A 72089-nucleotide genomic window follows, 5' to 3' on the forward strand; every position below is an offset into this window, starting at 1 on the left:
TGCCCTTTAATGTGGTATTGTGCTACAGTTGGTTAACAACAGTTTATTAGTTGTCCAGGAAGAACTGAGCACACATTCAGGCTTTGGGTACATCAGCCACCAGCTGCTTGGTCAGACTGATCAATACTCTTTTCATGCTTCTTTGTACTACTTGTCCGTCTGTAGCTCTCTCTTGATTTTTTCTCATCTCATTTATAGATTGTGAATGTTTTGGGATCAGTTCTTTGTGATGAAGGTCTAGTTTATGGCTGGGACTGCTATCTGCCACAGTTATAGAATGAAAATGGCAATGGTAACAATAATAATATGCATAGATCTGGAGAGGGATCATATGTATTAAATCTGTCTGGGGTTGCCTCTCGGTTTCATGCTGTGACTAGGTCCATCTGTTCAAAATACAGCTATTGTATGGTGCTGTATTTTTTAAACCAAGGACCAAGATGACAACTTTCAAACTGCTGCTTCATAATAAGGTGTCATATTATCCTCCTCCAGCTATTTCACACCTCTAGCTATTCCCTTCAGGCACATTCTAAAATGAAATTAGTGTGGGGGTCAGTAAAGATTATGCACAGTAAAGAAGCAATGAAAAATGTTTGAAAGAATGTTAACCAGCACTTTACACCTTTATTCCCAGAGGCAGTGGGGTGATCACATACAGTATGCATTAATACCAAATCAACACAATCATTCATAATGGCCTGGGCATCATGTTGAGAAGAAGAATGGAAAATACATAACATACATAAAATTACAATAAACTATCATAATATGGACAAAACTGAATCTATTAACCAAGAGAGTCGTTTTCACATACTCCAGTGAGCTGTTCCTCCACTCCTCTCTCAGAGATAAGTGTCAGAACACTAGAGAGCTGTCGTGTGCAATTTACCTTAGGTAGCCCATTGTATCTGCCATTGTCTCTCCCAATACAAGCATGTACTTCTGATGATGTACAACTCTGGATCTGCAGAATATGCCAGCTGGTTCTCCATTATCAAAGTGACTGACATGATAGAATAAGCAAATCCATCCCTTCAATTCACCTTCATTAAAGAGTCCTGATTTCCACAGAAAACTCATTTAGGGCTTGTTATAAGATGTTGCAAGGTTTTCTGTAATCCTATAAATAATGTCCAGACCATCTCCTAGTGGACTTTTGCCATTCCTTTGCAAAGATGCTACTGTTCGATTTCTGATGTACCACTGAGAGGCATGATTTTGAGAATCTATGATAGTTAATATTTTACTTAACTATTTCTGCAACAGAGTAAAACCTTTTTCTGTTAAGGATCCTGAACGCCACGTCACAGTGGGAGAGAACTGAGTTACAGGATGAGTAGATTTTCTAGGATAGGTAATGCGCTGCTTCCCTCTCTCCCTTCCTCCCCGATGCAGTGAATACTCTTCTAGTCACTAAACTCATTTATTTGCACAACCAGGAAAGAGAGCTACTCAACTTCCCAGTGGTGTCTTACCCAGAAGGCTCGATAGAGTCACTGAATTTTGGCCAAGTATGAAGTCAAGTTGATACACATGATAAGCAGGGTTTTGTTGCTCTCGGGGTTATTTGCTAAATACTTTGCTCTGGTTTGGAATATTGTCAATGAGATATGGGTGAAAATGGTTTGTTCTCACAATCTGTAAATTTGAGAATTAACAAAGCTCTTCAACCAAAACAACTCCGGAAGACCCCCATTGCCACATCTTTTTTCACTGACATTTACTATTTCTATTAGGGTGCTTGACTTTTTTTTTTTTAACGTTGGAGATAAGAAATTTTGCCCCTCAGGTAATCATCAAGCCATTTTCTGCTATGTATTCTGGAGGGAATAGAGGTTTCCAAATTTTGTCCTATTCCTGTAGAAACTGCATTCTGAAGATTTAATGATATTTTTGTCAGAATTAAAATATGCTTAGAAAAGACAGATGCAAGTTTAAAAAATGTGGCTATTTCTCAGCAAAAAAGAAAAAAAAAAGGGCAAGACATTCCTGACAAGCGCTAACTTTCATGTATTTAAACGATCTGCAATGAGCTTGTAGGGCAGGGCTATTCCTTTATTATTCCTTGAGAGCCATTGCAGTCCTACAGTCATAAAATTAAGGTTGGGGTTTATTTCACTGCTCTTGTTTCAGCAGTCTTGTAAATCTCATCAGGTGTGATTGGAAGCCTAATTTATTAGTCAAAATAGCAAAGTGGATTTTGTTTATTTAACTTTTTATTAGGCTCAGGTTCATTTATTTAGAAGGTTTAAACACACGGGGACAAAACTGTCAAAATAGCATGTGAGGATTTGGCCTACTGACTCCCATTAACTTCAATAGGAGTCATGCAGCCAAAGCCACAAATCCCACTTTAAATATATAATGGAGAGAGATTAGGCTTAATCTGGGCAATGAACCTGAAACCATAAAAATGTCAAGTCTTTGAAAAGTTTTGAGGTAATATGCATACTTATAAGAAATTAGACAAAGGTATGATATTGGTGCAGACTATTTCCTTGTGACAACAATCTCTTTTTAGTATTATCTTTCCTGTATCGTTTAAAGCTTCCATTCCATAAGGCTGGTGGCTAAGTCGAGTTTTATAATCTCCTTTTCACAGCTGTCATGTGCAAATAGATACACAACTCTGTCTTGTGTTCATCCTGTTGACAAGCTGCAGCTAGACTGCAGATCACAGCAGGTATTACAAGTAAGCAGCATGTTCATAGCTATATCTTACATCTTTAGAAAAAGGATTATGCAAGCCCTTAACTTCAATTATATTGCTTTTTTATACATCAGAGCTTTGGTAGAGTCAGTAAGCAAACTGAAAGACTGGGAGTATTTAATATGAGGGGAAAAAAAAAGTGAGATTGTGTCCTTCTCTTGACCCACTAGCCCACTTGACCCACACTTTCCACTCCTATATATAAACACCAAAATGAAATATGCTGTTTAATGAGGGAAAAAAAAAATCCAGGTAATTAAAATATTTAGATGGGAAACTTTCAGGCAAGATACAACAACACATTTAGGATATTTTAAGGTCATTTGAATATTTTCTTCTACAGTTTTTATGCTGGTATCTAAATTCCTCCAAGTCTCCTTCTTTCACTGACCGAAGATGTGCAGTAGCTACTTTCAGTATTGCCTCCATTGTAGAGCCCTCAAAACAAATCTTGTTTATTTTTCAGTAGGTCTAACTCTTCTAACAGAAGTGTTACAGCCATCCTAAGAGAATAGTTACAGGTCTTCGGTAGCTTGTGCTTTGATCAGATTCTGCAATGTTCCCCTCCAGGAATAGCAAGTCACTGTGGATCTCTGCATGGACATGCCTGAAACCTGACTGTATTCAGGCAAAGAACAAAGAATTGAGACGTCTAGATCATTTTTATGCGAACTGCTGGTTGCTGGACACATCCTAAATAGAGAAAGAACCAAGTTAGCTTCAAAGCTGTGTTTTCAAATAGTGTGAGAAATTGACTCAAGGTGGCCAGTTGCCACGATCTAGCAGTAGAGCTGTTCTATATTCACCTTGAATGGAACCTCAACAAGGGTCCTCTTGGAACGCTCCGTCATAAGGAAAATTTGTAATATAAGTTTGCTAGAGATTGCTAGAGATAAAAAGCTGAAGGCATGAAACAGTGGAAAACTCTTACTTTCTTGCTCACAAGCTAACCCCTGTATTTCTAGTTGAGGAGCACTCTTAAAGTTATAAACGAAACTCAGCTGCCACTAAGGGTGCCTCCAATGCCCTGTGTCTTGGGAAGAGGTACAGAGTAATGTGTCACCCAGCACCAGCAGGAGTTGCAGAATAGGGCCCTTCACTGAATAAATGAATATAAAATCCTAGACCTACCCAGTACGGAATATCACCCTGCACATGTATGTTCGCTGTGGCAAACAAGCCTGTCATGCTAACTATACAGAATCATAGAATTACAGAATGATTGGGCTGGAAGGGACCTCTGGAGATCATCTAGGCAACCCCCACCCCCCCCCCCCGCCAGAGCAGGTTCACCTAGAGCAGGTTGTACAGGAATGCGTCCAGGTGAGTTTTGAATATCTCCAGAGAAGGAGACTGCACAACATCTCTGGGCAGCCTGTTGCAGTGCTCTGCCACCCTCAAAGTGAAGAAGATTCTCCTCATGTTTAGATGATCACAGAATCACACAGAATCACAGAGATTGGAAAAGACCTGTAAGATCATCAAGTCCAACCATCAACCGAACACCACCATGCCCACTAAACCATGTCCCACAATGCCTCATCCACACGTTCCTTGAACACCTCCAGTGAGGGTGACTCCACCACTTCCCTGGGCAGCTTATTCCAGTGTTTCACCACTCTCTCAGTAAAGAAATTTTTCCTAATATCCAGCCTGAACCTCCCCTGGTGCAACTTGAGGCCATTTCCTCTTGTCCTGTCACTCATCACTTGGGAGAAGAGGCCAACACCCACCTCTCTGCAACCCCCTTTCAGGTAATTGTAGAGAGCGATGAGGTCTCCCCTCAGCCTCCTCTTCTCCAGACTGAACAACCCCAGTTCCCTCAGCCGCTCCTCATCAGACTTGTGCTCCAGACCCTTCACCAGCTTCGTCGCCCTTCTCTGGACACGCTCCAGCACCTCAGTGTCCTTCTTGTAGTGAGGGGCCCAAAACTGAACACAGGATTCGAGGTGTGGCCTCACCAGAGCCGAGTACAGGGGCACGATCACCTCCCTACTCCTGCTGCCACACCATTTCTGATACAGGCCAGGATGCCATTGGCCGCCTTGGCCACCTGGGCACACTGCTGGCTCATCTTCAGCCGTCTGTCAGCCAGCACCCCCAGGGCCTTTTCTGCAGAGCAGCTTTCCAGCCACTCGTCCCCAAGCCTGTAGCATTGCATGGGGTTGTTGTGACCCAAGTGCAGGACCCGGTACTTGGCCTTGTTGAACCTCATACAATTGCGCCTGTTATCTGTCGTCCTGTCACTGGGCACCACTGAAAAAAGACTGGCCCCATCCTCCTGGCACCCACCCCTCAAGTATTTATAAGCATTGATAAGACACCACTCAGTCTTCTCTTCTCCAGACTAAAAAGACCCCAGTCCCTCAGCCTTTCCTCATAAGAAAGATGTTCCAGTCCCCTAATCATCTTCATAGCCCTTTGCTGTACCCTCTCCAGCAGTTCCCTGTCCTTCTTCAACCGGGGAGCCCAGAACTGGACACAGTACTCCAGATGTGGCCTCACCAGGGCAGAGTAGAGGGAGAGGATAACCTCCCTCCACCGGCTTGCCACACTCTTCTTGATGACCCCCAGGATGCCATCAGCCTTCTTGGCCACAAGGGCACGTTGCTGGCTCATGGCCATCCTGTTGTCTGCCAGGACTCCCAGCTCCCTTTCCACAGAGCTGCTCTCCAGCAGGTCAGCCCCTAACCTGTACTGGTGCATGGGGTTATTCCTCCCCAGGTGCAGTACCTGACACTTGCCTTTGTTGAATTTCATAAGGTTCCTCTCTGCCCAACTCTCCAGCCTGTCCAGGTCACACTGAATGGCAGTGCAGCCTTCTGGCATGTCAGCCACTCCTCCTGATTTTGTGTCATCAGCACAAACACTGTCTGGCATCACAAATGTTCTCAATATACATCCAGACTTTATAACACTCAGTTCTATCATCTTACATTTACTAACACGTTAAATGCTTATGGTTGCTTCCCTATGTAATTACCTTGGATGCCACTATGTCAATAAATGGTGTCTGGTAATAACAATCATGTGTAGAACTCTGGCAGGAGAATCTTACTGACAGTTAAATCTCAAAGTCTATAGTATAATGCATTATACTTGGTAAAGAATTAAATACAAAGAAATGACAGTGAAGCAATAGAATATTTGATGGCTAATGAATAATGCGCTTAGGCTATGTTTGACTTTCAAATCTATACCCAAGACACCATTTTAAGATTACATTCAAAAGTGCATTTGCCTTCGAAGTGAATCCCATTTAGGTTATACCAACTAAGTTCTGAATTGTAATATACATCTGTGTGTACCTATAGCAGACTACAGTCCTTGAAATTTGGCTCTTGTCTGCTGCAGTGACTGGATTGTGCCTTTCATTCATGTCAGGTGAAGCACTTCAGCAGTTCCCTCAGAACTGCAGTTATTGTAAAGACTATCCTTGTTTTAAGTTGCTGGCAAATGGGCATGTAGTCTTTCTAGAAGCTGGAAGAATGGGCTTTATTTCAGAAACTGCAGAAGTCACTCATTCCTGGCCAATCTTCAGGAAACAATTTCACCATAGAAGCTTTTTCAGATTTTTATTGGAAGCAATAATACTTTCAGACTTTTGGCCACCTCAGAAATGTTTGTTTCTCTCTCAAGTTTAACACCAACTATTACTGGACCCTAAGAGACAGTTTGTCTTATGCTAGTAAAATTAACAGCAGATAAATAGACTGTGATATGACTGAGCAGCTGCCATGAAACTTTTATTAAAAATACCTGTTTGTGGCTCTTTAACTAACAAAATCCAGTCTCTGGATTTTTGAGGTGTCTTAATTTATGAGAAAAGATTAGGGTGCAGGAGCAAGCACCTAATATTAGTAATGGTGCTATACTTCCAGCAGAGCTGCTGAGAAGAACAGTGTGAAGGTGAGGGGCTGAGCTCTTCATCGTCACCCATGGGGTTCCCCTCATCTTGCCAAATGGATTTCAAGCCATCAGACTACCAGGATCATAATTTTGTAGTTCTTTTTTTTTTAATACCGTTGGGAGATATCGTCGGAAAAAGGAAATGTATCCTTACTTTTCTGAGCAATAGCAGAGGTTTAGGGCAAATTAGGTTAATGGAGTTTTAAAAATGAACGTTTTCTACCCTTGGTATTTCTGTTACTGACATGTTATGCATAACAGCATCCAGTAGCAGCATTAAATAAAAGAGTTAAGAATGTATAGGCTCCAGAACTATATACTTTGGACTTTCTTTTCTTTTCCCTTTACTTTAGTTACTAGTATGTACTTCCAACCTTACTTTTTCATACAACTGTTTCTAGTTTTGACACTGAATGGTCTGTTAGTTGCAATTGGCTTTTAAATCAGGACTATCGGGGATTTTTTAAAAATGATGTCCCAGTTTGCTTTTGTTTTCTACTTCAAAGACTGCCTTCCACATGCCCCAAACCTCTCTTTGCATTAACCGTAAATTGAAAGCAGTAACAGTCCCATTTCACCCCTCTAAACCTTTGCTTGCATGAAACTGAAGCACAACATTTCCCTACACAGTTGACAGCTGGTTTTAGTGACTTAAAAGGAACGTACAGTTCATAACGCTTCGGAGGTTTTTGATGCTTTCCTGAATGCCAGCCCTAGAAGATCACTGTTTAGATTGTGTTTCTGATGTACAGTTTTAGTTCCAAAACTTGAGTTACAATTTAGTTGCTTTCCGAACCTTTGGCCTATGAAAGCCATGAATACCCTGATAGCTTCCAAGATGGTTTTTCCAGATCACACACTACTCTTCCCTAACGTGTGTGCCCATGCCTGTGATCAAAACATGAAGCTATGGCTTCAATGGCAGCCCTCTCTGCAAGCTCCAGGACTCTCATTTAGCAGAGGAGGTTAAAGGTTTAGTGCAGCTTTAATACTCTTTCATCAATCCTCATTTGGTAAATGTTCAGGAAACATTCTTTTTTGATGGTTGAACAGCTCTAGAACAAACATCTGGTTCAAACAAATCTTCCAGTTTTCACTCTGTCATCAGTTTACAATCAGAGACAGGCTTTTACGCTTTTAAATCCCGAGTGTCCTTATTGGTTTTTTATTTCATTATCAAAGAGCAATTTTTTCTGTAAACTTTTTTAGAGTTACTATATGAAGAGATCGAAATGAGCATTGATATGATTAAGGATGCCAATAAGCTTTAACTGAATTTCTTCAGAAGCAAGAGACGCATAGCTGCTGTATATAATAAACTCCAAAGAAGCATTGTATCTTATTTATACTTATTCCTGCATGGAGTGTTTGTATGTTAACAACCCTTAAGCTTAAGGGATTTTTCTTTCCTGTAAAGACAGGACTCAGCTCAAGGTTGAAAAAGAAATCTGCCTTCAGATATGGTTTTCCTTTCACTTGTTTTTTTTTCCATAATATCCTACTGTTTAGGCTTCTTTCCTGCATATGAGGTATTTAGCTTAGCTAGCATTGTATTTTGACTGGGTGCAACCTTTCTGAGCTCGAAGCCTACTCTCTTCAGTATCAAAGATCTTTGCTTTGCATTTTCACTAGCGCTAAGATCTCCCCTGCACTTCACTGATAATGTGCAGCCAACTTGTGGAGTCTCCCAAGTTCTGCAGCTCCGACTTCTTCAGGATCATTTCTTATGGAATTTGGTCAGGTGCCACAGAAAGTAATAAACCCAATCCTAGGAGTTTCTGTTGTCATCATGAGCACATGGCCATATAAAACACAGGCAGCATGTATGTTAGCAACAGCAAAACCCAGGTGCCTTCAGCAAAAAGGAAAGTAAATTTATCATTCAAAGGAAACGAATAGGAATACAGTCTGGGATTAATTAGTGGACATCGAATGGACTAGAATCTGCCAAAAGCAGAGGTCTGTACCTTGGCTTTGGTGAACAACTGTTCACATGGGAAAAAAAAGGGATTCAAGTTTTCTGTGTAGATGTGTATTTGCTTTGCAGCTAAGTTTTGAATATAAAAATAGCAATTAAAAATTCATGGCAAAGACTAAGGAAATCCTGAATTATGCCCACATTTTTGTTTTCCAAAAATGAAAACATTTCCAGCTGTAGATGTGTAAGCGAAAAGTAATGAGGAAAGAAGTCATCACAGTGATTTTAGTTTTATTAATCATCTGTCACTCATTTAAAACAGTGCAAGACCAGCATGAATTCAGTTACTCGTGAAGACACATTTCTCATTACTGACTTTAAATTTGATTTCAAAACTTCTGTTTTCTGAGGACAGAAAGTCTCTGATTTCTTATCAGTATTTAACCTACTGTGCTATAATGAATTCTCCTTTAACCATAAGACTTAGATAGGGTCAACAAACAGCCACAGTGGTTAAGAATATTGAGTGTAGGTTACTGTAAAAAGGTAGGGTAACCTGCATCTGTCAGTAAGTTTCTTTAGTGTTTTTTAATTTAAGAACTAATTCTACCTGGAAGAGGCCTTATTGTGTTTTAGAGTGCACATGTATAGTCAATAGGATACAGTCAAGTCAAGGTTAAATAAAGCAAAGACATTTTTACTCTTCTGTTTTATGTGAAGCAGTTTTAGCAGTCTTGTGAGATTGTATTTTATGCTTTACACAGAATATAATGAATTAATATAAAATCCCCTTCTATCTAGGCAGGTAGACAATATCAAAAGCATAAATAAGATCATATATCAGTATGAATTAGCTTATTCACCTTCAGATAAATTTGCAGTGGTCAGATTCAACACATACACACATATGCACACGCACACACACACAAAGAAAAATAATACTGATTTGTGTTGATTTTGCTGCTGTCCCTGTAAGGCAGACAGCATTTAATGAATACAATAAATCAAGAACAAGACTGCATTTTAAAGCAAATATTTATTTGATCATTTCAATAAATAGCTGTGGTCCATGCAAATATGGATGCATGAATATACTGAGAAACTTCTGAATAATGCAAATGAGGCTTAAAACTTTGAACATTTTGCCATTTCCATAGCAGCTGGACATGAGAGTTAGCCCTCATTATTTGCATTTGCACCAACAAGGAGATAGGCAATTATTCTCAGGCAGTTACTTCTGTATTGAAGATGTGATAAGAAAATGAGTTTCTTTAGGATCCTAAATGTGGTGGAAGTTCAGGGCTAGCCTGTTCTGCCTCGGTTTAAATGTTGAGAAGAAAAAGCTTTTCCTCCCTAGAGTCTGACCCAAGACATACTGAGTTTGGGGGTGGATTTTTTTTCATTTGTGTTAGTCAGCTTTGTATTTGCTCCTTTATGAGATATTAGAATGGCTTAATACCCTGAAGTACATGAAGCAAATTCTTGGTACTGCCAGGCTTTCATTGGCATTCGTATGAGTTCTTACTGATGACTGTGAGAAGGTGAGCTGCATACCTGGGGGGCCATTGCTTGGGGCTTTTGGCACCTTGCAAAAATCAAGACCTTGCTTTTCTGCCATCTAGCTGCTTACTCTGGTCTATGGTGTCCTGCTGAATAGTTGATCACATAGTTTTCAGTGCTATTGTGGTGAAGAAAAGCAAGATGCACTGATTTGGCTTTAAAATACTATGTGCTACAGAACGTGGAAGATAAAAATATTTAGCGTTTAATGTTTTCTCTATTTGTTTTCTTGCTTGCTTTTCTCCTCATTTTTCCTGGTAAGTCATAGCATTTACCATAACTGTTTATGGCAGTGCACTGCCATAGGGTGTACTGCTGAGAAGGCCAATATTTGAAACTGCTCTACCCCAGGTGAGATCATATGCCATGGAATCATTCCTTCCACACATTTTATCATGTTTTCATGTTGCACTAGCAAAGTGACCAGCTCTGCACTAAACAGATAAAGAAGGAGCTCCCATTTGCAGTTTCATCTGTTACCTTTTCTAAAAACCTAATTCAGCTGGTGTAGAGGGTAGGGAACAGGGGTAGAAGTAAGTCTACCTAAGCCTAAAGAGTGCATTCTTGAGCCAGCACAGGAGCTGCTGTTTTAGGAGGTACAAATGACTTGTCTGACTAGACATCATAGTCTGACTTTGGTATAGTAATCATTTGCTAAAGGTTTGGTGTTTCAAGCAATTCTGAACACATTTCTTTAAAAACAAGGCAAGACCTTTGTTCATCTTAAACTCCGTAGCTACAATGAAATGTACTTCAGGGCACAATAATGTTAAAGCTTCATCAATGTTATCTGACAAGCACTATCATTATGGGAACAAAGTGCCCTGTGTTTCAGAGTAATGTTTTATATGGACAGTGGTTGAGTCCTATCTCATTTCTCCAGTCCTCTGACAGTGGCTATGATAAATGGATTGTAGCCATCTTATAAACTCATCATTATTATAGTGTCCTAATGCAAATAAAGCCATGTAAGGACCGTGAGTCTCTGTATAGGTGCCCTTCTACTGTTTTTTTCCTGGCAGTGCCAATGTATTGAAAACACTGAGAAAACCATCTTTGGAACTTAGTTTCTGGACGCCATCCTTTCTTCATACAAAATAAAATTGATTGAGTCTGAATGATGCTGTGTTCTAACTACATATCACTGGTACTATAGCTTTACAGATAGACTTGAACTACATCTCGAGCAAAATCGAATCAGGCTAGAATCACACAACACAGAAAGTGGTACTTATAAACATGGTGTATTACATTTTTCTGTTTCACAAAAAAGGGGTCTAACTTGTGGGGAGTTCAAGAGAATCTTGGGCTCATATTTTGGAGGAAATAACAAAAATCATATCCTCTGCTAGGTTGACTTTCTGCCATAAAATGTCACTTTTTTGAAGCTGCTCACAAGCTGTAGCCTGAGAATAAGTCCTGAGGGTATGAATTAATAAGCAGATGGTATAAGTAGCTCTCAGAAAACTGAGGGATACATTCCAATGTCTCCATTTAATTCACTTGATTTTGTCATTAACTTCATCAAGAGCAGGACTTAGTTCTGGCTGTCGTTATTCCACGAAAAGTTTGCCTAAACTGTTAAGATTCTATTTTGGCTATGTTTTTTGCTACTTTTGCAAACAATTTATTTTTCTTTTTTAACAGCAGACTCCATCAGCATTAACAAGACAGGATTTGGCTTTGTTTAACGTAAGGTTAGCTTTGACTATTGCCAATTTGCTATGGCTATGTCAAGACTGCAGAACTTTGCAAAGATAAATGTGTAGTTTTAGCAGATAGCAGTAATCCTGCTGCAAGCTCCCAGGCAGAGCACATCAGTACATAATGCTCCATCATCTGCACACATCTTCCTTTACTGGTTCCTCACTTTTTATGAAGCATTCCTGGTTTTATCTGCAGCTAGTCATGCAGTTTCTGAAGACCACATACAGAACAGAGGATGTAAAACTGCAAACAGATCGTTTTTAGATGCAACATCTCTCTGCTACCCACACAGCCTTATACAATGGAATTAGCTAGCAATTAATTTTGACTTCTCCACTGTTTTGAGCAGGTAGATTTAATCATAGTACTGTACCTAGATGCATGCATCCCATTTTTCTATTTTTTATGTTACTGCAGAAAAAGGTCCTTCACACCTGGGTTCTTTTGCAGAGTACCAGGTGTTAGGAACTGCTTGCATTTCAGTCTTTGATAGAAAAATCATAAAAAACAAATTATCGAGATTAATTCTATTTTATTTGGTAGTTGTAGCCAGTGGATTACAGATTTTTCCATGTTTTTAAGTATCTAGTATTTGCAGATGATCATTTGAATACTTTACAGACCGTAAAGGATTGGTGAGAACAACAGAAGTATGAAATTGTTGCATTAAAATTTTGATGCATATTTGTGCATATCACTGAATTATTCACGGAAAAAAGTATATAAATGTGTCAGAAAAACACCTGAAATGATTAATTTATTTAATTAAAGGGAATACACAGAAGGAGTTGAGGTATAACTGCAGCTGTGATTAATATCTGCCTATACCTATTTACCATTACTTGTAGTGCCACACTCCTCTCCACACTGTCTGCTGTTATTTTGAAATGATCTCTGAAACAAAATGTATCTGTCTTGTCTCCAAAAGTACAGAAATGAGATTTCTGTATGTCAGAGTCCTGAGCCTGTAACTCCCCACCATGTGCGAAGTCACAGTTCCATCCACAAGGGCCTTTTCCCCACCTTCAGCAAATAGATAGTAAGAATTATTTCTGCTTGCAGCATTTTCACCCTTACAGTAATCATAGTCAGAACCTGCTTCCTGTTGGCAGGTTTTTTTAGCTAAATAGCAAGTATTTTAGATCATGTCAGGCCAATTTGCTTAACTGATAACAGTATTTATGCTATCAGAGTGTTACACGTAATATACTCTCAACAGATACATACATACATACATGCACATATATATATTAGCTGTACATTCTGCATAGTTATAATGTTCTTTGTCTCTGGGAAACCTGTTCTATTATGCTGTGCTGTGTATGAAAAACAATTCTTTCTAACATCACAGCCCAAAGTGTAAGACAGTCTTCCATTGTGCAGGCGGATATTGCTTCCAGAAAAGCAATAGCATCCAGCCTCTCCAGTTCATAATGTTTTTCTACATCTCTGCTGCAGGAAAAGGGAGGGTAATCATATCAAAGTTTAGGCAATGGGTATCTGGACCTCATGTGAAATGCAGAGAAATGTAGAAATACATTGGAATATTTATTAGTGTATTTTTCCAGCTTCTTGATTTTAGAACTGGCTAGCTTCTAATGTATGCAAATTAATTCTTTGTTAAAAAGAAAATTTCAAATCCAATAACAATAACTTCAGTAGAAAGGAAAGAGTGGTTTGCCCCCTTGAACCTCTGGGGAAATTTGACCAAATTAATTTTCTTAAGCAACATCATAAATCCAGAGAAAGAAAAACACGTTTAGATAAATGAAAGTCTGTCAGAGGCCACAGTGCTAGTGGTGTTGAATTGGGCAATTAATGATGTATTTTGTGCACATCATAAATAGTGAGCAGCTTTAAGGATGATGACTCAATAATATAGCAAGAAAGAAATCAGACAGAGTGAATTTTTTATCAATACTTTTCCCCTGTGACCCCTGTTTCACCCAATGCTGTTGTAATGATGTGATGAAAGGATCAGAGTGCCGAAATATCCAAACCTACTGCCCATTCTGACAGCCATAGCTTTCTACCATCAGGACAATTAAATAAGCAGATATGGTCAAATAGAGAAATGCAGGGGTAGCTCTTTAAGCTTATTAAGTCTCATTATGCACAAAACTTCATGCACAAGCTAGCTGTCCCATAATATCAATATGACAAAGCAATGTGTCTGTGGGAACGCTTTGATCTCCCGATATCAAAGAAAGAAGATTCATACTGCTCTTGTCCACAGTATTTATGTATGCAAGGCTGAGAACTCACTTAGTAAACAGAGCCTTACTGAGGTATGTGTCTGCCAGAAAGGGTCTGACACAGCTACAGGGCTGACTACACCTTCTGCTTTTTTCTCTGTATGGATGATGTTTTCCTTTTTCCTTTACCCAGTCTAAGACTTCATTTAGGTGTTATTCTCCAAGAGGATGTCTGTTCTGCCCTTTGAATACAGCCTGCATAGATCTAACTGAGCTAGCCTTAAACAAGACAGCTCAAGTACTGATTATGCTGTAATTACAAACGTGCAGTGCTCAGTGCAGGCTGCTCAATCTGCCTCTGAGGAGCTGTGTGAATATGCAAGTGTCCCAGCTGCACTGAGCTCTGCACTGCAGTGGATAATTTAAAATTAGCCTGGGTACAGGATCTTCAGTTGCACTTTTGGTTGTGGAATAGACATCTCTTAAGAGCTGCAGTGTGTTAGGTACTGACTGCACTCTGAGCCAGTGCACCTTCAGGTCCTCCCTGTGAGAGCTGTAGCCATGGGCTTAGACAGCCTCCCTCCTTAAACTAAAGTTTTGTTCATTTTAACAGTAGGAACAAAGTATATAGTTGAAAAGTCTTAAGACTAGTGTAAACAAGGTTTGCTGTTCCTGGATGGTAGGTCAAGCAAGCGTGAGTTCATTAATATCCTCTATAGATGCCTATTTTGTAGTTTGTCTCTCCATAAAAAAATCACTCTTGAAAGCATGATCATATGTTAATTACCCTTTCTCTATTGCATTCCTGGAGATTGTTTTTTTCTGGAAAAAATTTGGTCTGTTGTTTGTTCAGGAAATAAAACATTCAGAGCTGAAGTTTAAGCTTTGTTGCTTAATGGGAACAAGGCTTGTTGAGTTTCAGCTATCTTTTGCTTTGTGTTTGGTTTTCTCTCATAAAGCTGCAAACCAAAAAGGCACAGGTCAGACATCCCAATAATCACATCCTTCGCTACCTTCATAAATGAAGTTCATAAATGAACTTCCTTCATAAGGAAGTTTCCGCCCTCTAGCATGAGTTCAGCTGAAAAAGAGAACAGCAAAACTGAAAATGAATGTTGGCATTGAGTTTGAACAAAAGACGACGGTAATAACACTGCTAAATTGCCCTTGCCCTTGCCTTGCGTTGCAACATCCTAAAGACTAATACCAAAGGGCGGCAAGGGGAGGTAAATTTCAGCTCATATGTTAAAACTTGTATTTAGCAGCAAAGTTTTTTTTTTTGACCCCTTAAGAGATTCTGTGCTTAAAAATGTTTCTGGTTTTGCTGTTTTTGCTCTTTCCTTGTTTTGTTGCCTAAAAGCTGTGGAGCCATACTACCTTTTGGACTTGCCATAGTCATAGGTGTGATAACAAAATGGAGTGAAACTGCTGTCATTAGATGTTTAGTGGAACACCTGAGGTGATCTTACGATCTTGTGGCAACTGTGGAATCATTGGTGTGGGGGATATCTCTTGACATCGGGAAGAGCCACCTGAGGTCATTCACTTCAGCCCCAGGGAAAGTCACCCACCTGCAGTCAGAACTCTTTGTCTCCTTTGTGCCCATCTCTCTCTCTTTAGACTGCCTCCCCTATAATAAAAGTGCCAACACACTTCTTTTGGGTTTCTGTTACCAAATAGTTACAGGGTAACAGGTAATTATGGGACTCTCCACTTACTAAAGTAGCTGGGCTGAGGCCACCTCAGCAGCTGATTAGCAATAGAGTGCAGCTCAGCACAGATCAAAAAAATATGTATTATTAGGATTGTATACAGCCTTAATAAATGTTCCTCAGTAGAAACCCGGGTCAGGTTTGTTTTCACAAGCTGGGCTAGTATTCCACCTCTGAATTTGTGTGGTTGTTGCAGCAGCTGACTGGCTGAGGGGCAGGAACGCACTATGGCTGTCCTTGAGATGCTCACCAGGGCCCTGACTGTATCACATCACAGTGTCTTTCATGTCGCCACATGCCCAGGTTTCCTTCCTGAGTCATCATCACTCATGGTCCAGGATGGAGCCAGGAAGCAGCCAGAGCCAGACCTGTGAGGAGAAGCACTCTCGTTCCCCTCGCTTGAATGCAGCTAATATTATCCATGAAACTCGCAGCCTGGCAGAGGGGATGAGTCACAGATGGCTTCCTTCTGGCAGAAACCATGTTGCTACATTAGCCAGGCATTGGTAGCATGTCAGATGTCAGTCCTGCTTTGTGTAGTGTTGGTGTTGGGTTGTCCAAGTGTTCTGACGGTTACTTAAGGGAGCTGTCACAGGGCAGCTCAAGACAGGGTTGAGCAAAGGCTGTTAACTAGAATAGGTGAAAGTCCGTTTTGGTGGTGTTGTAGTGGGTATAAGGGCAAATGGAAAAATGAGGGATGACAGAGAGCAATGACAGCTGCGTTAGACTTTCACTATGTGAAAGATAAAACTCAGTGAATTTTTGGAGATAACAGGGTATTTTGGGGAGTTACAGATGATGACAACTTAATCTTCCTGGAATTCCTTCCTAACCCCAGCAGCCCAGCTCTCACCTCAGGGAACAGTTTTTGTCCAGTCGTCCCCCCAGAAGAAGCACCCCTTCTTTCAGTCCTCCTTTCCTGTCTTTCCAGAGGGTGTAATTTACCTGTTCTGTTAAGCCAGCACAAAAGAGGGGTTGTTGCTATAGATAACAGACAAAAGCTTTTTAGAAAGGGTAGGTTCATCAGCCGGAGAGATTCCATTGACCATTGAGATGTGGCCAGAGCAGGCCATTTGCCAGCAGGTTGTGAAGGAAGATGCTGCCAAACTATACGGTGAACTCTCTGCTTGTAATCTGAATCTGTTGTTTGCAGAATATTGTGGTGGTTAGTGCACACAACTTGGAAATGAACGAGGCTAGATTTTTCTGGCAGATAGGGATAAGGTAAATATTTGAGTGCCTTGTGGGTTATTACAAGACCTGTAAGATTTCATGTAGGACCTGTTCTTGAAGATTTTGAAAGCTTATGCCTGGTGCAGCTTTGGACATGTTAACTACATCTCTACTGGTAAATGGAGAGGGTCAGGACATTTGCCTGAGTAGTGCCCTGCGGTTGCCCATTTTGTGTAATTGTTGACCCTTACCTGGCCTAATTCTGCAGTTTCTCAGACAATCCCCAAAACTAGGTCTAACGATAGTACAGATCAATGATTTTCCCAGTGGATAATGCAGACACTATATTTTGGGAGGAAGAGAGGTTAACCACGTGGACATCACCTATACAATGCCAATTGTACGGAGATGGAGGGTGGACTAGTGACAGTGTCAGTCATTGTGATGAGCGGTAAAGAAAGGACTAAACCAGTTCCCCTCCCTTCCAGACAGAAAAGAGACTTTATTATTATTATATTTAACATATTATAATTTATGGATCATCTTTGCTCTTACTTGTCTTCAATTCAAAGCTAATAACACAGCAAAGTTTGCTAAATTCCTCACTCATTGCACAATGCACATTAGTTTTGTTCTAAATTCTGCTGTCGGACACATCCTCAATGCAAATTCAGTTTTATAAGACTTAAATGCCTGTTGCTCATGCACCTGATAAGACTCTTTATTTTTAAAAAGCCTAAGTTGGCTGGCGTTGAAACAATAATTGTAAACAGTCATCAGTGGGGTTTTTGCCACAATCATTCTGTGCTTGTAGGGCATGGAAATAGAAATAGGAATTCAAAGAAATATATGTTCTTCAAACCTAGACTTAAGCCATTCTTGCTGTGGGAAGGTTCACTGAAGTGAGCTTTCCAAGGAGTTTTCTCACGATGCCAAGGGATAATTTTTCTTGATGTATACGTAAGATGGCGGTAACTACTTGTTTGTGCCCATTTGTGCTAAAGAAATTGCCTTCCTTTGTCTGATTATTTGCCCTCAAATTCCTAATTATGTGAAAATGACTGCTTGGAGCCTGGCCATGTATTGACTCATCAGCTTTCACTGCCACTGCTGAGAAAGGCTGTTGATAAAATCAGGTAATCAAAAAAGAAGTAATGTGTTTCCTAATTCCAGTGCAAAGTCTTTCCTAAATAGGCACTGACCAAAAATTGACATTAAAAAAAATCCCTATTAGCTAATGCCAAAAAGTCATTTATGCCTCCAAGAAAGTAATTGTTGTGTTTGTATTACCCAGCTGAAGATCCACAAAATAGTATGTATCATAATCTACTGGGCCACTGGCCTGCTTTGGTGATTGTCTTGTTTTATGTACTTAAGTCCAAGGTATAGCTATAGAACAGGTGTCATATTGGCATTTTCTGGCTACCTCTTTCAAAGGGGTTTCCTTCCTGAAGCCTAAGGGTTTTAACAGTTTATTACAGATTCAGTGCAGCAAGAAACCTTGAGCCAACTGAATAAAAATCTCAAACCAGCTTTTTTTCAGCATAAGTGATATAAGGCAGCTAACATATTTGCCGGATGTAGTATTTATGATCATATTTTTTCTCTTTTAAATTTAAAGTTGATTGAAAAAATAGAGCGATATCTAAGGGTTATTTTTTTCCTTGTTACAGATTTTGAAAAGGGCAACAATTTTTTTTCACAAAAGTTCAATTTTCTTTAAAAAGTCACCTTTTTTAATCTTCTCATCAACATCATCACCAGCATCATCAATACCATCTCCACGTACAGAAAGCAAATCATATCCAAGTCAATACCATTGTCAATCCGTATCAATCCATGGTCAATGCCATTTCACTCAGTTTCAGAAAATGCCATTTTCACTTTTCTTGAAGTCTCAGAACTTCTTTACCTGAAAAAAGAGAAGGGAAGAGAGAAGAAGAGAGGGGAGGAGAGAAGAGGGGAGGGGAGAGGAGGGAAGGGAAGGGAAGGGAAGGGAAGGGAAGGGAAGGGAAGGGAAGGGAAGGGAAGGGAAGGGAAGGGAAGGGAAGGGAAGGGAAGGGAAGGGAAGGGAAGGGAAGGGAAGGGAAGGGAAGGGAAGGGAAGGGAAGGGAAGGGAAGGGAAGGGAAAAGATCTTTCTCTGTTTTCCATGTTATCTAATGATGAACACGAAACGTCAGGAGGGAGGGAAAAATAAGATACTTTATTGCTTAAGACCCTTCTCATTTTCAGAAATAAAACAAATGTCTTCAGTTTCCAAATTCTATGATGATGAAATAATCAATGGCACTCATGAAAATAATCTGCTTTTGCTGAAATTAATTTCTAATTGGAAAATATAAAAATATACATTGTAGTGGCTAACACTCCCCCTCACCACCTGGGTCCCCACCCCCCCACACCCCGCCCCCCGCCCCAGTTTTGGTAAATCATGTTTCCAACACAAAAGCAACAGTTTTATTTCTGTTTGCTATTCTGTTACTGTTACTACAAAGCAAGTGTTACTCTGGAAAGCTAAAAAGCTAAATACATAAACAAAAGGAAATAATTTAGAGAAAGTCAGAATTAGCATCTATCTTAATAGTGTAATAAAATGCTCAGATCTGATACTGAGGTACCATTCTGAAGAGCATATTTTTATTCAGAGCCCTTAAATGAGCGTGTTAATGACTTTACACTGGATAAGAGTTTACCGTGAATTGCACCATCTCTTTTCTAGGGAAACTTTTTCTCCATAGCTACTTCCGAAACACAAAAGAATGATATTCTGCCAAAACTATTCTCCTTTTTAACAAATGTACTAACACCTCCTTTGTCTTGCCTCTTATCTCACAGGAGGTCATAAAATACTTTGTCAGTGATTCATGAGAAATACATATTATAAGTCGTCTCATTTCCAATTGTTAATTTTCTTGTCTGTGTGTGGAAGTGGGAACACATTATTCTGTGCACTGAAATCAGAAGCAGCTTCCTGCCATTTAGTGTGTCCATTACAAAGTGTCGGAGTGAAAGCAATAATGGATGAATATTGAAAAGTGAAGAAGTTTGATATGGTTAATTACAGAAGATGAGGTGATAATTCACAATTCATCCATGCCACCCAGAAAAAGTAGACTGGCTGGAGGAAGCCTCTTGGAAACGTAGTATGAAGCCAGTTGTATCTAACAAAGAAGCCCACATTTGGTACCTGGATCCAGTTTTGTAACCTTCCTGTGAGTTCATCTTCCTTCTTCTCCACTCTCCAAACAGATGACCCTGTCTACACAAATATCCCGTCCGTGCTGAAAGGACCAATTACTGGAAAAATTAGCTTCAGTATGTCCCTGCTGTCATGTTAAACAGGAGGAGCAGGTCAAGCTGGGGCTTGGGATTGTCCTGAGAAAGAGTGGTGCCACCTGAAGGTTGTTTTTTGCTGGTGTATGGAGTTGAAGGCCAGAGTTATTTTCTGGAAAAGGCTATCCCATCCCCATTCCCTGTAATGGCCTCCACATCTTCCTTCTCTCAGCAGGACCAGCAGCCTCAGCTTCCAGGTTGAGCTGCAGATGCAGATGATGTTTTTGAGCTGAATTTGTGGCTGGAAAACCTGTTCTAAATTCTTCCGGAACAAGATGGTGTTGGTTTAGCCAATAGAACATCTGTTTGACTGTGCTGAATGCTCTAAGCTGATAACAGAAAGGATCACAGAAATAGGGAAGTACTATTTTGTAAAACCTGTCACAAAGACTTGCTGTTTTTCACGTAAGAAGAATAGTAGAAAGGAGAACTGAAACTAGATTTCTGATCTCTAAAACTGTTGCCCCTCCACCCCACTTCAGTGCACTGTCTCACTAATCTTCTGGGCCATACTGTGCAAGTCCCTACGTTGTGTGTAGGCCCGCATTACATAAAAATAGGAAAAAAATGACTTTTCCTTATTAGTGTTGTTCAAGTTTATCCAATTCTGGGAAACACACCTATGAATAAACTGTTGGTTTCTCCTTCCTTTTGCATCTAGCATTAGTTGCCACATGTCTGTGTTAAGCTTTTTCCTTAATCCAGTAGTTTCCTCCTATAAAAATATGCAAACTTTCCCCTGATGTATCCATCACCATGTCACTCAAGGCTTCATTTTCCATAAGTCTCTTGATCCTCCTCAGTCCTGTTCAGCTAAAATGCTTTTGGCTCTAATTGTTCCCACTACTCTTCAGTTAGACCTTTCAATAAACAGGCTCCTCCTTGAACTCAGGTTAACTTGTTGAAAAAGCCTGAGGCAGGAGAAATCCATAGACTTGAAACTTGCCAACCACTGAGATGACCCATCTTCTTCAGAAATTACTTTACTGGCTCTCTGACATGGAAAGGCTTTGTTCAACCCGGCAGGTCTCTCAATGTCCCTGGTGATCCTGAGGCCAGTGTGAGAAGCACTGCAATGTGCACAGGCTCAGGCTCCCTCATCAATCAGTATGTTCAGGTAGGGTGTGGAAAAAGAATGCAAACAAATATTAACTTAGTGGACGAGATGTGCCAGCAATAAAGGAAGGTCAGAGTGGGGTTTGACCTATTTAATTTATGTGTTGTAATAGACTTTTACAGGCGCTTCTGTAGTTTCACTCCTATCTTCGTAATTCCTTTGGCATGAGCGTTAAGAAGACTTACTCTCACTTAATCAAATTTTGAGCTGATATGTAGGGGGTTTGACTCACATACTAGTAAGTGATTGACTGTAGATAAAGTCTAGAGGGAGACTATTTTGGTCCCTAATTCAGTTTAAAGTGCACATTTCATAAGTTACCTCATCTTTGGTTCCGAGAAGAATTTCTTGCTTATCTATATTAACTTCTAAGTTTATCCACCTCTTATGGGAGGTGATTACCTGCTCAAACCTCACAACAGGTATGTTCTTTCACCTTTTGCTGTCTTTTAACCTGTTTTCATTTTCTGTCTGCTTCTGGAAGTTCAGACACTAAGCTCAAAACATTTTTTGAAACCCATATGACCTTGTTTTTCCCATGAAGCTAAGGTCCCTTTTCCATACCAGAATATATTTCCTTAACACTCTATTAACCCCTTCTGGAAACTGCAGTCCATTAAACTTTCCTGTAAGCTTCATTCAAATATTCATTGTAGGAAGTGTGTGACAGATTAGTCTTCCCCTCGGAAACATCCTTTATTTAGGCTTTTTGTTTCTTTTAGTGCATTGTTTTACTCCAGAAAGTTGTCCCTGATTTAGAAGTGAATATTATAAAGCAACATCCTGTTATCCTGGGACATGTGAAAAGCAGCTATCAACCGAAAAGTGAGTTTACCTTCCTCCACAAGTTTGCTTATTGGAACAAATGAGTAAGTTTATATAAATAATAAATGCAGATATTTAGAAATAATAAACATATAAAATAAAAATATAAAATCAATGTAAATAATAATATAAAAAGAAATATTTTATATAAAACCCATTTATATCTGATGGTTCCCAGTGAACTGCAGCTGCACTCTTCCTGCAGGATGCCTGGCCGAAGTTTTTCTGGGGCTTCTGCAAGACCCTTACATGCTGAAATACTTTGTTTGTGACTTCTCAATGTAAAACGACTGAAATAATGTGAAGGCTGTATCAGACTTTTGCAGAGCAATTATTTTTCTTAATAGCCTGGTAGGGAGAGGCATTGCATGCCTAGCGACACGGCATGAGGCCATGTGTGGGGTTGTTGCTGGCATCAGAAGACTATCTAGAATTTTGTTTTCTTTTGCTTTCCCATTAAAAACTGTGCTGTTCATTCAGCCTTTTAATTATTCCCGGAAAACATTCCCAGATTTCATTTTAGAGAGATCTGTTTGTTTAGCACCAAAAGAGAAGCTAGGAGTGAACCTATATACTGTGCAGAAGGTCGGGGGACAGGACGCAGCAGTGAACCAAGGAGCTAAGTTTTCTGACAGTACGGATGCACAGTGAAGCTGAGCTGAGCTTTATTCAAGCTCAGGAGAAGGCTGAAATGAACTTGCCCAGTTCAAGTCTCTGACCCAAACGCAAATGCAGTTGCTAATTGTTAATATTATTTGGGGCTGGATTAATCAGATTATAAAAGTAATTTGTGACAGAATTGTAATTTTGTCGTCTTAAAGAGGGAGTACATAAAATAAGATTAAGGAAATGAGACTGTTCTTAATTTTATTGAGAGAAGTGAATAAAAAGAGGCAAATCCCTGATTTAGGTCCTGCCATTTTAAGATGCAGTGAAAGGATACAGTGAAAGAAAGTTTAACACTTTCACTGACAGACTAATAAAGCAACATGGATTTCTTATTTAGTTTACTTTCCTCCTAAGGTACTATCAAGAAAGAGAAAACTCCTATTTTAACTCATTGATATATAAAAGGCTGTGGAAATATTAATGAGTTCTGAGTCACAAAGAGCTGACATTTGCTTTTATGCAATGTTCTCTCACAATCCAGGGTGATGCAGAATACAGTCTTCGCTGAGGCATGTTAATTACAGAGGGTGAGTTTCCTTATACCCGTTAATGAGTAACATCTTCCTGGAGTTCATGCAACCTCAGTAGTGAAGCATTTAAACCTTGCCTGCTTTGGACTAAAATGTATTGTGAGCTTTGCATCTCAATTAAACGGGCCTGTGTGATTTTGAGCTGTTAGAACTTAACCGGAGTTAGGCAAATGCATCCGAAGAGGAGTCCTGAGTAATGTTTAGTTTATTTAGCATAGAGCTCCACAGTAATACAGAAATTAGTACAGACTTTTGCAAACTCTGGACAAACGCTTTCTCTGTAGTCTTGTCCCATGTAAAAGAAAGGAAAATACATGGATTTCTTCTGCCAGGGTCCTCCTACTCACACCTAACAAGGGGCATAGATATCATGTAGGCAGAAAGGGAAAAGGTTTGGCTGAGTTTCATCTGAAGTCCCTGAGCCCTGGGACGTCTGCAGAGTGCCTGCACGCCACCCTGTCATACTGCATCTATGGAGGGTCCCCGGGCACAAAGTGTGTGCAGTGTGTGATGTTTCCATGGGCTGGGGAGCGCTGAAGTGAGATCACCTGTGACGTACAGGCTATTTGGATATATGGCGTGGGCTTACTGGGGTTATGTGGATGGGATGAAGAGGAGAAAGTCTCCCTTCTCCCTCTTGTGTGTCATTCAACACTTCGGTGCTGCAGTTTTGTCCCTTAGCATTGCTCCTGTGTGCTGTTATCACAGACCTACTTTAGAAATAGGATATAATTCTGAAAGGTGGCTCCACTGCAGTCACAAACTGATTAAGGACTCATGACACCGTGTAACATGTTTATTGCAGAAACTGTTACCTGCTTATCCAGATGACAATGGAGAAGGGATTTAGACAGGGGAAATTACTCAGTTTTAGTCTTTGGGTGGTCCTCCTTTGTCCACAATAACTGCAAATTTAATGTCTATAGGAACATTGGATTTTGATCTTTTCTGAAAGACATCTTCCTTGACTATGCTGTGTCTTATAACATCCTGCTTACACTGTGGTGACCTTCAGAGGGGAAGAAATATCACTTAGCAATCATCAACACCAATTTCTAGTGCCCTGGGGGATTTTTGTCATTTTCAGTGCAATAACTATGGAAAAAAAAACCAAGCCCAAAACCATGGTACTAAAGTAATACCTTCCGGTTCTTAGAGATCAGACACTACTACCAAGTGCTCTACCATTGCATGCAGAGGTATGGTCCAACAGAAGAGTATGTTTTATACAGAAAGGATGATCAGAAGGTGGGAAACAAAGCAAAGAGACCAGTACCAAAAAGACCTTTCCAAGAGCACACAGCACCTCAGCATTGGATCTTAGGCGAAGAAAAATCTCCCAAATCTCACCATGCCCACTGAGTATATAATTCCTTATGTTTTCAGTCTGTATTACCTATCACAAGCAGCTGTTATTTGGCCAGTTACTATATTCTTTTATTCAGCACAAAAGTTTTTACAATAGCCAAATGCGTTTTCTGTAAAATACTCACCCCCATGTATTTTAGTTGTTATTATGAGAAGTATTAAAGGTGTATCTGTCATGCTGCAGTTTGAAATTACCATGATACTGGGCAAAATTAGCATTATACACGTGCAGCAAAAATCGAGGGAAAGAAAGAGAAAAAGACCATATATACGCACACTGATATATTTCATGTTTTTTTCTTTTGCAGGAACTGCCTTCTGAATAATCCTTTGTTGTAACCACAAGATTGCAGCAATATGAAAGAAACCTGCTTTTATCTCATTTATGTTTTTTTAATAGCCCTTATGAATTCTGTTATAAAAAAGATGGCAGGGTAAAGATTAAGATCTATATTAAAAAGCAAGATGTCACCATTTAACACTCTCTTCCAAGGTGTAACTTTCACCTCATTCCTTGGCCTTGAGTCTGCTTTTAATAATGAAAATCAGGAACATCACACAGGTCAGTGAAATTCTATCAGGGTAATGGCAAGGCAAGCCCTCAGCTCCCTAGTGAAGAGTCACCAATCCCTAGCTTACATTTTATAATTTGAAGATTAAATAGAACATGCTTGTGTTTAAAATCAGTATGGAGAGAGCTGTGGATATGTCTATTAATTATTTACTGCTTCTCTAAACTTACATAGCTAAAACTAATTTTAATGAGTTAGAGCTTAGTTAGCTTAGACTTCAAGAGCCTAAATTTTTCCTGCAATATTCCCTTGGTGTTCTCAGATTTATGCATGTATTTATATTCACTTTAACTAAATCCAAATTGGGCAAGAGTCTGAATGATATGAGCATGTTCATTTGAAATGTAATTATCAGAAAGGACAAAACCTCAAGCCTCTAGGAAATATCTTTGATACAGTCTATATATTTTAATGGCAGTTAGGACATCTATCCTAAGAGCAACTGGGGCAGGGGAAGAAGAGGTACTTTAAAATGCAAGTGGAGTTCTGCATATGAAGAGGAGCCCGCTGGACTTTCCTCTTGGGGTAAGAGGAGACCAAAGGTAAGCTTTTAGCCCAACTTTTAAACACAGGTTGATTTTGACCCATGACTAGTTGCAGTATAAATAAATACTGAAAATAATCTTAATGAAGTGGGGAAACTGGAGTGTTGTCTATCCACTTACTCAGGCTTTTATATTTATTATTTCTGACAACAATAATGGTATTAATTTTTCAATTAATATTAGCATGAATATTGACTTATGCTATTATGTGTATCAAGACACAAAGAAGAAAAGCTTTCCTGCTGCTTTACGTAATTGAATAATGCTACTTTAACATTTGCAGAACCTGTAGGGAAGTATAATGAATTCTGCAAACACTTAGACTTACATACTGGAAACAGAAACAACTGTTGGAAACAACTGGAAAGTTTTAAAATGCATCTGCTGTATTTCATGCAAAGTAATGTTGGCTTTCTAAAACAAAAATCCTGAAAAACTGTAAAGTGATCTTTGCCACAGAGCTGACAATGCCATGCTTGCGTTTGAGCATTAGAAAAGATTGAGATTTATACACAGAATGAATGTCTGTCATTTCTGAGTCTGACAAAATATGCAGTCAGCACAAAGCACAATTTTGGGAGCACTCAGGAATGGCTTAGCAAAGAAGAGATCATTGACAGCCAGAAGTCACCGAAAACTCCAGGGCAAGTGAAAACTAGGGTAAATAATTTTGATTCAAGTCACTACGTGGTTGTGGCGTAAACAAAGCCACTTCACTGACTGGCCAGTCACAGCCGTGGTCTTTGCTGCAAAAGGGAGCGGTGCTGCCCCAGCTCCAGGTGTGAAAGGTGAGTGTCCATTACCCTGCGTCACCCTGCAATTACCCTCCCTGATCAGAATCCGAATCTGCATTCCTTTCCCTAAGAAAAAGAGAGGAGTCCAGATTATCTTGTGCCAGCATGTGTGCCCAGGTGGCCAAGAAGGCCAACGGCATCCTGGCTTGCATCAGAAATGGTGTGGCCAGCAGGAGCAGGGAGGTGATCATGCCTCTGTACTCGGCTCTGGTGAGGCCGCACCTCGAATACTGTGTTCAGTTTTGGGCCCCTCACTACAAGAAGGACATTGAGGTGCTGGAGCGTGTCCAGAGAAGGGCGACGAAGCTGGTGAGGGGTCTGGAACACAAGTCTTATGAGGAGCGGCTGAGCGAGCTGGGGTTGTTTAGCCTGGAGAAGAGGAGGCTGAGGGGAGACCTTATCGCTCTCTACAACTACCTGAAAGGGGGTTGCAGAGAGGTGGGTGTTGGTCTCTTCTCCCAAGTGACTAGTGACAGGACTAGAGGAAATGGCCTCAAGTTGCGACAGGGGAGGTTCAGGCTAGACATTAGGAAAAAGTTCTTCACTGAGAGAGTGGTGAAACACTGGAATAGGCTGCCCAGGGAGGTGGTAGAGTCACCCTCCCTGGAGGTATTCAAGGAGCGTGTGGATGTGGCATTGTGGGATGTAGCTTGATGGACATGGTGCTGTGTGGTGTTGGATGGGTTGTGGCTTGTTATTGTTGTTGTGTGGCGTGGGTTTTGTGGTTGTGGTTTTTTTTTTTTTTTTTTTTTTTTTTGTTGTGGGTTTTTTGATGTTGTGTGTTGGTTTTTTTTTGTTTTTTTTTTTGTTTTGTTTTGTTTTTTTTTTTTTCCCCCCCCCTAGGTTGGACTCGATGATCTTACAGGTCTTTTCCAACCGTACTGATTCTGTGATTCTGTGATTCTGTGCCTAGACTATTTTACAAACCACTACTTTCCTTTAAAAGCTGCAACTCTTATTTTCTGGCCGTGAGTTTTGTTGTAGGCAAGAAGTAAGAGGAATTAAGGTTTGCCAATATTTAGCTAACACCTGGCAAAATGAACTGTAGTAATGTCTTCTCACTGTAGTATGTCTAGAACTGCATGAACAAATGCAGGTTAACATACGTCTTTTCTACTGCCTGATGTTGATGTCAGCATGCTGGATTACATTCAGAAACAGAGCTGGGAAGACATAGTCTGAGATAAAGATGCATCTGCAGCTCCATTTGCAAGCTGGAAAGATAATACATTTTTTGAAATCTAGGTTTTGATTCCTCTTCTTGCCCTTACAAGCCTCTCCCTCACCACTTGCAGTCTCTCGGTAATTCTTGGGAATGGGTAGCTGCAACTAATTTTATGTTACTGGAAAAAAGTCTTATTTTTATTTGAATGAAGATGACTATAACTCAAAGAATTTGACAGAGATATGGCTGGTGATACATTGCTCCAATTATGAATTGTTTGGCTTTCTGAAAAACAGCATCTCATTCGTGAGATTCTCACCATTACTTTCTTAAATTCCCTTTCACAAATTCAAGTAGTCAAGATCGTCTCAGGGCTGGGTTTGCTCTTTCTCCCTGCTCAGGTTCAGACAAATCTCTGCTACCAGATTCTATTCAAAGCTGCCACTGCCGATCTTGTCCTGCAACGCCTGCTTTGTGGAGCACTTGGCATCTCTGAGCAAAATAGGACCCCGTCAAGAAGCCCATCAGATGATCTGCTTATTGGCTTTGATTTCACTACCTAAGAGTTTGCTCAGGGCAACCATCTTTCCCTAGGCTATGTCTTCCCCAATCATTTCCCCCTTCTGCACTCTCACAAGTATCACACAGTACTCCCAGGCTCAGAATACAGACTCTTACTACAGCAAAATGCTGAGTGAAAAAATGCACTGGTGCTGAATAATAATTTATGTAAATGAAGCCTTCCCACACTACCTTTTTCCTTCTCCTAGAGGGGGAGCGTAGGGCTTTTCTTCTTAATCCTTCTGGCTTATTGTATTAATAATTCATAACCAGTGTGCTTTATACAGGCCGTGGCTCACTCAAAGCAAACTTACAGAAAGCCATTCTTCTACCGGTGTTCATCAGAGTGGATTTTCTTAAGAGTATACAGCTTTCCAAACCACAAATTCTTCATTTCTGTGGTGAAAAACTTGTAGTTCCATGAACTGTTTTAAGTTGATTATTGACATGTTCCTTCTCTACAGAGCTGAAGATGCGCACAAGGCAAGGAAGGAGGGGTTTGCTGCAAGGGATACTGCAGAGTTAATAAAGGTAACAGATCTGCATCAGTAGGAAGCCACAGTGCTGGGAGGCAGGGCTTGATTAAACATTTCACTATAACTTCATCATAAGGAGTTAGCAATCCACCTTTAGTATATTACTAATAGTAATGAGTTGTCTTGGAAGACTGGGACCAATTTAACAAGTAATTCAGTTGTTTTAAGTCTATAGCAAAAAAAGTAACTTCGTACATTTTCAAATAGCAAAAAGTTAACAAACTCTTTAGTTCCCATTACTAAGCAACATCATTCTAATGATAAACGACTGGAGTTGTAGAAAAAACCAGATGGATAGGCTGAAAGTAAAGTTGACCTTAATATTTTCAAGGCAACCTTGTGAAATGTGTTAAGTAGATGAATGATCTGATAGAAGCATATGGAGCAGGGAAGAGTAAATAACTTTATAAGGTATAAAGTAACATGAACAAATATTTCAGAAAACTGAAAATGCTTGGTACAAAAAGAGGGTGTAGCCTCATTGGATAATATTGTAAAGAAGAAACTGTACAGAAATGTTGTGAAAACAGGACAGAACGCAGTAGAAGAAAGCAGGTTTTCCTAGTTTAGGACAGTAGTCACAGTAAATAAATCTGGATTATAGAGTTAGCTGTGCTTAAATTTTTGGTCATTTATGCCTTTCATTATTGATGCTAAGAAAAACCTTAGGAGGCCGAACTGTATAATAGAGATGAGGAGTCCTGGGGACATCTTCTGCCTAGATTCCAGTTGGTTTAGTTGCAGAACGGCAAAATCACAGAAGAGAGAGTTGCTGAACCTTCACTCACCAACATCCTGCACAGAGGCCCAGCAATGGGCAGCTCGCACAGAGGCGAGCCCAGAGCAAAGAAGTGTTGAAGTGAACAAGCAGCCTCCAAAGACCCGGAAAAGCTAAAAATGAGGGAGAGAGGAGAAGAGGGAAAAAATAACTAAATCTTTGAGCCTTTGACAGAATGTAACTGCTTTGTCAAGTTCATATTTGTATCAGGTAGACTCAATATTCAGAGACCTAGTCCTCAAAAAGTCCTCAAGAAACTGAAAACTGTCAATTATCTGGACAATTTCTTTTGTAATAGTAGCCACGTGGTAGTCAGTGTCTGTTTGCTAACAAAGACACAGTCCTACTTTTAGCTGAAAAACAGAAATTAGCCAATTAATCTACTTAACCTGTACACTTTTCAAACCCTAGCCATCACAGTGTTCTCAACTCTGAAAGCAAAATAACCAGTGCAGCTAAAGCACTGATACTAATGGTCTCACAAGCACTTAAAACAGTTATAAGATGACTCTTGCTTAAGCTCTGTACCCCCTGGGTTCTGTTTGTTGTCGGAAAGCGGTGAGGCAGCAGAGGCTGTCTCTTATCCGCTTATAGCAGGAGTGCAGTTGTTCTTCTCATTAGGAAGTACAAAACTAAACAGCAAACTACATTCCATCAGGTTTGTTTCAAAATACTTTCCTTCAGATATAACTTTCCTAGAGAAGTTTTATAATGTTTGGTATCACCCAAATCCCACTTGAAAGCTGTAATAAAAGGAAAAAAATATTAGAACAATAATAAAAGAGTTAAGTTCTAAATTCCAGCCAACTTTGGCATGCTGTTAGAGAGAAGATAGATTAGAAAATAATTTCCAGACACATTCTGACAACAAGAAAAGGTTTTTCAGAAGAATTAAAATACTATACCTTCTAATAAAGTTGCAGGAGATTATCTATAATCCACAGTAAGAAAAATACTAGGGATTGTTCTTGGATGTTACTGTTATATTAAATTGAAGGCTGTAAGTGAAATAGTGAGAAGTAATTCACACCCACATGAAACATGTCAAGAATGAAGGCAAGTGTCTAGGTTACATATTGGGTCAAGATCAGAATCAATTTACTTTACAATGCTGTGTAGTCTGTAATTTTTGTAATTACAGGTAAATGTTCAGATTCTAGGTGTGTTACAATGATTTGGAAGTGGGGAGGAAAAAATCACATTTTTTTAATTTACTTATATAAAATAGTGCTCTTTCAAACATAAAATTAAGCCTGACCATTTTATGCAAAAGCATATGAGAAATAGTAAGAAAGGAAACTAATGCTATTGGGTTTGTCTAAAGCTCTTTTGATAACCCAGTTCTTTCCATTTCTTACAACTTTTCAGGCTAAAAATCTGGAGTGACCCATTTTAGATGCACACTTGGTAGATGGAGTGACACTCCAATGCAGGGACAGACGGAGAGAGAGACTGGAGACCTGCTCTATTTTACAAAGAACTATTGAAGACACAAAGAAGTGTGGACCTCTGGGCCTATGGAAATGGAGTATGGATACATTGTCACTGTATCATCTGCCACCTTTGCAATAATATAGGTAGTTGCAAAAGCAGACCAGAAAATGAGGTTGCAGCAGGTGTTCCAGGATGGTGCCCACAGTAGAGCGGCAACAAGGGCTTGCCTCACTCTGTTAGGAAATCCTGCCTCGGTGGTGGTCAGTAATATCAGATAGTTATAAGTGTTGATCAATAGATCAATCGATACAGACAGTTATTTTCTATGATTTCATTTACAACTGTGACCACAGATACTTTGAAGCAGTGACAGGAAGGTGGAAATATACACATATGCAAAACGTATGCATTATGATCCCTGAACAAGAAAACTCAAAACAGAAACATGAACAAAAACTTAGTAGAGGTGGTTGTCAGTCTTAAACTTAGCAATGTTTTAGGGCTGAAGAGTTTCTTGTTATCAAACACTCATCCCTTCTAATTACAGAGATTAAAGATTAATTAACAACTGAAAATAAGCAGCAGTCTTTTATTTGAAAATGTATGATCGATATTATAGCTGTGGGATAGTTTTTGGTAAAACTGACTAAAAAATAATAGGATGGTTTTTGTGAACCTTGAGAACATGGATGCGCATAGACAGCCTCTTAAAAGCTGGTCTCTAGCTGCTTATTGTTCTTTAGCTTATGCTGTTTCCTTCAAAGTTCTTAAGATCATTGGATGAACGTAGGTGTTTTTTAAATAAATACTGAAAGGGAAATGTGGTAGCAGAATAACAGAGATTTGTTTTGGAAGCTCATCATGAGTTTCAGAAATGCTTTAACAAAAATAATAACAATCCTCTGAGACTTGTCTGGTTTTCAGTTATTAGGAGGAAGTACTGTTCTTACTGGCACAAATTGCAAAAACCCATTTGTTTTCAGCTTAGCCCTGGGGGAGTTAGCAACATTACCATCCCATATGTATTGCATTAAACACTTCAAGTCACTTTAATAATGTTTGCAAGTTTGAAATTAGATTCAAGACTGGAATGATTTAAAGGTCTTTAAAATGAATGAACCATGAGATTATTTTAATTGTTATAAGTGTAATCATCTATATTTAAAAATATTATTCCTAAAACATTCAATTTTGGCATCCAAAAAGAGATTAATTTGGCAGGCTTTTTTTATACTAGGCTTAATGAAATCACTTAAATTCAGATGTTTAAAATGACCATTGATTTGTAGCTGCCTAACTTGAGACATATTGGAATGCCATTACCATAAATCTTCCCAAATATCAAATATCATATCATTTGCACCCAATAAAATTGCTGGTTTCCTGAGATACCGTAGCATTGTTGTGATGTAAATCAGTTTCTAAATTACTTGGAAAAATGTTATGAAAGTGGACCATTTAATGCTTACCTAACTTTTGTAAAGCCTTTTGAGGACTTTAATGAAACACTTAGGCCACAACTGTGTCATGCCCTTCAAGTCTATTAGATGACCAGGCTGTAAAGCTTAATTAGCATAATGCTAGGATGTGTAGGAAGCTCTATGCTGCCACTAATGCACGCCTTCTTGTTGAGAATAGAGAAAATTATCTGGTAAAAAGTCAGGTTTAAAGTATTGCACAGAAACTCCTGGATTAAAACCCCAAAAGTTTTGAAATAGTGGATTAAGACAGAAGGAAATGAGAGTACTTGTCCACTTGAGTGTCAGTAGCTGGTTTGGATTGCTACATGCAGGGTAAAGCCTTTTAGCATAACAATTTGAATGCTAACTGTGGATTTCTTATTCTGGGAGGAGGATGAAAGGGAGGAAAAAAGCCAACTCCTTTCCCAAAAACTAAGCCTTAAATTTGGCTTTTATTCTGCACTGAGAGATGGGGAGTGAAAGGTAGAGAGGCAGTTCTTTCCACATCTCAGTAAGAAAGGCCTGACAACAAATGGCATAATAAAATAGCTGTTTTAACAAGACACAATAAAAAGAGCAATACAGATAGCAAGTAAACCTTACATCCCTTCAGATGCTTGGAACCCCACATTCATGCAGCATTAGACAGACCCCAATAAATACAATGCCAAAAAATGCAGAATTAGCAGAAGGGTCCTCATGACGTCATTGTGATGGCACAGGGATACAGAAAGGACCATCACACCTCTATTTGTGCATGTGCACGGGAGGATGTATGGTCAAAAGCAGGTGTGCTGCGCATCTGAAATGCACTTTCACTGCAAGAGGGCATGGAGCAAAGTTCTGACACAGCCTATACGTTTCATATTTCTCCCTGGACATTACCCAAGCCCGTGACAAATTACATGCCGGCAAATTGCAGAACTCAAAGATGTATGGTTGAATCAAGTCAGATTCTCCTAAATATAAATAGATCTCATTAAGGCTGTTTGGCAAAAAAAAAAAAAAAAAAAAAAAAAAGTATTGCGTAGCCTCAAAATAAACATAAAAATGTGAATGGAAAGGTCACATTGTTTTTATTGACAATAGCAAGAAATGGAACACTACGTAATATTAGAGTGGAAAAATGTAGTGCTGGAAAGTCCTTTTGAAATGGGCAGTAGAGTTTCTACAGTTCCACAAGACCAGAGGAGATCTATACTACTTCATTTTTCTTATCAGGGAAAAAAAAAAACAAAAAAAACCCCTGCCGGATTAATCTGGGTTTTTCTCAGGCACAACAAAACTCTGCAATGAAGACTACAGCCATTCCTAACCAGAAAATCAGTTGACTTTAATAATGAGGCTAGAAGGAAATTTTGCCAGCATTTTTGAGAAAAATGAAGTCTAGCCCATGCTACAACAAGATTCATACAGCTAAAAAAAAAAAACCCAAATATTTCTCTTTCTAAACCACAATTTGATAGATTCAATATTTTAGAGTAATCACAGAAGTGTTTCAAATGTAGTATATTCAAATCACAGAATCACAGAATGATAGGGGTTGGAAGGGACCTCTGGAGATCATCTAGTCCAACCCCCCCGCCAGAGCAGGTTCACCTAGAGCAGATTGCACAGGAATGCATCCAGGTGAGTTTTGAATATCTCCAGAGAAGGAGACTCCACAACCTCTCTGGGCAGCTTGTTCCAGTGCTCTGCCACCCTCAAAGTGAAGAAGTTCCTCCTCATGTTTAGATGGAACTTCCTATGACCAAGTTTGTGCCCTTATAACAATATTTTTCATATAGCATGCTTAAGTACTGTTTAATTAACCCTTAAGCTTTTCAAAAGCTGGGAATTGGGAGGAGCTTTCTTAAGAGTTTGTTAACAGGGGGTTTTTGCAAATTAATAAGTAAGTATGTCTTTAGGCAGTGAGGTTTGAGATGAGAGGAGGTATATACTGTGACTTGCAAAAAAAGACCAAGAGCCAACGCATCTTCTTGTTTTGTACGGAGAGTGCCTTTGCGTCTGGGGACACCTGATCAAATGCACGACTCAGATTTACTGTACCGAACTATTAACTGGAGCATTGCCTGTAAAGGCATAACATGTTAAGAAACTGCAGCCTCTTCTTACTTTTCATGCTATTTGAAACTAATGGTAACTAAGGATTCAGTGGAAGGTGTGTCACTGGGCAAATACTGCCACAGCTTGGAAAGCCACAGTTCTTGTAGAGTGCTTGCTTTTTATTTTCTAGACAAGTACATAAGGTAGTCCACCTGTTGTTTGTCTAAACCAAATTAATTGCCCACTTTGACTTCCCTTTTTTTACCTGATAACTGATCATCATTAAGTCACAAATAAGTCACACCTGATAACTGATCGTCATTAAGTCACAGTGGGGGTGAATTAAAGATGCAGATTTCTACTTCCATAAACATGATATAGGAAAAGCCGTGTAAAAATGAAACAAAAGCTATGTAACAATGAAACAAATACATACCAAACCTTGAAGGCGAGAAAGTATTAGAGGGAGAAATAAACACATTCAGCTGGTTATGAAGTGAATGCATTCCTTTTTCTAAAATGAGTAATTTTCAGATCTTTTTTAAATCACACTGAGGTATTTTTAAAAAGCTGATTTTTGGTCAAAAGAACCAAACCGGGCAACTTGGTTAACTTCTCCTTTCAAAATATCTGTAGAAACTCTCATTTAAGGTTAAGCATCTGTGATTTCAGTGGCATTATAAAGTACAAAGATGACCTTTCTCTGCTATGCATTCATATCTACTGAGCATAAATGAGAAATAAAAGAGATAGCACAGCTGTGGCAAGTAGTTTGCAATGTGGTGGATATCACAATAGCCAAGCAACATCATCTCTACTGCTGGAAAAAGGGAATTCCAGCAACTTACCTCCTGCCCCCAATCTGCCATTAAAAATATTGCATGAATGTATTAGGCCTGACTACTTTTAATTTACCAGTGAATTAAGATACATTGTATGAGAATAGTCTAAAGTAGCTAAACTTTTCTAAAAAATGATCATTGTGTGAAAAGAAAGTCATAATAGCAATAAATGTTGTTTAGTGTCATCATTAGAAGTGAACAACTTACAAACAGTAGCATATAGACACACACATCAGTATATCACATACAAAAAGCCATCTCGGGAAAACGTCTAGCCAGCATGCCTGTAACAAAGATCTGTTGTACTGAGAATACAAAAAGCTTTGACTTGTCCTGTGTCTCAATTGTCCTCACATTTTACAAAGAAGATCTAACATCTAAAAATTCACACAGAGCGAGGGATAAAACGTACCGCAGAAGAGTAAAAAGCTATCTATTCATGTTATACGGGATTTGAGAAAGAAAAGCTCTAACAGATTCAATCTCACAGCAAAGAACATTTTCATTACCCAGTTGTTAGTCGAAGGCAGCCTAGTCAAACAGCTACAGACTTATTCTAGTGACTCAGAGGCTTTTATTCCATGCGTGTATGTGGTTTTATGCTAGATGATTCCATTGACTTCTGCAGAATTACCTTGGGTTACACTGATACCACCAAAATGAGGTAAGCAACCTCAAAAAAAACCCAACAGTGCCAACACCACGGTTAAAAAAAAGCTCTTGACTTCAAGAAATTGATGTTGTGTTCACAGATATGTTTTAGAAGCCTGGTCGCAGACCCTCGTACAAATAAAACATAGAATACTAGAAGTCTTTCATTCTTGGACTTTTTCAATAAGAAAAATCTGAATACAGAGCTCAAAAAATGTGCCACTGATTGAGGAACAGATTCCAGCCAGGAAGCAGGGAAAACATCTCCCACTAAATTGGGTTGGTGACAGGGAAAGGTAGGGTTGTATAGCACAGATTCATTTACTTGTCAGTAATAGCTAAAGTAGCAACACAGGAGCCACCCTGTAAGGACCCTGGGGATGCAGCATTGGATTGAAAAGAAAGCATTAAAAAAAGAAAGCTTCCAAAAGCGCTCTGAGTATAAAGTCATACAAGGTAGCTGTAGATCACATGAGCCTTTTCTGGCAGAAATCAATTTTGTAATGTTTTAGAGAACTGCCTATTTTCCCATTATTGTCTGTTTTATAGTCCAGACGCTTTTTTTTGTTGGACCCTCTGGCTCAAAAAGAGAGTAAGCTGTTCTCGGTTTCTGTTGTAGCTAAGGCAAGCTGTAAAGGAGTCTCTGTTGAAACCTACTTGTGATAATAAGTAGGAATTGCACTCTAATAGATCTTAACTTCAGTGATTCTAGGATAAAATGGGGTTTCCTGGGTGATGCAGTATTGACAAAAGTGTCACCAGCCAGAAGTATGCCTGTGCTTACATAGAAGCAACAGTGAGTTTTTAGTATCTCAGAACCATACACAGCAGCTTACATCTCCAGGAAGTTGTCATTTGTGAACATGGTACAGCAAAAGAGCTACTACCACGAAGCCAAACAAACCTGTGGGGGAAAAATTGCTCAGTCTTATGCCTATGGTCTACAAACAGCTGTTAGCTTGTTCAAAGTCAGCCTTCTTTCTCTACAACCAAAATACATCTCTTTTCTATATAACTTTTGCAAATACAAAGTTACAAGCTTTCTTTTTGATGCCCATTTGTCACATCTGAGATCCTGACTTCCACGGGGGACATGCAGATGTCTGTGCTGTCCTAGAGTCAACGTAATGCATCACAAATCACTTGGTGTGAGAGGTGTGAACCTCGTAATATATTCAGCGAAGGAGAGAGTGCATGTTTATCACTGTCAGCCTCTTCTGGCTGCTTCCTCAGTGTCCTCTGCTGCCTTACCTGCTAGTTTGCTAGCGCCTATCATAAGTCTTGGGCTTTGAGTTGTCAGAAGCAACGACTTAAGTTGCTAAGGGTGCCAGGTAGGAGAGCAGTGCCATTCAGCCAGACCAGAATGAGAGAAATAATTATGCACAGTGACAGCTTTTTGTAGCTCTGTTTGCTAAGAAGGCAGGAGCCCAGTCCCTCACTCCATTATCCTGCGGGCTAGAGTTCACCTCATGGGTTACTTGCTACTGGATTGGAAAGCTGCGTGGTATTTAGAAAGGAAAGTTCAAAGCTACGTGAGTCAGAGCGAGTTCGTCTTTTATTCTTTCACTGTGTCAGATACCATAGATTAGCAATTTCCCTAAGTGATATTTAATACTAATTACTTCAGGGTCAATGAGCTGTAACCAAAAAATCTTTAATAAGGCTTTTCTCATGTATGGTTTATAATGAGTATTTCTTCAGACCTATTTCAACTCTTCATGTCTATCTGTCCATACCTAGCTCACACTAGCCTGTACGCTGATGTTCAGCTTCAGACTTTTGTTTTTCCAGTTATGCTCATCAAATATGTCTCCTACTCATGCAGAGAGGCCTCACAGGAGGCACGTGCAAACCAGCGCTCTTCAACACGCGACAGCCCTCTCTCTGCGCAGCGTGCTCCTCTCGGGGCGCTCCCTCTGTGCCGTCAGGTTAGAGCTTGTAAAACGGCATCACAGACCTGTGATTTTAACTCAGCAGTCCAAATCTGTGGAAAGTGAAAACACATTTTCTAATTGCATTCACTTGCATTTCAAATTGTGCGTATTGCTGATGAGTTTGTGTCACCCCCTGCCTGTCTTGCCACAGGGCGGTGGGGGTTCTTTGTTTTTTTTCTTATAAACATCCAAAACAACACAGGGTTTTTCCTTCTATGTAGAAGACAGGAATTCGAGGCTTTTAGAACTGGAATGAAACACAGGAGTTACGGAGTGGAATCGTACAGCACTTTTGTTGCAAAAGCTAGACCAGATATTGTCTTCATTTCTTTTGTCTTCCAAGTCATCTCAGTAGTACCAGTCTTCAAATATGAGTCAGACCCATGGGAAAAGATAAAAGTAATAATTTCTAGTGGCTTTTTATTTCTCTTTTAAGATCTTGACGTTTAAGTTCTTAGTCTTGTCTCCGGTATCCTGAGGCTAGAAATTTGCTTTTTAAAGGAAAGCTGAAATTCTGATATAGTCATAGGGCAAAAGGGGTTTCTGAGCTTTGAAAAAGTTTGACCCAGTGGAAAAAAATTCACCATTTGCAAACACGAGTTTGTGATGACAGTATTATTTAAGTGCCAGGAGAAGGAGCAGCCTTTATTCTTTCCCCAGAATATCAACAAAACTGTTTACAAGATCAAGTGTTGTTATCGTGTGGTTAGAAACACACTGCTAGTGGTAAAAACAGTTATTCAACATTTACACGATGCTTACTCAGATGTACTGTAATACTTACCCAGAACAAAAATGGAGGATTGAAAAATAATTGTTAATAGTCTATTTACTGAGATATACAGTGCTTTTTTTCCAGCTGGCCAAAAATCTACCAAATTATTTTGGTCAGAAGAAGAAGAGAATTGAACTAGACTTCTAAAACTCTGCTGTTATTTTTACCTCAATCAATAGCTTTGGCAAATGTAGCGCTGTAAGTTTATGGAAAACCAAACTTAGTTTCCTGCACAGCTTCTAAACTGTTTTAGGGCTGCCATTTACTAGGGAAAACACTCCGTATTGTGGAGTTCCTCCTGTTGACGTTTTCCCATTCTGAGCAGAATGTTTTAGAGTGTTATTCAACAACAGAGATTGAAAGTGAGAATGGTTTTGTAACTTAATACTTCGGGCACCTCTCGTCCTGATGAAACACCTGAGCTTCAGCCTCTGCTCCGGTGCGTATGTAAGTGTTCTGTGCAAAGTGGACAAGTACGGACAGAAGGGATTCGGGGCTGTGCCGTTACGGGCGGCCCTTCTCCACTCCCTGGGGCTCAGACAAGGCCCAGGCAGAGGCGTGATGTGGGTACAAATCTCATAAGCAGGGAGGAAAGTTGAGCAGGGACTACTAAGAAGTTGAAGCTACCTCATTTATAAATTTCGTTTGATTCTCCCTGCTTCATTCTATCTACTTCTTAGTTTGCTTTTACAATACACAAAATTGTTTCATTTCTTCACCATCGCAAGGGAAAAAAAAGGAAAGTAGCATTAACAAAAAAATTCAAATAGGTTTAAAAACACACTCAAATTTTCAAACTGATGGATTAACTACTGGCAATCCATAGTAATAGCAAATAAAATCAGGTAAGAATATTATCACAGACTTTACAGTTTATGTCAATTTTTACTATGAATATTGAAAATTAATTAATCAACAGGAAATCTTACATCAAGCAAATTTTTGACAGCTAGTATGCACTATGCTTTTGTGGCCTTGAAAGAGCACAATTAAAATTTTCATTATTTTATTATACCATTTTTCTGCTCATGCATCTGAATTATGGCTATGTGAGCATTGCATTCATGCTGAAAACTTTCCAGTCTACAGTTAAAAAAAAAATCATAACAAGCACTTGCTGTGATTCTAAATGAGAAGAGAACAAGACACAGTTACTACTTTTGTTGACTACTCATTTCCATGAGTAGTCCAGTTTACCGACAAGTATGTTATATTGAAAAGGTTTGAAAGTTTCTGAAGGAAACCTTCATATATCTCTAAACTTCTGGAAAATCCTACCTATAAATACACTGAATCCTACAATGCCACCACCAGAAAAAAGTGTTCAACAAACTGCTAGGTCTCGTTCAATTTGGTTTAAAATCCAAACATAATTTGTTCGAATTTTTTTTCTCAACAAGGGAAAATACAAGATAAATAAATGGGAGATTCAGTCCAGAGGAAGATCTATTCTGCTGTCTTTTGAGGAGGTGGAGTAGGGTGTTGGATTTTATATGCATCTACCTTCTTCAGAGTTCTTTCTTTAAAAAAGCAAAGCGTCATTAATGGGAAACCCAACTTGTTGTGGGGCAGTGAATCCCAATACAGATTTATACTTAGTAAGCAGATGAAAAATACCTCTGTTCTGTAATTCTCTTCTAATTCACATTATTTTCTTGCTTGATTTTGAACTATTTTCATTAAAATAACGAACACTGACATTAGACGTGGACTTAGCTTCCGCTTGCTATGTAAAATCAGTTAAAATTTGTTTTAAAAGAGTGCACATACATCCCCTGACTCAACTAAGCTCCTGCCAGAGTGGTAGTATTAACTCTGAGATAGTTATTAAACCTGGGTTTATATATATATACAAACACACTTGTCTATACATACATATGTATGTACACATATATATTTATTTTACGTGTGTGTGTGTATATATACCCCACATGAGTACACATAGCTCAGGCTCTTATCTTCTGAATTATTGGGTCTGAAAATCTTCAGATAACTTCGACACAATTATGACGGTTTAGTTCGTTATATGAGTCAGTTCCAGCTTTACAAGTCAGAATAATATCTGGTATAGACCCCTGCTTCTTAATGTGGTGTTTGCAAATCCACAGTAGAGTACATACAAGTGAGAGGGTATTTGCTTTTCTTCTTTGTTGCTGTTTCTAAAGAAAGCACTTAAGCGTCCTGTATCCCTCTTGTATTCCTATGGAAAGATACAAAAGACACATTTGACTCTGCACTTAAGCGTCCTGTATCCCTCTTGTATTCCTATGGAAAGATACAAAAGACACATTTGACTCTGACCTCTCTGTTTTCTTTCTTACTCTGAAAATGCCTGAATAAGGATCCAAAGTATTTTTATCTTTATCTGACTTAGGCTCAGCCATTATGTTTTAGGGTTTATTTGGTAAAATATTTTTTTTCTTTATTTTAAAGGCAAAAACTGTCTCTTTCTAAATCCCTTGTTACAGGCAGGAGGCTACCTGATCATGACTGCCATAGAAAGCTCTATACTTGCACAGGTTTTGTACTGCCTACTCTGAAGTTCACATGCCCTTGATAAACCAGCATAATCAAATCCTTTTCTGTCTTGAGAGAAGTCATATCAGATTCTAAATGAGGAAATCCTGTTATCTTCCATTGTAGAGATATCTGCTTTCTAAATAGGAAAATATATTTGTTTGTGAGTATTTGAACTTGCAAGGGGTGCTATATAGGAAAGCATTCAATAAATGAAGAAGGCATGAACCAGAACACGAAATGTTTGGTAAAATTGACTAAAAGGCAGGTGAGACAACAGCATACTGCTTTGAAAGAGGACCTGTCAGGCTGGGGGAAGGTTACATTTTGAGCTTCTCATGATCAAACTTGAAATTAATCTTTATTTATTTTCCTTTAAAATCTCAATTGAAAAACATATTACTGATTATGTTAGTTAATAAAGTTCAGAGACACTGTTAATGCAGAGGAGGATCGAAGTATCACACAGAAAGAGTCTGAAAAAATGGGATGAAATATAATAGGACAAAGAACAAGGTCTCACACTTGTAAAACGAAAGAGAGGGAAGAGAAGCTGAATGTATTGGTGAGTCACAGGATAACAATAAGCCTGCAATGTGGACCAGTCATGGCAAAGCCAAATGCGTTCTTTGTAAGAGATGATCGCTTCTAGTACATGTAAAGCAATACTCATTCTTTTTCAGTTAGCGCTGTGGAAACAGAGGATTGCGGCCATTTATCTGCATCCAGAGTCTATGGCTAGCAGTCGTTTTCAGTGCTCTGTTTCGGCCAAAACAGATCTGCTTGTCAAATGTCTGATGGATTTTCTCTCCCACTCCCACGTCCTGAGAGCCGGCCCTGACCTCCCAGCACCACGCTCAGCAAATCCGACCCCTTCTCACTATGGATGCTTGGCTGCCAGCTGCTTGGGTTTGACAGCCAAGGGCTGCTTGCTCAACATAGTCTAAGCCCAGGCTAGAAAAACAGTTACTAAACAGACATAATTCTTCTGGAAGTGCAGTGTTTTCTATCTAGAGATGGATGGTTTGGGACAGTTAAGGACTTAGAGTTCTTTTGCTACTGCTAGAGTCACAGAATCACAGAATCACTAGGGTTGGAAAAGACCTGTAAGATCATCAAGTCCAACCATTACCAAAAAAACCCCCAAAACAACAACAACAAAAAAACCAACAACAACAAACCACCACACACACCACACCACACCCCACCATGCCCATCAAGCCACGTCCCACAATGCCACGTCCACACGTTCCTTGAACACCTCCAGTGATGGTGACTCCACCACCTCCCTGGGCAGTCTATTCCATTGCATCACCACCCTCTCAGTAAAGAAATTTTTCCTAATATCCAGCCTGAACCTCCCCTGGCACAACTTGAGGCCATTTCCTCTTGTCTCTGCATCTTTGGCTTCATCCTCCTGAAAGTCAAGGGCCACTTCACCTGCACACACATAACATCCTTGAATTATTTCAGGAATTTCCTAAAGACTGCCAGGCAACAATGTGAAACAATCAGAAGGAAAAACTTTTTTTTGCTGCGAGAGCGATCGAACAATGAAATAGGCTGCAGGGAGAGACAGCGGGGTCTCCGATCCTGGAGATACTCAAAACCCAACCGGACACGGCTAGAGCTACTACAGCAGCCTGCTCTAGCTGACCCTGCAATCATTGTTCGATAAACATCTGCGGAACCAGTATTCATGTAGGAGGATAAATGGTCTCCGGTTTCCTGAAATCAGGACACAATCAAAAATATAAACCCCGACTTTCTTTAGTCTTCTGATGGTAAAGTCGAAACAGGTTCTTTATCAGTTTTAGATTACTGTTGAGAAATTAGCCCTTCATAGAATATATTTGAAAGTGAAAGACTTCGCTTTATACATTCATTAAATTGGAGCTTTTGTTTTGATATAATTCTGTGTATTTTAAAAGATAATTTTTGTAACACAGGAAGAATCAATTACATAATGTAGTACACTCTCCTTAATGACACAGCTTTATTGGAATTTAAGTTAATCACCATAATTGTATGGTGTGCACTTTATTAATATTACAGTATGCTTCATTAAATTATTATAATTTTATTAGACAATTCAGTTCATGTTCTCTCTATCAGATACGCAGATATAGGTCATGAGATTAAAAAGATGTTTGAAAAACAAAGACTGATTTTGAACTATCTGTACTTTTATAAAAAACAGCAATCTCTCCCTTACACATGTAACTGAATGGCTGTTACATGTTTACACTATTTCAGAGGTTTTGCCATTAGAGAATTAGAGATTATTCCACGCATGGTGTTCAACTATTATTCACAAAAGGTGAACTGCACCAGATGCGCCTTCACAGGGAATGTATTCCCCTTTCTTCCAGGGAAAACCATAAACCAAGGGCATGAGCCACGTGTGAACAGGGCTCAGCTTTTCATCTCTCTCTCTCTCCAGATGTATAGTCTCTCCATGCATAGCGCTCCAGAAGGTCTGCACGCGGTTTTATGTGCCACTCGCTTATTGAAAGAGACGAGAGCTGTAGAGAACCTCTCCCTTGAAAGAATGGCGTCATGAAGCATCATCACGTCTTTGAAACATCCTGTATAATCCTCACCAGAATCTCCTGACTCATCCTTGGAAAGTTACCTGCGTTGTCAGTGTACTTCAGTCTACGTTATTATGTAATCACGTGCCTACACATAAGTATACCTTTATTTAGCAGTGATTTAGCAGTGATGTGGACTCTGTAGAGGGAATACCTGTAAAGTCATGGCAATACCAATTTTACTTAAGAAATACACGCCACTATTACCTATTGTCTGTTCAAGATCAGCACTATTGATTGTAAAAGAGTGTCCCCATTGCTTTCTGTGCTGTTTCTTATTTTTTGTAAGGAATAAAAACAGCGACCTAACTGTTCACTAATGAAAAACTCTTGCATCAGCGAGGTCACTGTGGCAGGTGCACCCGCCCTGGCCAGAGCCCGGGGGCATTAGGACCGCTCCTCCTTCTGGTCGCGCCCTTACCTTCGCGCCTTTACACCCTCAGGTATACACCTCGGTCGACAGACAAGGCCCCCAGCCAATGAAACGCCGCGGCTGAGAGAACTTTCTAGACCGCTGACCATATATGACCACAGGGCCGATTCGACTAGGGTATAAATAGAGCCCCGGGAGGGTGGTAGATTTTTTCTGGGCTGATGGAGGGTACTGTGTGCTGAGGTTGTGCTGCCGCCCAGGGAAACTGCTCGGGGTGGGGAGCCCTCATCTTACGGGTGAGTGTTTGTGCACGTTTTGAATCCCCATTTCTGCAGCTGGCTGTGCAGTGTCGAGTCCCCGTACATCATCCTGAGCCTGTGGTTTGCTGGTGGTGGTGGAGTGTTGAACCAGGTTGATAAGCTTCATTTTTAGTTCTCTGCTAAGCAGTTTTGCTTTAAATTATCGCCTCCCTAACTTTATCTTGTGAGCCTCTGTGACATGTAAATCGGTGTGCCTCTGCATCATCACAGTAACAAATACCCCTTCTGGGTTTTTTCATTATTCCTATGTATCTACTTAACTTTTTAAAAAGTGTTTTAGCTAAAGGCTGCCCAGAAATATTTCTAACTATACTATTAATCCCTGCTGTTTTGCATAGAACACCTGAACAAAAGACAAACCAGAAGAATGTGGGGTTTTTGACTTAACACTATTGCATTGTAACTACTTCTGTAAATCAGAAGTAACATACTGATGTCCAGTATCTAAGATGACAATGCTTGAGTATATGCTTTCCCCAAAGTTAATACAGCAAAATTCAGTGCTATAGGAAGGCAGTTTAAGCTATATAAAAATAGCCGTACAGTGAAAGAAGGGATTGGCAATGTAAAAATGGCATGTATAATTGGCTGCTTGAAAATAAATGTCTGAATTAAATCTTACACTTTCTAAAAGTAGAAGAAATTAAAAACCAATGATAGTCTTGCTATAAAAAATGAAGATAAAATTCCATGGATAATGAAAAAATACCTTGGGATTCTTCTTGATTTTAAAAAGCAATGATAACAAAAACCTAACTTTACATGCAGTACTTTCAGCTGGCAGAGACCAAGATGGGAGCACTAAAATTGACAGAGCTTACAGATACAATTCTATGGAAGAAAAAAGGTTATTTTTCTTTTCAAGTTCTGAGTCATTCAGTGTAAGCTAGAAGAGTGAAGTTCAGTGTTCTTAAAAACATGTTCTAGAAAATGTTGACATTGTAAATCATGTTTGTATTCTGTTACTTGAAATAAACCATGTGTTTATAAAATAAGATCCAAGGTGCAAACCCTGTCACTAATATGCTTAGAGAAGAGGAATCTGATGGCTGAGTTTGTGTGACCTTCTTGCTAGTGTTTTATTTTTAAGTACAGTTACTTACCCTAGGCATGTTGAAAAGAGTACGACATATGCTGACAAAAGCTGAAGCCTCATTTCTTCTCCCACATTTCCATGGAAATGAAGAACTTGGTAAGAAAAGATTCATTTGACCAAACCCCCAGCAGCTGCTCCCCTGATTTGAGTATAAATGCTGGTCATAAGGCATAGTGTTGTGTTCAAAAGGGAGTCTACCTTGGCATGAGATGCCCTGGGCTCTGCTACAAACCTCTCTTTGGCCTGAAGTTAGTCAAAATCTCTGTTTACACTTTACTTTTTTAAACTACGTGGTGAAAATGTTTTTTTTCACACTGCATAGTGAAAATGGGATTTTTCACAACCTGCAAAAGTTGATCAACAGGATTCTAACCTTTTGCAGCCAAGACTTTTCATTGAATTCACATATGCTTTAGGCCATGCTGGGGACTTTACAGTGCTCTGGCCTTGGGGAAGTGTGACCCTATCCCAAGGGTAGGAGAAAGATAGAACAAGTTCCCTGAAATGGGATCCAGATAGGGTGACCTGGCAACTCCAAAAGGAACTATTTTTTAGGTGTTTGAATTTTAAGGGGCATTACACTTTTCAAATAATGACTCTGAAGTTTCTTTTGGGGTCCTTATTCCATAACAACTCTCCAGTTGCTTTGGGGTCCTTATTCCATGACTGCCTAAACTGAATGAATGTTAGTCTGCTCCTTCCCCACCCAACCACCTCCAGAGTTTGAAGTGAAAGCAGAACTCGCACAATTTTTCTTCTACCATGAGGGCATGAATTTAGACAGTATTAATTAGTTAGCAAATTTCACTCTGCTGTTCATATAACATAAATGTGATCCAGGTCCTTCCTGATCCAATGGGCATTGATTCTACCTAATGAACCAAAACAGAGCCATCACTTCTAAAATGGCATTTTTTCTAAGCCAGTACCATTATAACACCTGGTTGTGCCAGATAATTTCTCTTAACAAGAACTACTGGGAAGTTTACTCCTTCACTAACTGTGATGGTATGTTACAAATGCTATATGTTTTCTGGAAGAAAATTGGCAAAGTGCATACGGTGTTTCCTGTAAGGTTGCACCTTCCCTAAAGTTGTGGGAGAGCCCTGAAAGCTTCTGTGTGTTTGTACTTTTTGTTTGCTTGTTTTTATTGAACAATAATGTAGCATACACAGCGTATCCTGCTAGGTAAAGTGAAAGTGTCACGAAGGACAAGACACTTTATTATTGAAAAGAGAAACTAGGCTGGATCATCTGCTTGCAGCAGATGTCGTGCCTACCTGATTTGTTTTGCAGGAAACACTTGACAACGGTCTTCTGTAACTTTTATCCTAGTATAGGGTGAGCTGAAGGTACTCACTGAAGAAGACACTGGAACTACAGGATAGAAAATGACAGGCTCAAATAGGACGGGCTTTCGGCACCTTAAAGCTTGTGTGTTTTGTCAAATTCTGAGAAGTAAAATTTTTAATTTAAATAATCAGCACAACCTTTAGCACGCTCAAAACACTGTGGTCATTTTCTCAAAGTCTTTAAAATGACTACCTTAAAAGTTGAATATAAAGCCTTCAACAAGACTGCATGTTAGAAAATGGATCTCAGCATTTTTTTTGTAGCCTATGATACCCACAAAAATCAGAACTTTATCAGTAAAAGAAAATTGTATTGGTTTTGTGTACGAGGTTGCTGATTTATTGAGGCATCATGCTGTTTCTGTCTTGTACTGAAATGTCATTTAAATGGTATGCAGAATTAGTGAATTTATTTTCTAGCCTATTCTGAACCTTAGGAAGTCAGTCCCAACTGTTTGTCAATGAGTAAGGACATCATATAATTTTTTTATGGTAGGAATCCACATCAGGCTGACCTGCCTGATTTTGATTCATATTTATTTTCTATGGTATGGCAATAACCTGGCAAAATGAGTTTGATTGGCATTTCAGCAAAATTGCTAAATTTACCTCATTCTTTTGTGTTTTGATACAGTAGACAACCTAGTTATTTGGAGAGGCATTTCCAATCTGTCTTGACCTAAAACTAGCTGAACAACATCTTCAGCACTTAACATCCTTTCTCACAATTAAAACTGTATTAGAAGAAGAATTAAGAAAGTACCAGTTGAAATCCCCTGTTTTATCAAGCACTGGAAACTCAGAATACAATTGCTGTGTGTTTTGTTTCACCCATAAATCTGGAAATTTTCATGGGAAAGAAATTCTAAGTATGAGCAAAAAAATTAGATACACTCAATACATGTACATTTTCTCCTTTCCATTTAAAAGTGGATTCAACATCTTTCCCCTTAGCACAAGGGGAGAGCTACAAGCAATAGAAGTGGGATGTTGATTATTGTGGTTATAGTATTTTAAGGGCAGCCACTGTTCAAACAAAAACAGATAAATAATTTGCCAGATCAAGACTATCTCTTAATAGAGTAACAACAGCAGAAACAATAATAATGAAAAAGCAAAACACCCCTCCGCAGCCCTGTGCTCTTAGAGTTTTGTAGTAGAAGGGGGTGTAGGAATCCTGATATGGTAGTTTTGGGGATGTCCTTTCAAATTTTAAGGAGCATTGAATTCTCTTTTCAATGTTGTTTTTAATATTGACAGTAGAAAAGGAATGGCTTCTCAAATACACATAAATATTTCTATATGCATTATTTAATAAGTGTGCTTTTATTTATTCTTTGATTAAATGTAATCAACACTGTGTCAGCATTTGGATTAAAAATACTGCATGAATATGTACCCTGATATGTAGAGATAATCAAGCTTGGGGACCTTGGCCTTCATTCCATAAGGTAATTGGTGTAGAACGAATACAATGTTCCCTGAGGGCCTTTAGTTTATGAGAGAGTGCATCCACAGAAGGAAGTGGGTGCTGAAATTTCAAGTCATTATGTTCAAAATTCCTGCTTTGCTACCACATACCCCTGGACCCTGCACTACAGTTTTCCGGGTTTAATGTAACAGTTTCTAAGATGCTAGAAAATCCACTTCTGGACAGGTATGGTAAGAGTAGTGGCAGAAAAGAAAGTCTGTGCTCCCACAAATACTTGTGAGGCTGGGAAACTCAGTACCAAGTTAATCTCTGAATCCATCAAGATACATAAATTTAATGTCACTTTTTGTGTCTTATCAGAGGAGCTGATCAGATAGGGATCCTCAGAACTGCCCACTGGACTAGTCTTTACACAAAAATCTGGTCTCCTGCTTCAAGGCCTCTGCTGGTATTTGCAATGTGTTGAGATCCCCTTAGGCAGACCCACCAACTGAGCTCAACTCATCTGCACTTAGGATGAGAGCTGTAGTCACTGATCGCTGCATTCAGTTTGCTATCATATCTTTTGGGGTGTGGGCTGGTAGGATTTCAAGAGCAGTTCCTTGGGTGAGTGTCAATATGGGTCTTCTAACTTTGAAAGTTTAAATGTTATCTTTAAATTGTAACACATCTCCCTGCATAAATTTCCCTTTTATAATTGAATGACAGGTGCCGAATGATCTGGTTACATCACATAGGCAGCTGAATTAGGCTAAAAATAGCTACTAAAGGAGAAAATGGTATAAGGATGGGAAGAAGAGAATTAGCCTCTTAAATGGAAATTGTGCTTTTAAATTAGATGCATGATAGAGGATGACAGAATAGTGATAGAAGCAGCAATCCTTGCTCACATTCCTATCAACTTCAGAGGGATTTTTCCCCATGTGAGAACTGCAAGATCAGACATCCTAGCTGTACTTGTTTCTTTCAGCATTTGGCTCTTACATGTGTTGTCAGGAGAGCTTTTCTCACCATATGGGACTTGTGAAACATACTTAAAGCCCTTGGTAATGTTCAGTCCATTGCCTACTTGGATGGGCATTCCTTACACCTTTCTAAAAAGTGCCACCACAGAGCAAAGTTTAATTTGCACTTTAATGCGGGAAAAGAGGTCTTCCTTTTATAGAACAGTTTTTTACAGCATTTGCCTCTTACTGCAGCTTTTAAAAAAGTAAAAGCTACCTGAAGAGAACTAGAGCATGTCCTTTTCACTTACTACTGTCAGACTGGGGCTCTTCCTTTTCCAAACCTTGCTCAACAGCCTGAGGCTAAAATGGGCTTCTTCTGAAAGCCTGCAAAACTTACTCCCTTTCAGGTCATGGGATGCAGAATAACTTTTGGGCTGCTCTTTTGAACTGGAGAAAATTAACCATTCTCCCTTTAGGTCTAGGTGTCTGGGGAAAGATGAATCAGACAGCTGCCATTATTAAATATTTATAAAGGAGTTACATTTTTATACAGCAGCATTTATCTTATGCCACTCTATAATGAGGACTTGATTTCATGTATGTCCTCTAGTTATCCTAAATTCTTGTTTAGATCTTGTGTGGATGCACAGCCTGACTCAGAGGCCTTTGTATGTTTTCCACTGCTATGTTAACAGTCAAGAAGAGGACTGGTGAGTCCTGGAGAAGGTTAATGTAAATGTTACCTGTAGGGATCACTTGCCCATCACTGATTTCTTTCTACAGCGAGAGAATCACAGATCTGTGTAATACGAAGAATGCTCCGTGGCGCTCTGGAGCACGTGGTAAGACAAACATTCACGAACTCATCTTTGTGTCCAGCATACAATGTGGTACGCCTTCTCACTACTGTTGACAAGGTCCAGTGCATAATTGTATGTCTGGATTGGTAATCAGTCAAAACAGATTCAATACCTCATTTTGGACTCAAGATCTTGGCTAATGTTCTTGTTCCACTGAAGCTTTTTTCACAGTTTACAAATTCTGTACAAACTGTGCTGAATAACATTGACTATTCCAAACTCCAGAGCAGGAAGAGCAGTGACTCCCTGAACCTGTTTGAGAACAACGTATTCTAACTACTGACATTATTTTTAGATGTAGATAGTAATATATACATATGGTGAGAAAGTGAATATAGAGTTTTCTCTGCTAATCAAAACATGCAGAATCATCTGTTAGGCCACCTTTCTCCTTCTGCATATTGTAATTTTGGGAAGTGGATAGAAGATGAAAAGTTTGTTCTTCTTGAATGGTCACTGTGTGCATGTAACTGGGTTATCTACAGGTGTTATGTAACTAGCTCAATTCTAGCTGAATGGAATGTTTTTGAGGGAGGAGTCTTGAAAGTTGTGAGGAATAGCTCTGGTAAAATGAGTTTTAATAGCTTTAGGCTATTCTGAACGAGCACAAAGTATCCTTATGCAATAATAAATACTTTAATCCTGTTGCTGTTGGTAATTTAGGCTGGGGGGTTAATTACAGTGGATAGGACAAATACTTAAATGCTCTGTGTGTTTATTCCCTTGCTATAGTGCATGGCTTCCTTTAAAAGGTAACATCAGTTGTTGTCCAATGTGCCTATTTTGTGAATATCTGTAAATAGTTATATAACTACTTTCTTTATCATCAGACTCTTCTTGCAGACTAGAGCACCTAAGTTTCTCCAATAACCTTTTCTTTCCATTTATCCTCTGGCATTCTACTGATCTAGTTTACATATTTCCTCTGCCCCAAGTAATTTGAGATACTGAGGGTGAAAATCGTAACAGAAGACTCAAGTCATTTGGTTAAACCTCTAGGTGGCCATCAAAAAAATCTTGTTTCAAATGCCTTTCTGCTGTGCAAAAATGAACAGATCTTTATTGTGACATTCAGCTTTGATCAAATGTCATATCTGGGATTCCTTCTGCACAGCAGTGTGTTTATAAAAAGAGCTATCATAATACTGCAGCTAACACTTTAGCATTAAATGAAAGTGTGAGCTGGATGCATTTCACAATGGATAGTGTATCTTGCTATTCTCTGGAAGTTCTAAGCTAACAATGCCTTAAATAGTGTTTTGGCACCATCTAGATACTAGTTCATTCTGACATAGACTTGCTCTGTGGCCTTGCATGAGTCCCTTAAGCTCCCTTGATTTTTCTCTAGATTTGTTTATCTTTAAAATAGAGACAATGATGTTTTTCCCTCAGAGAGAAAAGAGTTCAGATAAATCAGGATTATTTTTGTAAAACTTCAGAACCTGTGACTTTGACAACATGATACAAACTTATCTGTGATTTTGGACTTCTGTTAAAGCATGGTATATTTTACTTCTCCTCTTGTGTCTTTTTAGTTTATATAGTCTTGTTCACATTAATCATTCTTGCCCAGCTTTGAAGGAAGGGGAAGGGAAGAAAGAATGAGAAGATTCTAACCTTTGAACTTAGGTTAGAAAGATAAATAAAAAAGCTTTACTGTTCAGTATCAGCTCTGCTCTTCTCTTCATCTGTAGTCACCTTCATCTTGTATGCATCAAATTCAAAACTAGATCTGTTGCTTCATTTCAAAGGAGGGGAGAAAAGGAAAACTACCAAGGTAACTGCATGAAGCATGTAATACTGGTAGCTGAGCACAGCTTATGAAGTGAGGGAAGTATGTTAAATGTGTAGCAAGCAATGAGCAATCTGTCATCAGGAGTGGTTCCTGAAGAGCAAGATGGCATGTGAGTGTTTGTTTTGCCAAGGACATCTAAGGCTTTTTTGAGGGAAGATACGCCTGTGGGTTCCTGGGTTCAGTAAGCCTGTGTCCCCCTATCCTCTTTCCAAAACTTCTTGTATTTCTTTCATGTTACCATTTAGTCAGCTAAGTACTTTATTTCCGTCTTTTCTCTTATCTCTTTCCCCACCTATTTCCCACTTGGGCTGTTAAATCATCTGGTTAAAATGAATCTTTAAAACCCATTGAGATGCTATTATGTTCATATCTGATTTATTTTTCATGAAATAGGCTTTTCTCTTCCCTGGTGCTACTCAATCTATATAAACTGGCTATTTTAGTCAATGAAAGTTTTTATGACTCCAGCAAATCAGACTGAAGAAGAAAGCAAGATACTGGTGAGGTGAGCCATGCAACATTATGAGACGCTTCCCTTAGGCTCCCAAATGCGAAGCAGTCCGGGAGCGCTATCATATTTGATTGATATAGCCATATTTGAAGTGAAATCCAAAGATGAGCAAAATGATGGGGCATCAGATTAAAGGCTTTTCTTATGTAGGCTGAACATTATTTCTGTCAAAAAAACTGAATTTGCCTTTCACTGGAAGGCTTTTCAAATCTGTGGCTGTCAGAGCTGACTTCGCAATTAATAAATATCATACCTGTGTGCATATGCAGCTGCCTGCAATAGTGTCGATTCCAACAGTATCTTGAGAAGTCCGTTTTGGTGTCAGTGAAGGCAGTGGGAAGTTCCATGGCATGTTTCTGGTAGCAAAATCAATGAAGTACTATGCCTTCAGAATGCATGTCTTAAACACTTGGTATGGTATTTTAGTCAAAGGAAGTGCAATATGCAAACTGATGTGGGAAAACTGTATGAAGTTTCTGCATGGTCTGGCATGTCATAAAACCCAGTAATAACTTTGTTTCAGGTCTTCAAAAACAGAAGAGCTGAACATGTGTATGGACGTCATCTCCTAGGACCGCCTAACCAAGCATTTAAAATATGATTTCATTTTATCAGTATTTACATAGGCATGACTAATTTTGGATAAATAGGTGTTCCTTTTTCTTTCTGAAGTTCTGTTTTTATTTACTTCCCAGTGCTTTGAGCATGCTGTCCCCTTTTCAGCACGGCCTGCTCTATTTCTGCTTTTGGGTTTCTGTGGGTTTCAGGAGAAGCAGTCAGAAGCACATTACCCTGATACTCCATTCTGCTTTACTCCACAGCTCAGCTAGAAAAATATTAAAACTACATGGCATTTCCCTTCTAAGGAATCAAGAGCTGTCATGAGAGTTGTGAATATGGAGGTTTTGTGAGTCATCAAATATAAGCATTAATTGTGATTCTGAGAAACACTGTTTAAAATTGTGTTGGAGTTACAATTTTATTACAGCTCTGTTTTTAAGAGAAGCTAAGTGACTTCACCAGTGTTAAATCAAAATAGCTTCTCAAATAAAAGATTTGTGATGGTCAGGTATGCACATGTAGTGGTATAATAGCATGCAGTGTTGACATGAAGGTTTTCTGTGAGATTAAATTGTAAAGATAAGCATTTTGTCAGATTTCTGCTGGCAATGGAAGTGAGAGCTTTATGGGATATAGGAGCACGTCGTCAGAACAGGCCATACAAAGCTGAAGATACAAGCAATTTATTCTTTTCTTTCTCCTGTTCTTGGTTTATCATTTGCAGTGTTGAGTTGTTTCTTCCTCCAGCTTTAAATACATATAAATCAGGTTACTGTTTGCTGACACCGGGTGTTGACTCTTGTGATGTTAGCCTAATGCCATGTTCCTACAAATACTGCAACGCATACCTAACTTTAAGATTGCCCGTAGGTCATTCAAGCCAAGTAATACTCCACACATGTTTACCTTTTCAAAGCAAGAGTTCCCAAACCCCCTCATTTGAGTGGAAATACACAAGACAGTTTGGAGTGGTGCATCTATTCTCCATGGCCCTTTAGTGCCATGGGTATGGAGATGTTTATGGCCAAGACATTCTCCTTGTGTGGATCTTTGGTCCTTGCACCAAAACATACTGTTTAGCATTTATAAAAAGCTGGAAATAATACTAAAGGCTGAAACTGCTACTGAATCCCTGGAAGAAGGGGATGTAAGGCTGGAGGTGTGACTCTTAGCAGTTGAACAGATGCTGTGCTGCTGCTGCCACCTAGGACTCATTACTAGCACCAAAGGTCTGGGTGCCAACAGCACAGCGTGGGAACCTGTGACTTGGAAAATACGTGAGTGTTTGCAAAACCAGTGTCTTAGTGCTGTAAGGATGCCCATGAGAAAAAAATGTTTACCAACATGGACGTTGATTAATTTTTCTACCAAGGATGCTGAAGTAATAGGATAGTTACCTACAGCAGACTTGACAGACCTGAGCTACTGCTTGCTTCTTGATCAAGCCCCTGTACATAATAAATAGAAAACCCAGGGCTGGAGGCAGGCCACAATAAGAGCTGTGTGATTCAGACTTCCACATTACATCAAGCGCTGCTGCAGTTCCTGCCTCTTCTCACATGCTACTTAAATTTCCCTTTGCTTAAGCAGAGCCTTAATTTTAAAGTAGTTTGTTAAATCAGGGCCCAAAATACCCAGGTTGCCCAGATTTACAAATTACACAGTAGTATTTCTGATGCATTTTTAAAATAATCATAAAGGATCAAATATTACACAGTTATAAGGGATTATTTACTTCAGAAAATCTTTTCCTTTTTTCAGAAAAACTGCAATATATATTTAGTTCTTTTAATAAGATGTTATTAAATAAATGTATAATGCTTCCCTTTTTGTTTCCCATGGGGTTAGTCATGCATTTGGCATGCAAAGATTAATTTAAATGTTTTATTGCACCCTATTAAATCAGCTTACATTATTTTGGGAAAGAGTGATTGCAGCTTGTGGTATTAGTGGTTCTTCCAAAGAAATGCTGATTTGGAAATAGCAAAGATCTTCATGTATATTAAACCTACTGTTAGCATCCCTCCAGAGCAGCCTACAATGAATTAATAGTAGGTTCTGATGAGCTGAAAATGTAAATGTAGTTTAAATTTTGTCATCTGGCTATTGACAGTTCATATTTTCTTAGATTTCTTGGAGTCATCTGTTTATTTGCTTCTTTCAGTTCTTCACAACATGCTTTGGGGGGGTGGGAGGAGATGCTTTTTTTATTTGATAAGTAAAGGTGCTTAAAATTGCCCTGTCCTGGGAGGAATTGGGTTGCTGCCTGGTGGTACTGAGGCTAATTGGGCTGCTGTAGAGTCGAGGGTCCCATACGCCCAGGAGCTGCTTGCTGAGATGGACGTGGTTGTTGCTGGTTTAGCTGCTGCCCCGCATAACTGACTGGTGGCTGTGAAGCCAGGCTTCTCCTTCACAGCTTTGAATCTAGTAAAAATCATCTCAGGTTTAGTCAACCGAAGTCTAGGAGCCTACGAGGCATAATCTTGCTTTTGAAACGCCATCTTAAAGTATGTTTGAAATGAAACCTTGAGAGACAGACATCCCCTAAGAATGGCTGTATAGTGTCAGATTAAAGCTCTGCCTCTAACTGCTGGTTATTGCAGAAGCCTGTGGAAGTACAAGATGAGTGTTAGTGTACTCTTTCTTGGAAACACAGAAATATTTTCTGAAGCCTCAGTAATTCAGGCACTTCTGGTGTATCATTCTGTATTCAACAGCCTTCAAAAATTTTTTTCCCTCCAACTTGCTCAGTTGACTTTCAACCTCTAGAAACTTCAAGTGTCCTGAACACCTGACAAGGAATTCAGTAGCTTAATTGTACACAGTATGAAAGAGACTGTTTCTGTGTGTTTCAAACCTGTCACCTCCTAGTGTGTCTTGATGTTCCTTGGTTCTTTTATTGTAAAGGCAGTCAATAATTACTCCATACTCATCAGAATCTCAAGTGCATAGATTTCAAGTAATAATTTGAAAATGCAAATCATCTGTATGATAGTTGTGATTGAGCTTGATCGTGAACTCTTTCAATGCAGGTATTCATTCTTTGGTTTGGGTGACTTCATAAATTTTATTTATTTATAAACCTATAAATGTCAACTGCAGCTACTTTGAAAATAATAGATTGCATGTATTATTAAATATTTTCAAATACAAATTAAATTGATAATGTTCGCAGTTCTTTCTTTGAATATGATTGATCCAGATTGCCACACTCCCTTTGTCTTTATCTTTGATATATGCATGCTTTATTAATGATGCCAAGATAGAAATCCTGGCTTTACTGTTAATCCATTTTTTCTAGCCTTTTCATGTTAGATTACCAAGACACTCTCTTAAAGGTACAGAGCAAATCAGATGAGTAAATCTCTGAAAAAAAAGGAAGAAAATGGAGGGGAAAAAAAACTTAGTGAGATGTGAAGATGTCGTCTTAAAATTCAAAGTATTAAACCTGGCCCACCAGAAAATATTCTAAAATTTCACTGAGGGATGATTGCATAAATGATGGGGAGAGAGAAAATGAATCTTATGAATCTCACAGTTCATCAGTATTTGTGTTTAGGTCATCAGATTTGTATCCATTGGGTTGTTTTTCTTACCTTTATTCTTTGGGTAGCATCTTGTTTCCTATTCAATCCTACCAGAGTCAAAAACACTCATGAGATCCATAGAATTCAACAAACATAGTATCAGGATTGGAATCATAGACCAATAACCTGTCAAACATGCAAATGTTTATTTTAAACAGCTTAAATTAGGTATGATAAAGTTATATTCAGAAGAATTTCTCAATTACTTTGTTAAATTTGAAGTCCCTTGCAACTCCGGCTGTCATTTGTAGGAAGCATATGCTCTTAAAAACTGTGGATATTGCACCCTTTTAAAAATAATCCTTTAAAGAAAATCAGGCTTTTCTTATAACTATAAAACGCAGTTAAGCAAATACGTAAAGCAAATCACTTGACATTCTCCCTTGTCTCTAACATTAGCTCCAAACTTTATTGCATTCTTTCTTTCCTTTGCAAAAGCCTGCTGAAATACAGGTGGTTGCAATAGCATGCCCCAAAAGTCTGTAAGCCAGAGTTTGCTGATCTGCTCTGGAGTATCAAGTCCATGCTATTGGACCTGGGAGAGGGAGGTTGAACTTTTCATTTTGTATTTGTTTATAGCAACATCTTAAATCCCTACATCAGCTGGCAAAGCTTATATGAACCAATGAAGTTAGTTAGAAACACAGCCTATAAATGGCTGAACTTTTGAGAGATACATTCCTACTTTCTGTTTTGGGCCTTTAACAATACTACTATGCCCAAGTTGCTGAATGTCCAGTGACCCACCACAAAGTCTTTCATAATCTTTTTGCTAAAAACGTGAATGGGTTTGTTATTCTAAATACACTTTTCTGGTAATGAAGACTATTTTACAAAAGACGCATGGTTCTAGTTAGCAATCCTAAGTGAAAAAAAGTGCTCTACCACATCCATCACACATGATCAATCCAGATGGTTAGAGCATATGGCAACAGTGGAGTTGTCACTGAGGCGCCTTTGAGTACCCAAGTCACGTGCCCAGACGAAGATGTTGCCATCTTCACGGAACTGACCTTTGAGGAAACAAGCAGAATTTCCCTCTGGGTATCATCTGCTAATTTGGCTCACTATATGCCACCAACAAACTGGCTTCAAAACCAAACATACACCAAGACAGGGCTTCCCCGAGGGGCTTTGTTAGATAAATTATTTTAAATGCTTCTGGCCAGGAAAAGTCTGATGAAGACAGATGGCAAAATGGAGGAGTCTCTTTCCAAAGGAAAGGAATTTTTTTCTAGCTTTGCTGGAACACCACTCCATTTCTGGGAAAGATTTAAGGACTGTGTCTGCACAGAAAAAAGGGTTCAGAAGTGTTGGTAAGCTATCCCAAGTCTTTGTAATGGCACAGGTTTTTTCATAAGCATTATCTTTTTAAGAATGCTTTTATTGGGGTGTGATTCCAGCAGATGATATTAACCATACGGGGCTGCATTAATGTGAGAGCTGGGAATATTGCCTCCCTCTTACACGTAAGGAGGAAAGCAGAGATTAAGCTCCTCGTATAACACGGTGCTTAAGCACGAGTCACTCTTAAAAGGGTGAGATGCCAGAAGGAAGACTAATGAACGCCAAGTCATTTAATCCTAATGTTACTGAAAAATGGGTAGTCAAAAGGAGCACAAAATGTAAGGCAAATTGTAAAACCTCTCTGTAAAGCCAATTCAGTGGCAGAACCACTACTGATTTAGCCAAACACCTGAGGAATGTTGTGCAGGCTAATTGCAGTTACTGACTATGTTTGTGTTACTGTGACTACAGCACCTACAGTGTGATATTCCTGTCTCTAAAATATTTGCATGATCAATGCTAAAATGCAGATACTTTCTCTGTAGGGTGGCTTACTCTGTCCAGCATGAGTCTGATGTGGTATGTCACCCATAAACAAAGCGATGATGAGCAGTAACTGAAGCAATCCAAAAGTCTGCCTAAGGAAGGAGCAGAGAAACAAGAGGTGAGTTGTTACATGGTTTTAAGGCTCAATCAGGACTTGCACTACTGAAAAAAAAACAAACCCAAGAGGGAGCTACCAGTTGTAGTTCTTCAGCTCTCAGTATGTTTCTGAGAGTATGAAAGGCTTCAGACTGGATGTCACTGAACAGGCATTCAGAAAACAGGAAAAAAAAAAAAGGTTTAAGCTTTGGTTGTTTCTTGAAAAGGGAGGGCAGAGAAAGGCTAACTTCATGGTTTGGTACGTGTTTCTGGTACCATCTCACCTTCTGCCTCTGGGCCTGCAGAGGAACACCTTAAGTTTGGACTTGTTACAGAAAATGAATGTTCCACGAGTACATTTTCTTAGAATAAAATACTATTTGGCATTAAAACAAATTCTTCTGCACACTGTATTTTATTTGGAGGGGACTCGACTTTATTATTGGCTGCTGATCAAATGCCTTCTGCTTTTACAGTTTCTGTAGTGGGTTCACAATTAAGAACTACTCCAAACCATAATGACTGCTACAAATTATTCTGGGTATCTGGAACTTCATTATCTCGTGCTAAATCTATTTTTTTGTCTATTTTTTTATATTGAAATACTGTCATAAAGAACATTGCATAGAAGAGTTTCCTTGGAAAATACATTCAACGTTTATTACAGGAGTCATACTGAGATTTCATAAATCTTTGTGTTGCCAACACCGCTTTACAGTATAGGTTTTTTCCTAGTTGGTGGTAATTGATGTAGTTGTACCAGAGTATGGTCATCTGTAATTTAGAAATCAAAATTTATTTAATTCCATTTTAAAAATTAAAGCTATTTTTTGTGAAAGATTTTTAGCTGAAATTGAAAGCATTATTAAAGTTTAGGTTTTGGTTTTTCAATTGAAACAGCATTTTAGAGCTGTGTGCCTCAGGATTGTTTCTTGTAAGCTTTGGGACACAAGAAGGAATCATACCTGCACTGTTCTTTGCTGTAAACACATAATTTCCCTGTCCTGAATTTTGTAGTCTCTTCTAATTGCATGAAAACGATTAGGCTTCCTTTTTTTATTTGTCGCCTGGGTATTGCAAAGTAATAATACCAGTTCGCCTGGTTGTGCTGTCACAGCGAGAATTTTGTAGCTGTGTGAGGCAAATCCAAATTAAAATAAGAGGTTGTCAGCTACATAATTATGCACTAATATTTTCTGAGATGTCTTAAGCCTTATGCATGCCAAGAAGCCTATTTCTCAGGCAATATTAGGACTACATTTACATTTACAGTATTTCAAGTCAGTCTGCTTAAGCACAGGGACCTCAGTAGAGCATGCAGATTTTCCTGGAGCCCCTTTTTTTATGGTGTTACCGGCTTGTGATCACATTGCAAATGGCATTGGCCTCCGACCTGACTGTGCTGGGTGGTCTGTGTGCCAGATGCACCCTGGCCCTGGCACAGTGACTTTGAACAGACTCCCCAGCCCTGAAGGGGACATCAGCCTGTGCTTTATACATGCCTAGAAGTGCTGCTCTGAGTCAGGGCCACACATCTTCAACATTAGAAGAAAGATTTCTCTCTGTGGCCATAGAGCTTTCTGTCAAATCAGTCCATCAGCCTCCGCTGAAGTATCTTTACTGTCACTGGGTAGAAACTGTCTTCGTAATACTTGTGTCAAAAGGGTTGAAATAGGGACACAGTATTTGCTTTGTTTGGGGCTCTTTTATTCCATAACTCAAAAGCTTGGAAAGTGACTGTTATTCAATACAAAGCTCAATCGCTCAAACACTTGCATTCCTTCATCTGGGCTTTATGAATACAATTATTACTTAACAATTATGGTTGCTACTATTACAGTGCATTGGATTGGAAAAAAAGCTATTCATAAACAACTTAAAACATTATTTCTAATACAAAGTAGACAATTGTCATACTTTTAAGCTTGTTGAATTCTGGGGAAAATTAGGCTGATATAAATTTGTTAATCAGTAGGATTTAAACCCCTTGTTTATCTGTGTGGTAATACCAGGCTGTATAAATACAAGGTACCATGTCTCTGCCTCTAGTCAAGCTGGCTGCAACTAACTGCAGATGCTTTAGCTTTTCAGCAAGTATCATTCTTGGTCTTAGAGAAAAGTAGCATCGACTGGTTAACTTGCTATCTAATGCTTATCGCAAACTACAGTTTTAGTTGCTTTTAATTTTCCTGCATCTTAGCACTTGGGGGTGAAATTTTCTGTGCAGAGACTTTGCTTAAGGTGGAATTGTTTTGAGGGGCTTTCAAATAAAGTGCATTCAGTGAAGCTACATAATATGAGGACATATATGTATTCATTACAAGGGCAGAAATATCCTTTAAATAAGATCTACTGTATAGACATTAGCATCTTTTAAAATTATAAAAGCAAGCAAACAAACAAAGCCCCTACTTTGTTGAAGAGATCTGGTGCTTTAGTTTTTATTTAGAGCCCTTGTATCCCTGGGAGGCCGCCTATTGCCTTGCCATGCAAATTTGACTGTGATGAATGTGCCTTAGAAGCATGCTCAGCAGCAGTTTGCAGGTTTAGAACCTGAATTACCTGGAGTTTTGGCTTTATTTAGCACGTTTCATCCCCTGATTTGTGTGCTTCTGGGCTCTACCCAGGCACCAGCACCTCAGTAGAGCTAAATGTCCAGCTGTCTGTTGTGAAAATGTGTATAGGGAAATGATACTACATCATTCAGTATTGGCACCATAATGCAAACAGTCAGAGACTCACAGGCAAACTTAACTCTGACACATCCCAATTTCCAAAGCCTTGTATTTTTAGCAATAATTTTCTGTTTTTCTGTAACACAGTGTTCATTTTGGCTATGTTACTTGGGGCTTAAACCTGAAAGATACCAACCCCAAAACTTAACTGCAGTCAGTAGGATTTGAGACTATTTCAGCAGCTCTAGACATGGCATGGGTCATGTCACAGGTTTTGTATGATTCAAAGGTTAGGAGAAAAGGTCTGCTGCATCCATGATACCTGATAAAACTAGCAATAACAAATTATTTACCTTCCTGGATAAATAGACTAGACAAACTACTCTAAAGCATTTATTGCTTTAGTCTTCAGGTACTTGGCAGTTGCTAAGCAGCAAAAAGTTCATGTTTTTCTCACCTGGGCATTTTTTTTCCAAACTAATAAAGTAAATTTTAAAAATACTTATTTTATTATTTTTAATTGACTAAATGTGATACAGACAAGAGTCATATCTCAGAGGCATATCCAGACATTTCTTCCTGTTTTGACCAGTTGATAATAAAGTATAAGAAAAAGTTCATCCTGCGGATGAAAAGCTCGTATGTTTTCAATGAAAAAACAGGAAGGTTAATTCCATGCTGATTAGAGTATTGCTACTGTTTGCACTGCAGTAGCTCCAAAGAGCACCTATCCTGTGTAGAGACTTTGTTATGCTAGGTATTGTACCAAGGTCTCGTCCCGTGGCACTGGCAACCTACATAGCAAGAACTAACAAAACGGTCAGAAGAAAGTAGCTGTATTCCTACTTTTGGAAGAGAGACTAAACCATGGGAATCTATATTTCTCAGGAAGCCTTCAGGAGTTGAATGAATTCTACATTGAGCTTGGCAGATGCAGCAGAAGCAAGGGTGTGCTTATTTTATCGCCGCTTTTGCTGAGGAGATTCAGTTACAAAATACAACATTGATCAGCTACATAATGTTTTTCTTGCTGGAGTCTTCACCTACAAAAAAGGTATATACAAATGTTGAAGCATGCTCAGTCTGGGCCTGAAAGATCTGCAAAAGGAAATCCTACAAAATGCAAAGCAGGGTCTGGTCCAAGATTTTGGACAAAATAGATGTTCCCCATGTTCCCCACACTAGTTCCCAGTTTCCTTATTTTTTTAATGTTTTGTTTGCAAAGGAGGTGAGAGACCCTGTATTCTCCATCATTTTTAAATGATGAATATTGTTTAGGAACCATTTCAAGGTAGACAAATTCATGGTTCATGCTGTGATATCAGTGCCTCTCCACCAGCTTCACCAGTCTTGATTTTCTATGGGGATATTTTAAAACGTTAAAGTTACAACATATCCCAGCATATAGACAACCAGCTTGTGCCGTGGTATTAGGTGTCAGTGCTGAACTGTTTTAACGGTGCCTGCTTCAATGCTCTGTGCCTCCAGCTATGTCTAACATACGGAAGTGTACAATCAGATCTATCTATTTCAGTAAAAAGCCATTAGGAAACACTGAGTAAATGCCTATTAGAAGCATTATGTATGCAGATGTGTCTAACAGTCTTTCTAGTAATGAACCATGGATAAATGCCTGCTGATGAACAGACTGCAGAATTGTAATGGTGTGAGATAGGCTGAATGCTTCCAGTTCTGCTTCCAATATTGGTGTAAGTCAGAGTAAAAATCTGATTTTGCAAAGAAAGTTGGCAGTACCCAAGTAATAAAGATCCTGCCAGCTGGGACTGGTTTTTCAGCATATTCTATCTGCCTCAAAACATTGATATAAAAATAGAAAGATCAGGATTAATCTGTGTTGTCCAGCCAAAAGACTAACTGCTCTTGGTTAAGGTCACCCTGGAAACCAGTAGCAGAGCTGAAAATTGAATTGAGATGCCCAGTGTTTGGCACAGATGCCTTAGCTCCAGCCCACCTCTAGAAGAAACCGGTCCCTTCATCCAAAAGATGTCACTCGATATAATCTCTGGTGCTGTTACATGACCACCAGAAGAAAAGACAGGCACTGAGAGGACTTTTGATACAGCCAAGAGGTATATTGCAAGCAATTCTAAATATGGAGAGGAAAATAAGCTAAAGCCAGGGCAAGACAATAAAGTTTTCTTTATAGAGTGGAAGTAATTCCGCTGATAGGCAGCAGCTCTCAGTAACTCAAGTTTCATAACTAAAACCTTGTGGTGCTAAAAATGTAAGGCAGTGTGGGATTGTAATGCTATGTAAGGGACCAAGGGTAAACTTCGGTCTAATTCCATATGTGCCCCACAGGGTGAGAAGTGCTTTGGAGATGTATTTGGGGCTTCTGTGTGTGCAGCAAGCAATGTCACCTGATGATAATTGAAATGGACAGTTGCACCTTATAAAAAAATCATCCTCAGCAATCTACTCCAAATTAAAAATCTAGTACTTTGCATCACAGAAGACACCACTCCCACTAAATATTTCATAGAATGGAAGGGGCTGCTACAGAGGAAATACTGTTTTACAATGGCGATTTCCATGCCAAGGTGAATATGGGTGTTACATTCTGAGTGTGGGAGAAGCAAAACAAAACAAACCAAAAGGACAAAGGCAAAAATGGCAAGTCTCAGCAGTCAGCTAAGTGCGTTTCTTTAAAGAGAAAAGAGATTTCTTACAACACAGTTCCCAGGAGCACCACTGTGGCTTAAAAGCATTCTCCTGTTCGGTGGAAGTTTGTCTGCCTGTTTGATTGAGTGGAAGGAGTGCAGGGGAAAAATGAGAACACAAATGTATGTTTTGGCTGCCATACAGTCAATACAGTAATAAGTCGGCAGAAACATCAAAACACAATCAAGAGCTGTCTTCAGGGCTGTGAGTGAGCAAAATTTGTTGGGCAGTGAGCCAAGCGAAAGGAGAAGAGGTCTTCTGTTGTTCTTGTAGCTCATCAAGAGGCGCTAAAGAAACAAATTGAAATATCTTTGTATTGAAAGTGGAATCTGTGTTGTAATCTGCATGTGCAGTTTCATTGTGTGTAGTGTAACACAGCTGCCACTTTCTTTCCCCTGAGGTGACTAAATGTTGGGGATGAGAAAGTTAATAGTGTGTATGTAAGTAGTGCATATCCAGTTTGTAGCATGGTGCAAAAATTTTGGAATAGTGAGTTTGGGGTGAATGCAATACTCGGGAGCATTGAAGCCCAGAGTAAGTGATGCAGGTCATTGCAAGTAAGTGGTTATAACTGGTTATGTGTCTGCATCATTATAACTTTTGCAAATGCTGCTTTGCTCTAAAAACAAAACAACCCAACCAGGAGCGCCTGAAAGTTTCAAGCCATTTTTTAGAACTTTACTTTTTGGAAGACAAGGAAATAGTCACCAGTGTTCAGCTCTCAGAAGGAACTGTAAAAGCTTACATAAGCTTAAAACATTATATCCACATGTGAAAGGGACACACATAAAGTTCCATACATCTGCACCTTCCGAGACTAGGAATAAGGACCCACTTTGCAAAAGCAGTCTGTGGTAGCCCTTTCGTGTTGGATTCAAGATTGTATTTCTTGTTCCGATACCTGGTTTTACACTCTTTATCAGTACTGAGAAAACTTTGACAACATTCTGGTAGAATTTAACACAAAAAGCAAATAACTTTCTCAAGCAGTAGAAGTTTCAAGGCACAAGTAATTTCTTGCTCTTCCTATCATATTTCTTCCTGGCCTTGGGGCAGGAATGTGTTGGGTGAAGAGGTAAAAAATGTACAAATTTAAAGAGAAGTGCTAACATTTCTGTGGCAGGTTGATTTATATGAAAATGATAGATTGCTTGAAGCGTCGTGAAGATTTTATGTCTTACAGAAGGCAAACCATTAAAAAGACATGAAATCATCACGTGGCTCTACAACTTTGTTATATATTCCTTTATAAGTTTGCACATGTAACAGAAACAGCGGGCTCAAAAGTGTCTCTTGGGCTTGTGAAACCTAGTCCTTTGGTATGGTAGCAAGTGACTTTTCTGATTACCGTCATTAGCTCAGTGGGCACCATTTCCAAAACGGTTAGGGAGTTTTGCATCGCTTAATGAGCTAGCAAAGTGAATATCCTTCCTTTTGTGATAATGATCACCTAAGTTTCCAGAATAACTTGGGAATGATTAGGGAGTTCATATGCAAGTATTTTTGTGATGACGAGTGATTTTTAGCTTTATTGAATCTCTGCCCTGGCTTCTTAATATGCAGCCAGATTTGGTGTGGGAGCTCCTCTGCTGGTCTGAAGAGCTTTCCTCTTGCTCTTTCACTGCATGGGTGACTTGCATTCACATAGCAGGAAAAAGCATGATGATCTGGAAAGCATTTAAATACTCTTTGTGGATGCTTGAGGAAAATTTTTGATGTAAAATAAGACTTCTAGAGACATGCAATATTACAGAATCACAGAATGGTTGAGGTTGGATGGGACATCTGGAGGTCATCTTGTCCAGCCTCTCTGGACAACTTGTGCCAGTGTTTTGACTATCTTTCCAGTAAAAAAAAAAGTTTTGTTCTATGTTTAAATGGAACTTCCCGTATTTCGGTGTGTGCCCTGTGCCTCGTCTGTTTACTGGGCACCACTAAGGACAGCGTGGCTCCCTCATCTTCATTCCCTCCCCTCAGGGTGTTGCACATTGATCAGATCCCCCCGAGCCGAGCCTTCCCCAGGCTGAACAGTCCCAACTCTCTCTGCCTCTCCTCGTATGACAGATGCTCCAGTCCTGCTATCATCTCGGTGGGCATGGACTCCCTGCAGTGTGCCCATGTCTCTCCTGTACTGGGAAGCCCAGCGCTGGACCCAGCCCGCAGGGCTGAGCAGAGGGGAAGGATCACCACCTCCGACCTGCTGGCGGTGCTCTTCCTACTGCAGCCTGGGGGGCTGTTGTGCTTTGCTGTGAGGGTGCATTGCTAGTTCATGGTGTGCACCCGGACCCCAGGTCCTCTTCTGCAGAGCTACTTTCCAGCTTTTACTAGTGTTGGGGGTTATTCCTCCCCAGACACGGGATGTATGGGGTGTAGGTGGCAAGATGCTGGCAGTGGGGGTGCAGGGTCAGTCTCTGTGAGAAGCCCCTTCTTGTCCATGGGTCCAGTGGGCAGACAGGGGCCTCTGGGCCCAGAGCGGGGAGTCTCAGTTGCTGCTGTCCCTCGCTGCTCCCCCCGGAATGGCTGAGGAGCCCTAGCTGGGAAGTGTCATCCCCATGCCTTCTCCCTCGGATGTCAGTACAGGAAGTACTGTAGGAAGTGTCATTTGAAAATGAAACAACACCCATCCTCTGTGAAAACCCTCCATGAATGATTGTGTCCACGTTTATGTCTTGTTTTCATTCAAACCATGGTTCTGCTAATACCTGAGGGAAGTGCGTTTAATTAATTTTGGTGCAGCTGTAGGATGTTATAGGTCAACCCAGCAGGGGTATTTGTGCACATGCGAAAAGAGACGATATTCAAAGCCATAGGTAGGATTCCAGCTGCAAAACACCTGCTCAAAACCCATGGATGAAAGGCGTAGAAAAATGCTTTGAAAATATGTCGCTAAAACATACAAAGTGTGTTCCCAGTGAAATACACCATGTGGGTGAAGTAATACTGTAAATTAATTACTAGGCAGTCCAAGTGTTTGTAGACTTCACCATAATGACCCTTTGGGATGTTTTCATCCTAGTAATAGAAATAATCTAGCTACAAGTACTTGTCAGGGATGATAGGGCAGGATAAACCTGCCTGCAAAGCTCATAAGGTGCTGTAATGAAAAGGTTTTCACCTTCGTGTCTGATAAGTTTGAAACATCGAGTACGTGTCAGAAAAACTGACGTTGAGGCAACACAGCCTTTTTGGGCAAGCACTGGCGTTATTCTTTTTCATTCTTATCACAGTCTTCTCACCGGGGGGCAACAAGGAAGAATGCAAAATTCCTCAGCTTGTAGTACAACCAACTAAGGGTTTTTGTTTCTTCTGTTTCTGCATATGCAATGTAAGCTGTATTGCAGACAGCACCAGTAACACAATAACTTTTGCTTTTATTATTTTCACATGAATAAAGGCAGATGATAACAGTACCATCATTATTTGGGACCCTCCCGTGTGCATACGCTGTAACAGCCAGAGCCAGATCTTCATATGCAGTCCTTGCTACGAAGCCTGCTGAGTGCAACGGCTGCGTGGACTGGAATCTATAACTTAACTTGCATATTAAAGTTAAGTAATTTCATCTTCCTGAGCACACGAGTCTATTCTGCAGATAAAACTACCCACAAAAGGCTATCAAGTACATGAGCATGGATTGTATTAATCAATCAGCACAACTGATCCATACCAGGTGATTTCTTCATGGCAGTTTTAACAACCTGCACTCAAAAAAGGGCTATTTTCTGCAGCATAAACGAGTCAAAAGCCTTCAGGACATTAGGATTCATTCTCCGGGTTTGCCACAAACCAGGGGGATTTAATTTAGTGCCACTGTGAAAAGTGATTGGAAGTCTTAACTATACTAACAGGCTAACACACCTACATTCATCAACCCTTGCATGAAGCAGTGTGTAACAGCCTGAGAAGACCCATAGTAGCCCCAGCTTCCTTCTAATATGTCCCATATCAATTTGCAGAGTACAGGCCACCAGGAATAACCAAGCAACACTCAAGATAGACCTGTTTTGACATTTATCTCCGAATGTGCTGCTGCCCAAATTCAAAGAAGTCTGAAGACATCATTTCTCCAATATTTCCATGTAAGCATTTTCTATAGTTGCCATATTTAAAGTGTACTGTGAAAATATTTTCTGACACATAATCTTTTTACTGTTCATTTGTTTTACTTCTTTCATTTTAACTTTCTAAGTATTGGGTCTTTAATGAATTGTGATATGTACTTTATTTTTGCTCATTATTAGCCTGACATGTGTCCTTTGTTTTCTCTAGCAACCTGTGGGTGGTCATGCACTTACCTGTGAGCTTTCTATGACCTGAACTACCAGACATGCAAGACTGATTTTATTGAAAACGAAATGACTATCCCAGAATTGCTTTCATGTAACTGGGAAAACCTCTGTTTCTCTAAAGCCAGCCATGCAGTGCACTGAAGCCAAGAAAATGTCTCTCATTGACATCCCTGGGCTTTGGCTTGGGCCCCTTGCCAATGTTTTATTTAAATGGGCTTTTAACAGTTTCATATATTCAACTCCTACGAATTCTAAAGTTCAAAGAGAGTAAACATGTTCTAGAGCAGAATTGTAATGTATCCTCTTCAAATCCGTGCTGCCAGTAAAAATATTCATTTGATTACAGCGGCCGGCTGCCACCATAGTTTATTTTGAAAGTACAAGCTGCTGCTGTGCTCTGCTGAAATCTGAGACTGGAAATTAGGCACAAGCGTCATAGGTACAAAAGAAAAGCTATCAAAGATCTGAGACCTCTGGAGTGATGGGGAGGGGAAAAAGGAAAGGAGAAACATCTGCAGGAAAGGGAGAAACAAGCAGGCGCAGCACCCCACATGTCAGGGGAGAAGGAAAAGGGGAGGAAGCTTTGAGAGATGATTCTGCCAGGCTGAGGCTCTGCAAATTTCCCCGTCTCCCACTTCAAAGACTTTCACTCAGGCTGTCTCAGGGCTGCCACCAAGGGCTCCCTTCAGTGCCTCTCTTGTATCTCAAGGGGACCACGGGGGCTAAGGCTGTGCCCCCAAGACCATGCAGCGGCTCCTGAGTTTCGGCAGGAGAGCACAGTCTCGAGGGCACTGGGGACCCCAAGGTGGTGTGGGGGATGCTGAAAGGAGTTGCCTTTCCCTGGCAATTGCATTTCCTTACCCTTCAATTTTGCCCAACAGAACAGCTCTTTAGTAAGGCACGGTTTGTCTCCTAGCATGGTATACCTAAAGCAAAGGTAAATCTGATTATCTGAGTTCAGTCCAATAGTCCAAACTCTGAAAAACGAAGTGGTTTTTATTACTATTACATGCGTATTGCTCTCAGTGTTGACAAGTTGTCTCTTTCTTTTCTGAAAGTTGTATTCTATTATAAAATCTGTTGAAAGTGAAGTAGAGAATTGCATTATATATAAAGAAATTCAGAAAGGTTTAATTTCATAATGTCTTTATTAAAAAAAGATAATTTAAGGATGTTGAGATATTTAGGGCATTTTGTATTCATTATTATTTTATGTGTAGCTTGCTGTTGCATAAAATACTGAAGTAATCTGTGGGGAATGAATTTAGGGCTTAAAGGCACCTAGAGGAAGACACATACTTAGCACATGAGTTAGGACGCTTCGTTTGTTATTTGGGGATATTACATGGCGGGGGGGGGAAGGCTCACAGCCACGAGTACTGCACAGCCGCCAAAGGACAGCGGTGGCCCTGTTGTTCCCAGGCATGGCAGGAGTTAACGCTGAGTTTTCTTTTTCTTCTCCAAAGCTGGCCAATGCAGGTCAACACTTAGAATCATCGAATCATCTTCTTCCACCTTTCTGTGTTACAACAAAGCCGGGTTATTCGCCTTGAAGTTACAGTTTTTAACATTAGTCAGTGTTACGCACCATGTCTAGTTTGCAGCTAAAAAAACCGTAAAGACTTTCTTCACCTTTAGTGTAACCCATTTTGAAGTAAAACTGCAAGAGAGCATCCAGTCTCGCTGGCTTCCAAATGAAGCGCTGTAATCCCAGCCACATGGTGGCACCTACGTGGAGTTTACAAGCTGGACAGAAATTGAGCTGCATGGCTTAATCCTGCCAGGATGTTTGAAAGCTGAGAGGTAAAATGGGAAGGGGGCTTGCTGGAGTAAAAAATAATTATCTAGGAATAACTGCTTGACATGATAGTCATTTTCATCAAGTATAATAATTTTCATTAACATTATTGAACAAGAATTACAGACCTTATTTTCAAACTTCTGTTTTCTTATAGGCAATTCATTTTACTTTTTATTTCCAATTCATTATTAATTCTACCTTGCATCCTATCTCATTCTGTTTTATCTCCTTTGGATGCCCAGTTACTTTTAATTAAATATTAATAACCATCTTTTAATATATCCTGTAATTTGGAAACAGAAGAGCGCTGCAGTGGTTCTTGACTTTCCAAGGGACAGTATTTCTGTGCAGTGATGGAGGAATTTGAATGGTGATGCATCTATCTCCACAAATATCTGGGCTGGGGTGACAGCACTCCAGTTGTCCTGCCGCTCTTATCCTGTGGAGGTAGAAGATAATTTGTGGAACTGTGTGGAAATGTTAAAATAGATAAAAGACTACCCTCTGTGTTCCGTACATCCAGGAGGGGTGTTCTTGTGGGAACCAGCATCTGTGAGATGGAAAGATCAGCTGCTTAGACACAACAAATGTGTTTCAGCTTTGGAGATGGGTCGCCCTTTCTGGGGCTTTTCTGAGGCCTCTGTGCCAGGGCATGAGTATCAGGCATGCAGATCACAGGCAATCTATGCCTGGCATTGTCTGAAAATCAGGAATCTCTGTGGCATGTTGAGCGGAGCATCCAAAATCCCTTTTATCATAGGACTTTGATGCTCCGGCAGTGTTACTAGAAGCACTAACTGAAGGTGAGCAGTCATTATTTACTGAGGATACCCTCATGTCTTGAACGGTGGGAGGGTCACTGCTGTGTCTCAAGATTTTTGGGGTAGGGTTTGGGGCATTTCCTGACCTCTGATCATTGATTTGCTTATTAAGCAAGAAGAGAATAAATGTCCTCCCTGGCTCAACTATAAAAGAAACATTTCGCACTGACTTTCCTTCTTGGTGCTGTTTTTGATTTTAGACCATGGCTACTCAGAATGGCCTCAAGCAGTGATGTATGTATGCAGTCAAGGGTATTGTCACCTTATCAATAGAATGAGGAGGGACATTAAACATGATAACATGTCATTCTGAATCAACTTTAAAATTTCTTGTTTCAGGACAAGTGGTAAAGTTATTATTCATTTTAGATAGAAGTTGGTGCAGATTTATTCTTGTCTTCTTTTTCCTAAAAACAATCGATAATAAGATTTTTTTAAGCTGCCTGAGGGATTGAGAATCTTTATCCTTTGGGTGAGGTTGATACCTCTGACCAAGTGTGTGAAGTTTGTTAATGTGTGCAGTGTACTAAATCAGGTTAGCCTTAGACCTCACTCTGCTTTGCAAATTAAAAACAAATAGCACCCTCCATGTTCTTGGACTAAGACATTTCAATATTTTTGCTTGTGTTTAAAAAATGCTTGAATCAAATGGAAGCTTTGTACTGATAACTTGAGAATGTAATGTTCTATGATGACCATGCAGGGACAATGCTTTCTGTTCGAAAATAAACACGGTTCAGCCATCTGCCACTCAGAGTTGTCTTTAAAAAACCAGCAGGCAATACTTAGAAGATAAGGATTTTTCCTATTACATACATACCCAGGCAGACACGCCTTTTAGTTCTGGACATAGGTTCCCAGCGCTGTGCGTTAATAGATTAACCACCTGTTTAAAAAAAATTTAAAAGACTTCACTGAGTTTTATTTAAATGAATCCTGTCTATATGAAATGTATCTGTTTTTATTTTATCTACAACAGTTCAGAAGGTGTTAAAGGACAAGAAGAGGTCAGAATTTATAAGCATTCAAGAAGGAAATTTGGTGAACTAAAATACTGTAATTACTGACGGAATAGAGGATTGATCATTTTCTTTCAGGGTAATCGGTTCAAATCCAACCTAACA

This window comes from Gavia stellata, chromosome 1 (genome assembly GCF_030936135.1).
Source record: "Gavia stellata isolate bGavSte3 chromosome 1, bGavSte3.hap2, whole genome shotgun sequence".
NCBI lineage: Eukaryota > Metazoa > Chordata > Aves > Gaviiformes > Gaviidae > Gavia > Gavia stellata.